Source organism: Camellia sinensis, chromosome 2, assembly GCF_055761805.1.
Source record: "Camellia sinensis isolate YWXY chromosome 2, ASM5576180v1, whole genome shotgun sequence".
In the NCBI taxonomy this organism is placed as follows: Eukaryota; Viridiplantae; Streptophyta; class Magnoliopsida; order Ericales; family Theaceae; genus Camellia; species Camellia sinensis.
This window is the reverse complement of record NC_138962.1, coordinates 223,160,208-223,232,296: the sequence shown is the minus strand read 5'-3', so window position 1 is coordinate 223,232,296 and position 72,089 is coordinate 223,160,208. Positions and strand designations below refer to the sequence as shown.

The following is a 72,089-nucleotide window of genomic DNA, read 5'->3' as shown; positions in this document are numbered from 1 at the left end:
CAATAATGCGCTATAGAATGCTAGGTCTGAACTTCGCAATCTTATGAGAAGTAAAATAAAGATAAGCTGCTTAACGGTTACAGATCGCCCATAGATGGCTCTCCGCTAACCCATTACTCAAATGGAGTGTAAAATCTGATATGGAGGGCACTTAGTTAGGGATATAGGCAACAAACTAGTGCAATTTCCAATTGGGAAACATTTTGCGCCATTATCCACCTATCATTAACAATATTTAATTCCTTATCTCTACTACACAATTGTGTTGTTGAGTACTAGGAATAATCAATTTTCTTAGCACCCATCTCTCTTCACAGAGTTTTCTAAAAAATAACTCAAATAGATACTCGCCACCTTGGTCAAAACTAAAAGCATGAAAGCTGTTATCTAATTGATCTCAACCTCATATGTGCAATGTCAAAAATCATCTCAAAACTTTTGACTTATGGGAGATCAAATAGTCTTGACTCAGATGCGTATCGTAATCTATAAATGTGTCGAGATTGAGGCTTAGCTATCATACCCTCACACATATCTAGTCACAAATATCATAGTGGACTAAATGCGCCAATACAAATGACCTTCTACGGCTTTCCTACTTACTTGTGCGTACCCATTGCGAACAAAGTTACACATTCACATGAGAGCAGGATGTCATAAGCGAGTGGGCTCGAGAAGGCCTACTCAAACCATCGTGTCATCATCTCATTAATGTGATTAAGTATAATAAGCCACTGGTTCATGACCAATGTCATAAACTAATTCCAATCATCTTAATGTGTGAGTTCTCAAAGACAAGTTTTAAAGGTTTAGGCCCAACTAGGTAATGACTCACGACAAAGTCATATTCACTAGATCATAAAAGGGATGTCATGGAGATATCAAGTGCGCCTAAGTCGCAAATTTAACTAGTAAGTGCTAATCCCCTGCACCTTCAAGTCAATTTTATTCTCCATACACTTTACTGCATCTAGTTGAAAGATGACGATACTCATCTTGCCATATCTATTTCTCGCTTCATAGTTACTTGCAATTAATTCTACTATCCACAAGAAGGAGAGAATAAGCTATCAACTATGACAGCTCCAAAGTAACTTAAGCGCGAATTAGGCTAAAGAGTCTAATTCAACACAATGCTCTCACAAGTGATGCGTCAAATTCTTAGAGTCATAACAACCTTGTTGGCCTTGACCTTTTCATCACTATGCCGCAACGTTTGCGCTTAGTGTTAAACGTTATTAAAAAAACGTTGGCCTAGCTAAGGAATTATACAAAGAAGCCCCTCCTCATGTCTCACACTCAAGTGTGGAAACAGTAAGTGTCCAGACTTAGACAAGTTAGCAATGCTAATAGATTTTGCAGCCACTAAGCGCTAATCTTTTCACTTAGTGTTAATAGATTTTGCAGCTACTAAGCGCTAATCTTTTCACTTCACGTGATATTTCAACGCACACTATTATAGTGCATGAAATTTTGCTCCATCCAACTCCCAATAATTGGGTAGAGAGCAAAACACTGCTCATACTGGCTACTCGTCTTACACTTAATGACTAATTTATTTAAGCTCGCATTTCTAGGATGACATGACTCTTGAATGTTACTTCATACAATGATGTAACATTATTTACAAATCAAATTACAAATTCAATCCGCGCAGCTCATTAGTCAAGATCATATACAGATCTATTGAGGGCTTACTAATTTCATAACTCCAAAACTCGCCAACCAAAACTATGTAGCGTGCCGCTAACTATAGCGCACACGTTAGTTTTTATTGTGCCAAACAAGGCAACAAAACCACGGCGACTTTGAGTCATGTTTCCTTACTTTGGCTCAATTAAGGTTTGACCTAAAGTCTCCAAGACTTTTGCTCATCTAAAGAATGGGATTAGTTTGTTCACTTTTGAACATCTCTACTAAGTCTAGGTCAACCAAATTAACTTCCATAAGCTAAATCAATTTAGAGAGAAATTCGCATTGGGATTAATTTGATTAGCATAATATAATTTTGCCGCAAAAATCTAAATTAAATAGTGACAATATTACACAAGTCGCAAGATCGAAAATCCGCTATGCTCGTAATCATCTCTTGCGCCACAAGTGACAATTATCCAAAATTTAGTTTAATTTATGCGCAAAATATTGGTTTTCGGGAGTTAATCTACAAAGATTTCTCTCAACCGAATAACCTCCCACTGACTATGGCATATACAAAGCATGATAAATTCCATACAATAGCATTTTAATGTAAATCTACAAATAACTCATGCTATATTTATTTAATAATGGAATTCTAATAAATAAATAAATAATTATGCTCTTCTAATTACAACATATTACAAACCCAAAAAAAATATGTTGTATTCAATATTCAGATTATGCCATAATTAAAGTGTACATCATTTTGGAATTTTCTGGAATTTTTCTGAAATATTCTGGAATTTTAAATAACTAATAAACACACATAAAATTAGAAATAAAAAATCCAGAAACTGATAAACTGAGACAATATTACCAGTAGATAGTAAAACATTTCAGAAGTCCACAATAAAAATTTCAACCCCAGAAAATTATTTATGCAATACCAGAATCATTTTAAAGCATAAAAAATGAATTATTAACACAGAAAAAATATTTTATATTAAAATTTTACAGAATGTAGAAAAATTAATTCTGAGTCTAACGGTACCAACCATGCTTAAAACAAAGCTATAACGAATAAATTATGGCCAATTAACGCAATTCAGAATTAAAAACAAACAAACAGAGCCTTAGAGCCAAGCCAGGCGGGAAAAACGGCTCGGCTTGGCTTGGCTCGGCTCGGCACGGCACCGCTCAGCGCAACTCGGCGCGAGTCGGCTTAAGGGGCGGCTCGGTGCAGCTCGGAGCGCGGCTCGGCGCTCGGCTCCAGCACGCGGCGCGCGTGCGAGGCGCGGACGGCGTGCTCGTGGACAGCGCCGCTGACGCGCGCATGATGGCGCGTGCAGGCGCGTCTGTAGGGGCGTCTGGCGCGTGAGGGCGCGTGGCAGCGCGTGGGAGCGCGTGGCTGCGGCGTGGTGGCGCGTGCATACCACGCGCCGCCTTCCAGGGTACTGACTGGTCCGATTTTTATACTGCCGGACTCCTTTTTTCAAAATAAAACCGTTTATGGTATGAAAAAAGACATTAATGAACATAAAAAAAAATATTTATGCTCTTAATCTAATCAAAGTAGATTTTTTTTTTCTCTTTTACAAACATTCATGTATATAATGTAAACATACACATGTAAAAATATACACATGATTAAAAAGAAACACGAAAATATCCATCAATGGCTCTGATACCAATGTTAAATCAAAGTATAAAACATGCAGCGGAATAAAATGTCTAGATCATACCTTTTTTTATGATAGAACCTCGTGGATAAATCACGTGCTTCCAGAGTCTGATAAACCAACCCAGCAGTGAAGTGATATCACAGATTGAATATCACCCACACGAACCACAGTGCAAATGGCTTTGATCGTTATTTTGGGAGAGAGTCAGTATTTTGGAAAAAAAACAAACATACGTTGTTTTTCCACTTAATCACCCATATCCCATATATCAGATATATAATCTATTTATCTCATTTATCCATTGGTTAAATGAGATAATATCTTATATCTATATCATCTATCCATATCATGATATGATAGATATATATCCTGAGTGGCTATCCAAATAGGTTTGAATTCAAATTCAAAACCCATTTGGATGAGGTTCAAAAGGTTCTAAGGGTCATGCCACATGGGCGCCCAATTTCTAACAAGTTGAAACAGACAATAAAGAAGGTTAAAAAGTTTGTAATTTCATATTGATATCTCATTTTTCAAATGTAAAAGTAAGTTTATTTATTTATTTATTTATTGTCAATCAATAAGAGATTATATACAATACGAAGAGAATTACATTTGAATAATCATAGTCCAATAACAACCAACCCAACAAAGAGATGCTACAATCAGAAGGGAAAAAAAAAGCCCAACAACAAACTTGAGAGATGAGAAATAATAGCAATGCTATGGACCTAGAAAATTTTACCTGTAAAAATATTTATAAAAATCATTGTGGTTGAAATTTATTTCAATGATAGATCTTACTATATAAAAATTGAATTTGGACCACCCATCATTTTTCAGTCTAAATTTCTAGACAATTTTTTTGAATTCCTAGAAATAAATAACACCGCAAAAAGTCTCAAAATTGGAGAAAAAATGATGAGTTAATTAAACTAAGACTCCTTTAACTATTAGTGAATATCATTTTACCTTCCTCATCTACGAACCTGTACATGTTGATCTCCTGAAATTAAAAAAAAAAAAAAAACTCTTTTGGAGGTGTTTTGGAGGGGTAAAAGTGATATATTTTTATAATTGACTCAAAATGTACAAGTTTATAGATGAAGGGATAAAGTAATAGTCATTAATAGTTGAGAGGGTCTTGTGTAAATAACCCACAAATATCAATTATTGAGCTTCCAAATAGAAGTGTACAGGGGTGGCCAATTGAAGCCAATTGAGCCACCCCACTTGGTTCAATTGAACCAATTATCTCCTTACATTTATAGTCAAATTGCAATGTCGATCTTTTGTAAGTAGTCGATTTTATGAATTGACGGAAAATGCCTGACACGAAAAAACCAAAATGTGTTACATGGCCATTTCCCATCAGTCCATGTAATGACAATTTACAAAAAAATGAAAATAAAAAAATGAAGCAATTATTCAATAATATAGGTGGAACTGACGTGGCATTGCCATAAGCAACATTGAATAATTTGTTTAAAATATTACATTACAACTTGATGGTAGTAGTGTAATAATTTTTAAGTTAAGAATAATCTAAAATTGAGAGGATTAATTAGGTAGTAAGAAGGTACTAACCCTGATACTTGACCATCAACAAACCATGGTTTCCAGTCACTTGATTTAGGTAAATGAAGAGATTTTATCCATGCTAATGTACCCATGTGTGGAATAAGCATGTCGTGATCACCGCTGTGTGAAGAAAAATTGTGTGCTTATAAAACAAAAAAGAAAAAGAAAAAAAGTTAGCATTGGTCAAAAGCTCATGCATATGTATTTACAATGTTTGTTTAGGACATGTCATTGAAATTGAATAAATAAAAATATGTAGTTCTCTGTCTGGCAAAAAAATTAGTGTCCAAATTAATAATTTACTTGGACATGACATCCTTGTAAAGGGGATTATTGAATCCTAAGAGGGGGTATGAGATACAAACTATGAATTAAGAAGAGATTTGAAGTAATTGATTCAATTACAAAATATATAAATTTAACTTTGTACCCTTACATCTGACATTCGATCCCACCTTGTCTTTGACTTTTTAATTTTCTCAATCCGCCTCCAAATTTTGAATCAAATTGCAATTTAGCCCGTTTTTAAGATGTAGTTTTGAAAACTAACAGAGAACAACCATGTAATAATATTAATTACAATTAGCACTCATGCACTTTTACACAAAAATCCACTTTAGTCCATTCACTTTAGTCATTAGCACCTACGCACTTTTATTGAAATTATACTTTACTATCTCCACTTTAGTGCCTCTCAATTTTTAAAACAACGTTATAAGATTGAATCCAATTGCAACTTGCCTCGAAATCTATGGGTTAATTGGGACAATTAAGAAGTCGAGAGGCAAGTGAGATTGAGCGTAAAGTACAGGGGTGTTAAGTGAAATTTGCCCTTATAAAATTGAGAAGGTTATCTCAATATCTTCTTATAATCTTGAATCAATCCAAATGTGAAATAGAATATACAATTCAAAGAGATTAAAAATCTAAAGAAATGTTATCTAATCTAGTCCGCTCAAATAAATCTGGCCTTTTGTGTTTGGATCTTGAATTTAAGACAGTTATAATTCAATCATACAACAAGATATGAAATGTAAAAAAAAAAAAAAAAAAAAAGGAGAGGTTATATTACCTGTATATGAGAGCTCGAGTATCTTGATTTGTAAGATTCTTATGATAATCGATGGTACTTTGGATATCATTTGTATAAGATAAGCTCATATTGCATCTTACCCACTGTTTGATTGTTCCCTAATTGTCAACATAAAATTATTTATTAATAAAATTTGTCTCAAAAAGCAATTATTCATTGAATTAGTGTACATAGTAATGCTAAGTGCACTCAACATTAATACTATTAATTAATGTACTTACCTCTCGAATATGAAGAGCTTTTTGGACAGTTTCATTGTTCGCCCAAAAGTAAGAGAGCAAATAATCTTGATTCTACGAAACAACAAAAGTGGTTAAACATGTTTGTCTGTATGTCATTGTGAGAGGGAAATTTAGAGAAAATAATAATAATAATAATAATAAGGAATGAATTTCTCTCCGGTTAGTAAAATTGATTGGACCACCAGTCGTCTCATTGTGAGTCCAGCCTCGGCCCACCTTAGTGATCTAAACTTTGTCAGTCCTGCCAAGCTGATCATCCACACAATAAATCAAGTTGATCAAAGAAATTGAATTGCATTTGTCTTAAAAAAAATAGAATGCTTTGGGAATAGACTATCTATATTTTTACGACAAATGTAATCCGATTGTGTGACTCTTGATGCCCAATCAATCTGATTTTTTGTTTGGATAATCATCTATTTGTTATTTGATTTATTAATTTACCATTATCGATCTCATTCGTTATTTGATTTTGTTCAAACTTTCTTCTATTTGTAAGTAACAACACAAAAAGAAACAATGGTGTTGATAATGGTAAGGTTTGGTAAGGTGAATTGAAATTTTAGAGTGAGAAAGAAAAAGATAAAATAATTGAAATTTGGGGAAGAAGATAAGAGACTTGAATCTAAATAATACATATAAGTAATTAGGGTGTGCCATGAAAAAAAAGATATTTTATTTTAGGATTTAATATGTGTTTTTCTTATTAATAAATGTAAATTAGCATATAATATGAATTAAAATTTCAAAAATTTAATTAGGTGTACTCAATTATTTTTTAAGTGCAAATAGAATCACCAAAAAAAATGGTTGTCGTTTTCATAATTAGGAAAAGTAATAATGCATTTAGAGAGTTGGGCCATAAAAAAAATGAAAAAAGTTTATAAAAAAAAGTGGCTGTTGTTGTGGGAGACAGACCACCAAGAAGGGGTTATTGGCCCAAGGAAAATGTAAATCAGATGTTGGGGCCCAAGTGTTAAAAAAAAAAAAAATAACACAAAAAAGTGGTTGTCATATTGAGAACGGCCCAGCAGATATGGACCTGAGGAGCACCGGCTGGCCCGTAATCCATCCACCGACAAGAGCGGGAGGTATTCGCTGCTGCTTTGTAAATTACTCAGTGAATTCCCAATAAATTCTCAGTCAATTACTCAGCAATTCTTCCACCTGTAACCTGCTTCCAGCAATTCTTCAAGGCCCAACCTGTTGTAAATTAACTAACCTGGTGTTTCCTAACCTGGTGTTTCCAGCAATACTTCAAGGCTGCAACCCGCTTCCAGCAATTCTTCAAGGCCCAACTCGTTACTCGGAATGGGCGGGCCAGCAAATAACCCCATCAGGGACAGCCTGCTGGACTAGACCAACTTCCAACCACTTTAATACCCTCACTTGAGTGATAGGCTTGCGTTACCAAGCCCGGCGATGTTAACCTGTTTGGTGGCTCTTTAAATGGAACAAAACTATGTTCTAATATTTCGATGTGGGAATAGAACAAGTTAAGATGCCAACTGCTCACCAATCTCTCTTTCAACTTACTCTTGTGCACGTGCAGTCCCTAAAGCAATCTTGACACGTGTGTTCCAGGTCAATGGCTTGCTAAATTCATCTGAGAGATGGAGGAAGTCATAAAGAGAACCATTTTTATGGAACTCATATACCAGCAGGTGCTGTCCATGCTCTGAACAATAACCAACAAGCTCTGTTATATTTGGATGCCGCAACCGGGATACGTCTGAAACTATATCCATAAAATCTTCAGACAAGTGATTTGGAAGAGCAGATGAATTTATTTTCTTCACAGCAAGAACCTGTAATATCATCAAAAGACATAAAAGGTGAAATCATTAAACGAATGATTTGACCACTGGGTGAAAAATGAGGAAAGGTCAAAGAAACCCAAAAAAATGGTTCATTCAAACTGTTTTTGTTCAGATGCCCATCAGGAACTGTGGACAATAAAGAAATAAGGGAAGGGGCATTGTATAGTATTATGGAAGCCACTCTGGTGAATTTATTTTTCTTTTTTTCTCCTCTTGGTCTTCAAAATTAACAATTCAAGTAGTACAAGCAAAGCATGTGCATGTTTGAGATAGATGTTTCTTAATGAATGATGATCCCTACAACTAAACACTCTTCCCTACTTCAAATTTGCCATGTTGCAGGAACATAATTATCTGTCATAAATAAATATACTATTCACCAACAGATTAAGAAACTGTAAGCATTAAGCTCAAGAGAGTACCTTTCCGTCATCAAACTGAGCCCCGGTAAACACATCCAATGGACCCCTCGCCGACAAGAGTTTCAACACTAAAGCTGTCTAAAGCCATCTGCAGGTCTGCTATTTAATATGATATAGCATTTACTGGAGGTGTATGGACTTGTAAAAATATATGTATTATTGATTGATTGTCTTGATGTAGTATTTATTACAATTACAAGGATTCCTATTATATAGGAGTGTGTTTGGGAGTAGGTGGAGAGTAGGTGAAGTGGAGGTGGTAGTGGTGTAGTGGGTTAGGTTTAGTGGAGTAGGTGAGGTGGTAGTGGTGGTAGGTTTATGGTAAATTCTAACAGCCCCCCGCAAACTCAAGGGGGATAGGAACTAACCAACTTGAGTTTGGAGATAGTAACAAAACAAGAAAATACATAAAAATAAAAAAGGATAGGAGACACTGTATGGTCGTGTCAGACCATTGGTGAAGACACTGGATGGTGGTGTCATAACGTTGTAGAGGACACTGTATGGGGGTGTCATAACGGTGTAGAGGACACTGGATGGTGGTGTCAGACCGATGTAGAAGACAGTTTATGGGGTCATGTTGGACCGTTGTAGAAGACAGTTTATGGGGTTATGTCGGACCGTTGTAGAAGACAGTTTATGGGGTCATGTCGGACCGTTGTAGAAGACAGTTTATGAGGTCATGTCGGACCGTTGTAGAAGACAGTTTATGGGGTCATGTCGGACCGTTGTAGAAGACAGTTTACGGAGTCTTGTCGGACCCTTGTAGAAACTAACCGGAATCTATGTCGGGACAGTTTACAGAGTCTTGTCGGACCCATAAAGGAGCTAACCGGAATCAATGTCGGGACAGTTTACAGAGTCTTGTCGGACCCTTGTAGAAACTAACCGGAATCTATGTCGGGACAGTTTACAGAGTCTTGTCGGACCCATAAAGGAGCTAACCGGAATCAATGTCGGGACAGTTTACAGAGTCTTGTCGGACCCTTAAAAAGTCGCACCCTCAAAAGGTGTGCCCAATCTTTCAAAAAAGGCGTGCCATTAAAAGGCGTGCCCAATTCATCAAAAGGTGTGCCGGACATGATGGCGAGGCACGTGGGCGCCTTGGCTTGCGTGCCCGTTTGTCGACTGGTGGTAAGAGGCGCGCGATGCGCGTGGCTGCCTCGGCTATAAGACAGAGGCTGAGACTGAGGCAAAAAACCTGCAAGAGATATTCTGAGAGAGATTTCTGAGAGAGATTTTGTAACACTCTGTTTTCTGAGAGAGAATTCTGAGAGAGATACTGTGTAACACTCTGGTGCCTAGAAAATGGCTTCATCGTCTTCCCGCGGGCTGCTCACCCTCTTTCCCGACCTCAACGAGTCAACGAGAGAGAGAACTGGTGCGGTGGCACTGGAAACTCAACCAAACGCCCCGGAGTTTGCTCCGTTGAACTTTCCGATGCGGTCGGTGGAGCAAAGAATGGCAGTGCAGTCAGATGTGGAGGCCAATCAGTATACTTTGAAGGCATGTGTGGAAAGCATGACGGCGGTCACAAACTTGTCGCACCGGCTGCAGAGTAGGGCAAATGAGGTGCAGCAGTTAAACTCCCAGCTGGCTCTGCTTCAACGCATGTATAAGGATGCGCGAGCAGAGATAAGCGTGCTAAGGGCAGAAAACAAGGAGCTGAAGCGGAAGGGCACCGTGATGTTCCGATTTGGAGGTCCTCCATATGCTGCAGTGGAGGAGTTTGGGGGAGTGAACGTGCTCGGTGGACAAGGAAACACGGAGACCGGACTGGCACGGGACACCCAAGATAAAAGTAAGAAGAAGAGACCTGCAGTAGAATAGAGAAGGGAAAAGAAAAATCCCACTGTGGGTGTGGTTGTTTTGTTTGTATTTTTTTTTTTTTTTTTTTTTTGTAAAATGGTGATCGGGGTGAGGCCCGATATGAATAAAATGAGTTTGCAGTTCGTCTTCTTCCTCCGTGTTTGTTTGTTTGTTTTTTTTTTTTTTTTATAATAAAATAAATAAATAAATAAAGAAAATAAAAGAAAAGAAAGAAAGTGGAGCGTTGGGCCCACGGTTTTGAAAACCTGCAAAGGTGTGTGATTTATTTTATTTATTTATTTTTTTTTTATTGTTTTTTTTTTAATTTTTTTTTTGTTTTGAATGAAAAAAATAAATAAATAAATAAAGAAAGAAAATAAATAAAGAAGATGAATGGTGCACATGGGGCTGTGAATGGTGCACATGGGGCACATGGGGTGAAACCGTGTGAATGGAAAGATGAAATAAAATAATAAAAAGAAAGGTGGGTGGTGGAAAGAAACGGCTTAGCTCATTATTATTGTGTCTACTTTACAGTGCGTTGCACATTTGTCCGAGAGGTCGGTCTCGGCAGCAAGCACACTTTGATGAGAGACAGAAAAAAAGGAGAGAGATCCATCTGGAGGTGATTGGAGTCGGCGGCAGCAGCAGAAGCCACAGTAGGCAAGGCCTCATAAGGGCCAAACCGCCGGATTCCAACAGTCTTGGCAACGACAGCAGAAGTAAGCATGACAACGAGGAACTTGTGGCATCCTTCAGGTATGAAGGCATCGACGTGGAGAGAGAGAGATTTGGGAGACTTCTGTCTAGACCTCGCCAAAGCCGACTGCAAGGACGTCGCAGTGGCTCGGCGCATCGACCGGCTCATGGATCTCAGGCGAGGATCTTGATCAGACCGCATCGGCGTGCGATCAAGCAGCGAGCTTCGATTCTGAACTCGAAAAATCGACCGGCAAAGGAGATCGGACTTCGATTCTGGTATGTGTTTGTGATGTGTTGAAAAACTCCCGCGGGCAGCGAAGGCAAGGTTGTCGGCCGGCTGCCCGCCGGAAAGAAAGGAGTATAGGCCTAAATCTTATAGTTCTGATACCATGTAAAAATATATGTATTATTGATTGATTGTCTTGATGTAGTATTTATTACAATTACAAGGATTCCTATTATATAGGAGTGTGTTTGGGAGTAGGTGGAGAGTAGGTGAAGTGGAGGTGGTAGTGGTGTAGTGGGTTAGGTTTAGTGGAGTAGGTGAGGTGGTAGTGGTGGTAGGTTTATGGTAAATTCTAACAGGACTTTCTTGGGAACAATGGGAACAATGGGTTTCCTTCAGAAATCATCTTCATCAAATGATTTGTGACGATCAATAGGTGGAGGTCTTAGGTTTATTGAGGCTGAAGTTTCAAATGTTTTTGTGAGGACTGTGGATGGAGTTTGAATCGCTGCAAAAATGATGCCATATAGTTAAAATTAAATACAGTGCTCAAGTAGTTTCAAACAAATGGAAATACAAGTGACATTGTGTTTTAATAAGACCTACAGAAATTTAGCCCCTTTTTAGAGTTTCAGCTTAGCTTATGTACATGGTATAAAGAAAATTATTAGGCTCAAGCCACTCACAGTGGACATTCATAAGAAAAAAACTAATATCTTAGTCAGAGTTTCATCCCTAAACATTTCTTTTAAGATAACTGGGTGTACCTGAGTTCAAAGAAAGGTTTTGATTAATCTAAATTGAAATACATCAAGGGAAGTAGACCATGGAGGCCCGCATCTACTGCGTACTACTGAATCATGGATTTGTGATCCTTGACTCTACAGATTACAGCCAGAATCTGGATACAATATTTGGAGAAAAAAAAAATCCCCTTTCTATTAAGTATCATGACTGAGGAAATGTATTTTCAAAAGCCACAACTTAGCAGAAAAACAAACAATGTAAATAATCCCTATTTGTGTTTCAGGGGTCAGCCACTGTTTAACAGTGATATCAAAGATGTTGCAAACACCAAGAACCCACAATAGGACAGTAATGATCTTTAACGTGGATATGAAGAGACATCACGAAAACCTTTCTTTTGTTCATCTATCACAGACAGATGGAAAGGACCCCAAAAATAGCAGTGCAAGGGGAAGCTCAAAACTATATACATATTCCAATTTCCAACAGCCAAGAAGTCTCAACTATTTTGGGTACCACCTAAATAAGTTGCTTATTGGCTTATTTACTACAAGTTATCAGATCCGTTCTCTACTTTTCTGCATGTATTTTAGTAAAAAGCCAATAAGCCACTAAATAAGTCATACCCAAACCACCCTTGGTTTGGAGTTCTAAACTCTTCAGCCAAAGTCACAAACGTCATAGTGCAGTTCATAACTATTGAGTTGAAGTCAGAAACGTCATAGTGCTGTTCTTCATGGATGCAGCTTGTACAAAAATCCTAATTTTTCTACTACTTATTTTCAAGTGGAAATATGTCTTCAAATAAAAATTCAATTTTTTTTCTTTGATAAATAATAATTGATTAAAGAAACAACATCAGAGGGGTTGCCACCCTTATACAAATAAGAACTCAAATGAACAAGTCAAAGCACACAATTATAGGTTCAACACGATCAATCATGTCTTTCTTCACCTAAATAACTCCTATCAAAACAGCTAATTACTTCCTATGTCTTTTTAGTTTAACCAAATTATTTGCGAGTACAGGAGGTTTGTGAGCAAAAATGCTACATTTAAGTTGAAGGCTTTACCATAGAACAGACCTCAATGGGGAAATAAGTAACTTAACATCCTGTAACTATAATGATGTTAGGACAATACTCATTCTATCAGCCAAATATAATTACATTATCACACCTGCCTGTCCAAGTTCATGTAAATTTCATGGTTCTTTGTGGCACATGACATTCAAATTTCTTCCAGAGAGGTTTGTCAAACAAATTAAAATCCCATGAAGCATGTCACAGCCGAAATAAACAAGAGATAGGAGAGAAGCTAAAGTAACATTTGATTACATGAAGAATTGGTACCTTGTGCCTCATGAGAAGCAAGAGGGGCAAAAGGCTGATTATCAAGTTTCTCTACATCAGTGGATGACCTTCTGGACCTTCTCTTCACAATAAAGAATGCTACCAATCCCCCAACTGCTAAAAGGGATATCACTATTCCAGCTATACCTCCACCCCCTATACCTGATTTTGAGCTGCCACCACCACTACCACCCCCATTAGATGGGTTGTTATTGCCACCAGAATTGTGGTTTCGGTTGGCACTAGGCACTGGAGGTGTGCCGGGTGGAGGTGGGGGTGCAGGCCCTGAGCTCCATGAGTTACCATCCTTCCTGTTAAGAGCATCATGAATCTCATACTTAAATGAAAGAATTTCCTTCCATAGAAACTTTTAAATAATTAATATAGTGCGAAATGCTTACTGGAGATTTATATTCTTCAACTGGGAAGGAGTCCAACCAAGCAATTGCATATGTGTTCTAATATTTGCAAGCTTATTTGCAAGCTTATTATCAGATTTATATGCTTACTGGAGATTTATATGCTTACTATGTTCTAATATTTTCAAGCTTATCTGCGCACATATTGCCTTCTCTAAGGATGTGGCTGATGGTGCAATTGCATCTATGCATAAAAAATTTTGTATCTTCAAGCAAGCCTCTGCATGGAAAGTGAGAGGAGGTGCCACCAGCAGACTTGTAATTTCACTGAGGGGGCTCATCTAGAACAACTAGATTGTCTTGGTGGTTCACTCCTAAGTTAGCTAACCCATCTGCATTCTTGTTTCCTTCTCTTAGAATATGGATGATGGAGCAGTTGCACCTATGCAGTAGAAATTTAATATCCTCTAGTAAAGCTCTTTGGTGGAAGTTGGCAGGGCATCTCCATTGGCCAGAAGCACCACTTGCTTTGAGTCTGTCTCAATGAGGGTGTATTTCATACCCTTCTCCAGGACCTTTTCCAACTATTATAGTGGAGCCTTGGTATATTCTACGAATCTCTGATTTCAAGTTAGTTGCACCCTCAATCTTGCCCAAATTGTCATTAATCCATATCCTCTTTTCATCCATGAAGAGTCCTCCATACCTAGCTTTGTTCTTGAGTTGCTAAGGAGTTAGTTGCCTTTAGTGCATCCATTGGTATTCAACTCGCACTTACTTTATTTGCATAGAAAAAATTCCATTAATTAATTTGGGTTCTATATGACCAGTGGATAAAGGAATTTAAAGGCTTCATAGATTTTTGAAGTATAATAGACTATTTAGTTATACTTATTTTCTTCGTTGATCTTATTATCAACAATGTCTAGGATTTTGTTCTCAAATTTGTCTTAAAATATTTACATTTATTGGATAATTAAATTTCAAGATATAGTAATTTGAGGACATAATTAATGGTGAAATTTGAGAATATAATATCTCATACCCTTAAATTGTCACATATTTATGTTCATGCGCAATGATGATGTATGGAAAATAATTAGACATAAATTTTGTATAAAAAACTCATTCAAAATATGATGGGATATTTTTTAAATTATAAATCACAAAACACCTCAATAGTTTATTTGTTCATCACCTATAGATATGGGCACCACCCAACACTTTCCAATGGGTCAAATACAATAATTCGATAACTATTATTATATTCTCAGAGAGAATACTGACTTGAGTATCAACGTGTCTATTCTAACAAAACACTAATAATGTCTTTTGTTGAATATTCACAAAACACCGTTCATCTCTTCCTTAATTTTATATTATCAGCTAGGCTTAAAATTATGTTTTCAAATTTATGTCTTAAAAAATTTATATTTATTGGATCATGGAAAATCAAAATAATAGTAATTTGAGAAACATGATATAATGGTGAAATTCGGGGGAAAAAAATATTTGTTAAAGATTTCTATTTATGCGATGATGTATGGAAATTTGGGAAGTTGGGCCATAGGAGGAGGAAAAAAATACAAAAAAAGTGACTGTTATATTGAGAACGGCCCATCAGACATTAGGGGGCCTGAGGAGCACCGGCATGTAATCCTTCCACCGACAAGAGCGGGAGGTATTCGCTGGGGGCCTGAGGAGCACCGGCATGTAATCCTTCCACCGACAAGAGCGGGAGGTATTCGCTGCTCTGTGAAACCAGCCTAGCGCTGTGCCCTCCACTCCAGGAAATGAGAGCCTCAAGCCTTCGCTTAAGGCCCACAGTTCAACTCCTTACTTGGAATGGGCAGACCAATAAGCAACCTCATCGGAACCAGTCTGTTGAGCCAGACTAACTTTCAGCCATAATAATGCCCTCACTTGAGTCACAGGCTCATGTTACCAAGCCCAGCGATAAGAACCTGTTTGGTGATCGTTTAAATCGAGCATTATTAAGTTCTTACTCTTCGATGTGGGACTGAATGCAATTCCAGTGCTGCTCACAATGACAACAAACAAACAACTTTCCAATCTTTGTTCGACCTCACGATAAAAAAAAAAAACCATAGAGGTTATTAATTAACGTTGATTTTTTATTTATTGGATCAGATCAATACATATAAATGAAGTAGAGAACTTGTATAATTTCCAGATCAACTGGTGATTGTTTTAACTATCTTCCTACCCATTTTCAATACTTTGATATTACAAAATTGTTGCTGCCTTCTTCAAGTCCTGAACTGAGTTTTAAACCTTTTATATCCAACAGTTTGTCACATCCTTCATGAGTTCTTACGTTATTGCATTAGTTTCTCACATCAATTGTTTCTCAAAAGGATTCAAAACATTTTTCAAAAAGTATTTATACCCATATCCTCTGAGTGCCTCATGGAAATCATGCTTGATAGTATATCCAGTTAGTTCTTCCAAAAATGAACTTGGTGTCTTCGGCCAATGCTCTGAATGGGCATTTTTGTTTGGCTTGGCTCAATAGCCTTACTTCAATATCCAATTTTTTGTCCAAGACCTTTTCCAAATATTATAGCGAAGCCTTGGTATATTTTACGAATCTCTAATTCCAAGCTAGTTGCATTCTCAATCTTGCTCAAATTGTATTCTCAATTTGGAAGTGGGTGGTAGCATGTAAAGGGCCAACTATCACAGTCACTAAAAGCATTTGGAATAATTTAGCCCCTCCCAAAGTACAGTTTCTGAGCTGGTTGGCTTGGAGAGGTAGGATTAAATTCTCTGGGTTTTTACAAAGGATTGGAGTATTGAATTCTAATGTTAGTGCACTGTGTGTGTTTTGTAAATCTGAGGTGGAGTCTTTAAACCATGTCCTTCTTCACTGTCCTAAGATCTGGAGAATATGGGCCAGTATTGTGAGTTGGTGGAACCAGAGTTGGGCTATTCCTGGTTCAGTGGAGGCAGTACTTCACTGCTGGTCAGGTTCAAAAATGAAGAAAAAAGTAAAGGAGATCTGCAAGATGATACCATTGGCAATAATGTGGTCAGTGTGGAAACTCAGGAATGAGTGCATATTTAATGAAGCACAACCAACTTTAAATGATTTGACTGACCTGGTAAAAATTAGAGTTGCTATGTGGGCTGTTTTCTCCCTGAAAGAGTTTAATTTCTTGGTGCACGATGTGTTATATAACCTGAAGCAGGTCTGCAACTGTGTGTAGAAATTGGGACGTAAGGATGCTGAATTGCTGTTAAGAATGCTGGTGCTGGTGGTTTTTCTGTTGTTCTGTTTTGATACAAGGAAATTGAATTGCTGATCTGGTCCTGGTGTTGGTCTGCTATGCTAGTGGTTTTTTGCTGAATCAGATGCTCTGGTGCTGGTGTTGATGCCTGCTATGCTGGTGATTTTTTGCTGTTCTGTTTAGGTGAAGTTTTTGTATCAGATATGGAAGTTTATGGTGTTGTGTGATGCTTTGCTGAAATATGATGATGCTGTTGGTGTTTTGTGGTAAAGGATTGTGTCTAAGGTTAGGTTTTTGTTTTATAAGGTTGATGGCTGGGTGAGACTTGGAATGAGATGATGTTTTGGGCAGAAAGAACTTAGGTGTACTGATGTATAAGGCTGCCTGCATGAAGTTTCATTTGGCTTTGGTTAGGCAGTAGAGAGTTTAAGCTGCTTGGAGTTGGCAGATGGGTATTATCCCACAAGCAGCCTATATAATCCAGATCAGTATGCAACAATCCTAATTCCTCATTACTATCATCAATTAAGGTCATTGCATAAAGATGGAGGATATAAGATTGTCACCATGGTGTGGAGCTAGTGTGGTGCTGGTCTGCTATGCTCTGCTGCCTGGGGGTTTTTGCAACGGGTCTTATTTTGTTGAACTTAGGTCTTATTTTGTTTTGCTGCTGTGATGGTCTCCTTTCTGGGGGTTTTGCTTCTTGATGCTGGACTGCTATGCTTAGGTGCCTACCTGTTGTTTGTCCTAGATAAATGTTTGAATGTCTGTGTTGGGTGGATGAATGGCTGTATGGCTTGATGTTGGTCCGCTCTGCTTAGATGTCTACCTGTTGCTGTTGCTGATTATTGTTGTTGTGTTGTTGTGATTGGGTAGCTGGGCTGTATGCTGGACTGCTGGTCTGCAATATGTTGTTGTTGTGTTGGTTGGTCTCTCACCAACTCTGGGGGTGCTAGCAAATGATAGGATGAGCTTTTTGGTGCCAACTTTGTTGGGATGATTTTGCTCATTGTAATGTTTTTGCATTTCCCTTTTCTTTATTGATGTAATTTGCTTTTTGCTTTGTACTAATTTATTCCATCAATAAAGTTTCTTTCTTTTGCCGATCAAAAAAAAAAATCTTGCTCAAATTGTCATTAACGGACATTCCCTTTTCATCCATGAAGAATCTTCCATGTCCGGACAAGGGGTCACTGCAGTCCATCATTCCTTGCTCCCCGTGCAGTTCTTATCTCTTTGTCGTGCCTGCCATGCTATGACACGGCACCATTTTTCTTTTTCTTTTTTGTTTTTTTTTTTTGATGAGGGTTACATTAATTCTTGTAGGGTGAAGGGGTGTCAACTAGGTATTAAGCGTTATGCTAAAGTGATATGGGATGATGTAGAGTTTGTAACCCATTTTGCCTTTTATTGTGAGGTTTATACTAGCAAAAAATTCGTGCTACGCACGGCGTGAAAATTTTGTATTTTTTAAGTACAAAATATGATAAAATAAAATAATTCATCGGACAAATCAATTTATCAAACTAAATTGTATTGTTTTAAAAAAATTAATTTTAAAATTAAAATCAAACAAACCATACATGTTTTGACTGTTTCAAAACTCGCTTAAATGCATCAAAAGTGAAATTGAAAGGGAAAAAAAAATTGTAATTGAACAAATCAATTTATCAAACCAAAAGTAAAAAACATGTAACTTCAAAAAAAAAAAAAAAAGTAGCTGTATAAAAATAAATAATAAATAAAAACCAACTTAAGGGCCATATATATTCAATTCACATCCAACATCTATATAAAAAAAAATAAAAATAAAAAATAAATTATGAGGCATCGAAACTTCAAAATCTCCTGCCAAATATCCCAAAACATATCTCAACCATTCTAAATCATCCAAACAAAATTCTAAAAACCTTTAATTTCAATTCTCAAAACAAAAACTAAAAAGTGGATCCCCATGCCAATTTTGTGAGGCGGTTCAGAATAAATAGAAAAATCAAAAGAACTCTCATTTCTAAAGAAGGGTTCGGTCTCCATTGAATTGTGCCCCGCTAGATTAAGTGGTATTCCCTAAAAAAAAGAAAAGAAAATGCATTAGAATAAATTTTATGGACTAAATTACATTACAAACTTACATATATTACTTACTTTAGAACTTTGTGGACTATGTGATGCTTGGAAAGGCAAAGGTTGTGATTGTGGATACCTGGCGAGTATGAATTAGTATCATGTATGAGAAGATTATACCCATAATTTATCAATTGTGGCCAATAGAGACTCCCAACATCCTACTCCATAAAACATTGTGAAAAGTAAATATACTAGCACAACATAGTGGAAAAAATAAACAAATAACATAAAACAAGAGCTAGCCTGTGGTTGGTTTAAAGATGAATTTTGAACATTTGTGGTATTGCTTGATTGACCAATAGTCTAAATAAGTTGTAAAATTTATCAATACATTACACAATTTATAAAAATACAGAAATAAATAAACAATATCAAACAATAGCTAATCAATGATTGTCTTGAAGATGAATTTTGAACATTTGTAGTGTTGCTTGATTGACTAATAGTCTAAAAAGGTTGTAGAATGTATCAATATATTACACAATTTATAAAAAAAATAATAATAAATAAATAACATAAAACAATAGCTAACGTGTGGTTGGCTTAAAGATGAATTTTGAACATTTGTAGTGTTGCTTGATTGACCAATAGTCTAAAGAAGTTCAAAAAGTTATCAATACTTTACATAATTTATAAAAATAAATGCATGTCATTTCAAATTTCAAAAGTACGTAAGTAATACCTTACTAAGGCAGGTTGTGAAATAACTTTTGCCTTCTTATTCATCATCTCATGCCAAGGTTTTAATCTACCCCTCCCCTTGTATCCAACATCTTTCTTCTTTATGCCTTTAACTTGTGTAAAGTTGGGGTCATCCACATTTAATTCTTTGGTACCAAAATTTCCAACTCCCTTCATCATATTATTCACTTTTACACGCAATTCCTTAATCCCTTTATCAACCAATTGATAGGCAGGTTTGTGCACAAATGATTGAGTTGCTAGTTTCACCATTCTTGGACAAAGATCTCTATAACATGCAAATATTAACAATTTCGGATCATCGTCATCCACTATAACATTTTCCTCTTCAACTTCGCAATCTTTTGCATCCAATCTCTATCGGCCTAATATATATCTTTCGGGAATTTCCATAAAGTTCATTCTATCATGTGCTTTAATTGCATGAGTATATAAAATTCCAAAGTTCTCAAATTTCTTACAAGTACAATGCATTTCTTGACAACTTTTTTCTCTCTTAGCCGAATAGCATCCACCCTACCCTCCACAATATACTCTTCATCATTACCATACAAGTCAATCACGCACTTAACTTCTCTTTCTAACTCATGAAATTGCTTCACTTGACAACAAAGGGATGTATCCAACTCATAATAAAATAAGTCAAAGATAGGGAGGGGGTGGTACAAATTCGCAACCTGGATTAAAATGGGAGACTTTTTCAATTTCATTCTAGGCAACTTTTGTCAAGAATCATATATGGCAGAAACTTCCTCATTCCGCTTATCTACAACAATCTGATTGAAGTGAATAAAGAATTGAACAATGTTATGATCACCTTTTCAAATATCCCCTTAATGCTCCATTCAGATTTTCACTAAGTTGTGTGCTTTGCATTCCTCCAATAAATATCCACTTCATATACATGTGCGCTTCATATACATGTGCGCCCATTGCTCTCTTTTTCTCCAAGTTCTTTTCATCCACTCATTCTCTTGCAAGTTGCATTTATCAATCAAAAAATTCCAAACTTCAATTAATTTATGCTCATTCTCGTAATCATAAATGCAAGCTTTTAAATCGCTACTAAATTTTGAACCACTCTTGAACAAATAACCTAAATGCTTAAAGCATTTTGCATTAGGTGAAAAGTGCACAACCCATGAAAAACGTCAGGCATGATTTGTGAAATTCCCTTAGTCATTGCTTGATCTTGGTTTGTGAAAAAACTAATAAGCTTTTTTCCTGGCATTGCATCCAAAAAAGTTTCAAATAACCATTCAAATGACTTTGCAGTTTCATCATACAATAATGCTGCACCAAAAATCATTGTCATTCTAAAGTGGTTAAAGCCAGAAAATAAAGCAAGTGGACAGTACTCCTTATTTGTTCGAAAAGTTGTGTCAAATGACACAGTATCACCGAAAAGCTCATAATCTGTTATCATCTGATGATCAGCCTAAGAAATATTAGTAATCATCTCATCTACATCCTACTGATTGGCATCGTAAAAATATGGATTTTCTGCCACTTGCTGCTAGAAATATCTTAACAGACTCCCTGCTTCACCGTACTGCAAATTTCGCTGTCTTTTTGCATGTAAGTACATTTTCTAATCCTCCCGCATGAACCCTACAGTTCCTACAACAAGTTTGGTCTTGAATAACAATTTTTTTTTATCGCCAAAGAGCTAACTTCGTCACTATATATATTTGTAAGGAAATATTTTCGTCACCAGTTTCGTCATTGAATGTTTGTCACTAAAAAGCACCGTGACGATTAATAATTTTGTCACCAATGATATTACTTTAGTGACGAAATTTTTTGTCACCAACAAAACATTGTCACCAAAAATTCTCATTTTCGTCACCAAATAGTTATTCAGTACCATATTTATAATTTTAGTTGGTGAATAAATTTGTCACACACGTTGATCATCGATGAGGAAATAATTTCGTCACAATAAAATGTAAAGATGACGACATTTTTCATCTCCAAAAGTCATACATAGGTGACGAAAAATATTTCGTGACAAATATATATGCGTGACAAAATTTTTAGTCACCAAACAACAAAATCAACCAAATATTTCATATATAAACTACAATAAATTGTCACAAAAAATACGTATTAGCGACAAATAATCAGTTTGTCATAATAACAAGTGACGAAAAAAATTCGTCACTAAACTTGTTCTATATTTTATATTTCAATTTAAATTACTATTTCACAAATATCCCTGCTCATATCTCAATAGCCTTTTAAATGTACTAGGAAATCCACTAGCTGTTATACACCACTCCACAGAAAAAATTCACTAAACAATTTATATTATAAATGAAAATATATCCATCAAACAAATTTAATAATAATCCATTAAGTATAATAAATAAAAAAACATCATAACCAATTTCAAAATGAACTAACAGGGAGTACAAAAAAAACAAAAAAAATAAAATAACACTCAATCTTGATTTACAACTAGAACTAAGTATCAGTCCAAGAAAAAAATTCAACAGTTGATCTTCATTTGCAAGTATGCTTCCAAACGTCATCAAAAACCAATCTGCAAAGACAATAAACAAGGAAAACATTAACATATTATCAATTACATCTAAACTCATAAATAAATAATTTTATTTTATAACAATCCAAAACTTCAAAGAGTTGAGGTGATCCTTGATGATAAGCAACACGGATAACAGAGGATGCCAAAAGATTGCAGAAATACCATGTATCACTAGCACTAATGACAACAAGAACCAAGGAGATTATGCATATACTTTTAAACCTGATAGGGGTATAGTGTTTTTGGATAAAACTACAAGGGGGTAAATTGTAATTAACCCAAACAATTTATATGCTCATTGCTCACCCTGCCTACTTAATGCACTGTAACCCAGCTATATGGAACACCAAAGGCAAATAATAGCTCTATGAACCACCTACATGCGTTGCTAAAATATATGTATAAAAAAACAGAGTCTCATCCAACACTCTATTGTTGACCTTGAACTGTGTTTTCTGAAGAATTCAAGGAAAATCAAGTTGATTGTTGGGAATCATTTAAAGATAATGAAACTATCAGTTTCAACTTACGATTGCTCATCAGGAAATTAAAGAATTTATTTAATCTTTGGCATTAGCTAAACGATCCATTTTTTCCCTTTCCAGTTGAAAGAATCACTCACTTGGTGCTGGCTTTAGCCCTTCAACCCAGTAAAAAACACTTGGGCTCAACAAGGCTATTTATATGGTTTCAAGGATACCAGAGAATCATAAAAGTTTACCTTGCATTCTGGCTTGTTGAGCATGTAAGTTCCACCATAGACGGCACTCAAACGAGCAAATGCCTGTAAATAATGTTAAAGAAAGTTGAGAATAAATTATATAGCCCCTAAAAGGTTCTTGCAATTCCAATGACAACACACCTGAGGTAGTTCTCCAAGCCCATACAGTGGATAATACAAGGAGATCCTCCCTGGAAGTGAGCTAAAGATTTTGCATATAGCTTTTCAAAAACAAAGGTGACGTAAATTAGCTGGTCATTACACTGACTGCTGTAAACAGAATATGCAAAAAGGAAAACCTCACTCACTGTTCACATCAATTTGAAGGAGGGAAAACAAGGAGAGAGGAGCTGCTCCCAACTCGTATTACCTTGTCAAATTAAATTAACTAGGATTGAGATTAAAAAGAAAGACCTGTTATCTTGTGCTTTAACTAAGATTATGGCCATTGATAGAATGGAATGTAACATAGGACCCATGTTCCTTTAAACCACCATATGAAATGACAGTTGTTTGTAGTTGAGACAACATTTACTACCATATGAAATGAAACACAGAAAACAGTAGAGCATTGAACGGATCAAACACAACATTGGTGTATAAAGGGTAAAAATCATTCCAAGATCTTCAAAATGGAGACACTAAGAAAAATAAAACAAATAACTTTAGTAGGAACCAAATGTTTCACCTTAACTCTCTTCACAAAATCCATGGCAGGCTGGTCCAAGTAACTATCATCTGTATGGAGTGCCAATGCATGGCCAATAAAGTCAACTGTATTGTCATCTAGCCCTTACTTTCTATATTGGGGGGGGGGGGGGAGGGGGGGGGGGGGAGGGGGGGAGTCAAACTATATTACCTCTCATCACCAAAAAAAAAAGAAAAAAAGAAAGCAGAACAGTAATAATAATAGTAATACCAGATAACTATAGTTATCATCATAACTAGTCTGAGGATTGAATCCACTACTTTACTTAGCAAATTGAGCAAAAGGAGTTACTTACGGTCAAAGCTGGCTTGAGGGCACGTCCTCTTCAGATTAAAGTGGAAAGAATTATAACAATTTTCACACTGACTTTTCTACGTAAAAGGAAGGAAGAAGGAAGAAAACTGAGATCTAAAATAAAACTACTTGCTCTTAGAGTTATTGTAGTAAGATTCTAAACTCTAAATTTGTGATCCGCTATCTTCTGTAAAACAGAATGGAGCACCACTCCACTTAAGCTGAATGTTGAGTTTAATTCATATCACAGCTAATAAGTTTAAGACTAATTTGCAAGTGTCCGCGTGCATGTGATTGCCCCATTGGCACTCCATGTTAGCATCCTATGATCCACTTCTCATGTGCTTTTTGGCTTCTCTAGAACTCAAATATGTGGAGTACAAGAAGCTAAGATAAATGCCAATAGCATGTCCTAAATGTGATGTTTGTGTGTGTGTGTGTGTGTGTGTTTGTTTGAGTTTAACCAGAGTCACAATAGATCTTAAGTCTATGTTACTAGTTTATCATAATTAAGAAATCTAATTTTATGACAATTCTTTACTTCCCTATCTTATCCTACTTTAATTTCTGATCAAGTAGATTTCTTTCATTAACTTCCTATTTAAGAGAGTTTGTAACACTTACTACGCTTTCTAGCTATCAATCAATCTTAGCCTACAATAGCTTATAAAATATGTGAAAACATTTAGCTAGCTCCTATTCTAATTCTCAATGGAGCCAGAATGAAAGTGAAACAAGGAATTGCAACCTTGCTGGTTTTTGGTCAACTTGTTCTTCAGAAAATTTGTTCATTTTATCTTTTTGAAGAACATAAATTGAATAAAAGGATCTTAAGTAAAACTTATCTCGATTTAGTTTGTCTTTCAGGTTTGTTGCACAACTCTTGGCCTTTGACAGCTTGGTTAGTCATCAACAGGGGGGAGCCACATGAGGACCAGGCAGCAAGTGCCCCCCTCCCCCTCAATGTTCAATATACCACTATTTTCTTGGCCAAAAGTCACAGCATTAAGTTGTCATCCAAAGGCACTATCCCAATAACTTAGATCAACTAATCAAGTTCCTAAGTTGAGGTGTTTCAATATATACCTTTACATGTTTAAGTACATATATAAATATGTATGAACTCAACAAATGAGAAAGGGCATGGTAGAGCATTGATTTTCTTATTATTTTTCTTGATTGTCTTATATTTTTCCGTTTCGTACTATATAATAATCTCTTCCTCATCATAAAAAAAAAGTGGGAGGCCAGTACCCAAAAACCATCAATGTACAGGGAACTTGCCACCAATGTCGGTAACGAGTGTAGATATCATGTGTTTCAATTCACGAATTAACTTCAAAGTTAATAAAAACAAAATTTAAAACAATATTCAACAGTTTCCACCACCAATTCACATCAATAGAATGCAAATGGTCTATCATAACATATGAGCTCATGATATTACATAGAACAAAGGAAAGTAACCTCAAACCAAAGAAAAGAAACTCAGAAATATCAGTTTCAGAACAAAGAAAGGGAAAAAAGTTTCCCATTTAAGACAAGTACATAAACATCCAATCTGTGCACAAGTTATAGCCATAAATTCATATTCTAAGTATTTGAAGTGGGTAGAGAAACAAATTTAGCATAAGGTAGAGAGAAACCTTGACATCACAAGCAAGCATACACAAATTTTATGACACACTTACCAAGCTTGGGCAGCATTGCACCAACGGTCTCAGGATTAACAGGTGTAGGTGACTCGTACATGTGTTGACTTCGGAAGGAATGAAAGAAGGAATTGATCTTTTTGGATCCAACGAAGATATACATATAGATAAAGAGTGGACAATGCCCGATTTTGAATTTGAGTCTTCCAGTGCATGATCAATATCCTAGCAACAAAATTGTAGAAAAATAAAAATATCAAGGCATTACGAGTTGACGAGGCATCACGAGGCATTACGAGTTACAAGGCATTAGGAAGTTTAGTCTCCTGTTTTCAACTCCATTACAGAACCAGAAAAGTTCTAACCAAAAACTCACACATAAATATGTAAAATAAATAATTCTTATTCCCAGTCAAAATAATTCTTCACTTGCATACATAATTCTTATTCCCACCTCACACATAAGTTCTAACCAAAATAAAAACACTTGCATATGTATTTTGTTCATCAAATAGATTTCATTAAACAATTGTTCCTACATTCTGTATTCTGTTCATTATTATTAGTTTGAAACATTTCATCAAACAACCAGTGGGTATGCGAAATCCTATTATATAATCACTTAAAAGATTCTAATTCTAGGATTTGAGGAGCTAGTTAATCTTTTCTAATTTAAACTATTTTGGGCCATTTGTTGACTTAATTTTCAAGTAAATCTTCACTGTTTTAATTCAGGCCCAAAATTTATGAAATTATTTATATTTGAAATTATGTTGAGTTTTGTGTTTCTAACATTCACATTGTAATCTGAAGTTAAATCACAAGTTGACAACAAATCTGAAGTTTAATTACAAGTTGTTGACAATGATATATTCACAGTTTCTTAGTAACAAATTTCTATGTTCTCATTGACATCAAGTCATTAACTTTTTAATTATCAGGTTGGAAACAAAACACACACATACAAAAAAAAAAAAAAAAAAAAAAAAAAAAAAAAAAAACAGAGTGTTAACTCCTATTAATCCCAAAAAAACAAGTATATTGCATTTGACAAAAAACTTTACTTGAACAACCAGCAATTCACACAAATAACCCAGAAAATTCAAAATCACAGTTCTTATACCAACAAATTAACAAATGAAAAACCCATAAATCATCACCACCATCATCAAACAATAAAATAGAAGAAAGCAGATTAGCTTAATTTGCAAAAACCCCAATCAATGACAGAAGAACTAGAACTAAAATCTGCAAAACCCGAATTTAAAAATAGGTTTATCAATTGCTTTCAATTGCTAGTTTTATCAATTAGCTTACAAATAGTTTTATCAATCGCGTACCCACACGCACGTTCAGAAGAGAAGAATAGGAGAAGAAGAGAAGGTTGAGAACACAGAACACAGGTTCAGAAGAGAAGAAGAAGAGGAAAAGAGAAGAAGAGAAGAGAAGAATACCTTCCAATCGAGGCTTCGATTGCTACTCACTGCCACTTTCGCCGATCTCCGATCGTTGCTCGCCGCTGTTTAAGTGAGAGAGACAGAGGTGAGAGAGAGAGAGTCGTCGAAGGATGAAGCTAGGGCAAGAAAAACGTGAAATGAAAAATAGGGGGTGAGACAGAGGGAAAAAGGGGGGAAATAGGTGGAGGAAAAAAGAAAAAGGGAGGGGGGTGGGTGGGTAAGAGATTGAAATTGGCGCGAAATTAAAAATTTTGGATCCATATTTGCTTGTGTCACGCGTCCACCCAAAACATGTCGGGTCAGACGGGTCTACCTGGTCGGCATATTCGCTAACCAATTCTACTTGTGGCAACATTGAAGGCGGTGGCGGCGCTAAAGGAGGAGAACAAGCTAACGGGGGCTGAACACAAAGAATGTTTGTTTTGCAAGAGAGGGATGAGAGAAAAACTAAAGCACCAAAAACAAAAAAGGATTTAGGGGGAATTAATAGGTTTTTTTTTTTATTACCGCCAAAATCTCAAAGTTCTCTCTTCAAAATTTGTGATAAAATAATTTGTCATTAAAAATTTTAAAATATTAAAATTATTGACGATAAAAATATATTTCTCATCAAATAGTTTCAAAATATTTAAAAATAATTTTTTTTTAAAAAAATATTTAAAATTATTGGTGACGAAATCCCTAATAATTTTATAATTGGAGACAGATTTTTTTTCTCACTAAAAGTCTCAAAATTTTGGCGCCACCCAAAAAAATTAGAAGGAAAACCTTTGGTGATGAAATTTAATTTTTCCTTACCTAAAAAAAATATTTATTGACGAAAATAAATTTCGTCACCTATTATTTTACTTTTTTATTACATGTGACAATTTTATAATTCGTCACGAATTATTCTTATTTAGTGACAAAATTTATTTTCTTCACTATTTTTCGTCACCATAGGTTCCTTAGAAAGCTAATTAACTTGTGTTTTGTTTAGAAAGAGAGAGGAGAGGAAAACTGATAAATAAAAATAAAAGAGAAAAAAAAGTTAGTAGTCTATTTTTTTCCATTACCGCCCAATATGTGAAAATTTTTCCTCCAAAATTAGTGGCAAAATAATTTTCTCACTAAAAAGTCTCAAAATATTAAGATTTATTAGGGACAAAAATATATTTCTCACCAAATAGTCTTAAAATATTTAAAATCAAGTTTCTCAACAAAAATATACACAAAATTATTGGTGACAAAAATATATTCCTTACTAATAATTTTATAATTGGTGACAAATTTTTTTATCACCAAAAGTCTCAAAAAAAATTAGCGGGAAAACTTTCGGTGACAAAATTTAATTTTTCCTCACCTAAAAAGAAGTATTTGTTAGAAAAAATAAATTTTGTCACCTATTATTTTTATTTTTTTATTATATGTGACAAAATTTTATAATTCATCACGGATTATTCTTATTTAGTGATTTCTTCAGTACTTTTTGTCACCATAGATTACTTTTGTTGTAGTTCCCTCCTACTATAACACTAAGAGGCTGTTTGGGATGTTCTAAATAAGTGTATTTTTTGACTTTTTATGAAATATGGGTTGGATTTGAAGTGATGTGGTAGAGAGGTGATGTGACTTAAATAGGATAGTGACTTTTTGACTTTTTTTAAAGATGTCAAACTTAGCCTAATAAGATCATGTAAAGCCTTAAGAGATATTCCAATATCATCAGCTATATCAATATTCATACCCTGAGCATCACATACCTTTCTCTAAGATGAAATCAAATGAGTACATTGAGGAAGATGCACAAGGTGATTGTGGTTGTTATCAAACTTTGACACAATCCACTTCGACAAGTCCTACTTAAAAGATATATATGCATTACAATTTGTTCTTGTCTCACTTTATAGCGATCCCGGGTTTACCCTTGTGGTATAGTGATCCGGACATGCGTCCGTGGATGTTGGTAGTTGTTTATTATCTTGTTTACATCCTTTCTTACTTTGTATTTGAGTTATAGGATGTGTTGAGCGGGTTTGTTACAGGTTGGTTGAGTTTAGAAACCAAAACTAGTTGCCCAGATTTTTGGCCTGTACGCTCGAGCGGAGGTGTTGGCGCTCGAGCGTAGATTACACCCATTCAGTATTTTTCCTGTGCAGCGTTGTACGCTCGAGCGTGGTATTGGCCGCTCGAGCGGGGTTGTCTGAGTGCCGCTCGAGCGTAGGGTTGGGAGCTCGAGCGGAGGCCTGGTTCTGCAAAAGTGCTGGGCGAGTGCATTCTGCGCTCGAGCGGGAGGTTGGCCGCTCGAGCGGAAGTCTGTGAGTGGACGCTCGAGCGGGGTATTTTACGCTCGAGCGGAGACCTGGGTTAAAGTTCCGAAATTGTGACTTTTCAAATCACTTTTTCACTTTCTCTTCTCTCTCTTACTTTTCCAAAATCACCATTGTTGAGCCTCTCACTCTAGACTCTACCTTCTCTCTAGGTTTTGATCTAGTATGAGTGATTTACTCACCTTTGGCCTTTACAAAAAGGTTGTTGATCGTCGAGGGCTTCATTTTAATCTGAAAATCTCGGGTTTTGGAGCACGTTGGGTTTTGTCGTCTTCTCCTTTGGGACTCCGAATTTGAGGTAGGGATAACCTACTCCTCTCTATGGGTTTTGTCTTTAAATTTTGGTATTTTGAGATGTTGGGCTTGGTTTGGTAATTTTGTGAAAGTTTGGGGCTTTTGAGTAATTTTACAAAAGTTGGGGTTTTATTCATAATAAACCTAGATGCATGTTTGGCATAGAAAAATGGAATGATTGTTGAATCATTGATGAAAATGGGACCTAAGGGTTGAAATGGTAATTATGGAAAATGGCCTAATTACATTGTTTAATTAATTGGGATAATTAATTGGTGAGAAATGAGGAAATGAAATGTTGATTGAATATCCATTTGTGCATTTATTATCTGTTTTAGAAATAACTGCTTTGGGCTATCGGTGAAGGATAGTCGAGATTGTTGTAGACAATGCATGATGATTAGGTAAACGGAAACTAATCAATGGAATGTGTCATGGAACTTGACGGTTGATAGAATACATTAATTGTGTGTATTGTGTGATTGTATATAGAACCAATGTGTTTATATACGTTATGTGTAGAGGAGGAGATAGGGGATGTACTCCGCGGTTTAGGGGAAGATAGGGGATGTACCTCTAAACCGGATAGGTATTGGGAGGAGATAGGGGATGAACTCCGTAGACAGAGCTCATATGCTTGTCTAGAGAAGTGAAGATAGAGCTCATATGCTTATCTTTGTGAAGTGTGGATACAGCTTGTATGCTTATCTGTGGATATTGTTGATATACATATCTGTTGTAGAATGTGGATACAGCTTGTATGCTTATCTGTGGATATTGTTGATATACATATCTGTTGTAGAATGTGGATACAGCTTGTATGCTTATCTGTGGATATTGTTGATATACATATCTGTTGAGAATGTGGATATAGCTTTTATGCTTATCTGAATGTGAGATATAGTTTTTATACATATCTGTGGAAATGATGATAGAGCTAGTATGCTTATCTGTTGAAAAAGAGAAAATGAAAAGTAATTGGGATTTGTAAGTCGTTGACATAAATATGTAATTTATGTGATTGTACCAGTGTTGACCAACTATCAATTGCTAATGTTTTAGTCATTGTCCATGGTTGGTTTAGTGTATTTCTACTGGGCTGTGGCTCACCCTATATGGGAATATCATTTTCAGGTACAGGAAGCATGCCACCTCCAAGGACATAGCTTGGGAGGCTAGAGGCGGACATAGCGTAGTTGTTTTACTTTTGATGTATTACATGTAACTTCAAGCCAAGGGCTTAATGTGTAAACGAGTTAGTACTCTTTTGTTGTAACCAAGTGTTAACTTGGAAAGCTGTAAGCCCGTAGGGCATTTTGTTTTGATGTTAACATGTAATACTTATGTAATGAAACTCAATGAAATAAAGAAATGTGGTTAGTTTATATGTAAATGCATGTCTTATCTGATGGGTTTAATGTTATTATTTTGAGGGCGTTACACACTTTGAGGATTTTTTATCATCGTGTACCGTTTTTCTTTTTCCCTCTCTCCCTTCTTAAAAAAAATAAACTTTCTACTAGTCATAACACCATCTTTCTTGCTTTTGTTACAATAATCTTTTCTAATACCAAACCCCACAATTTTTCTGTATTCATTATAAAACTCATATGCAGTTTCTTCTGATGGAAACTCCAAATCAAGATACGGTGATTTATCGTTGACCAATCCTCTCATTTCTTCAATACATCCCTCAAGTCCACCATCATCCATTATACCATCCTCTATTTCAACACTAACAAATATGAAGGGAAAAAAATTAAACAAAACAAGAATTTGAGCAAAAAAGTTATAAATTAATTTCAAATGTTAAGTAATTAAACAATTCAACAAAATCAAATAAATCAATTAATAATGTAAATTAATTAAAGGATAGTGAAGAGGAATAAAAAGATGTGTAATTTGTACAGTAACATCGGAAATCTAGTACAATAGCATTGGAAATTTATTGTGTCTATAATATACAATTGCCAAATAATATTAGCATTAGTATATTATATAATATAGGGAACCCTTTGGCAAATACTTAAAGATGTGAACCATATGCCCTCTTATTATATAATTTTTTGGTATATGTTTCGTATTTTTGTCACAAATCTTATATCATTTTTTTTTTTGTTGGTTATGATAATTTATGATTAAAAAATTAAATTCGTATTTTGTAGTAAGGTTATACATTTTTTTTATTGAAGCTTTTTTTAGACCATAAAATGCATAACATTGCTACAAAAATACATAACATTGTTATAAAAATGTGTAATATTACCACAAAAAACGTAACATTGCTACCAAAAAAAATATTTATGAATTATAAATTATCGTAACTCATAAAAAAATTATATAATATTTATACAAAAATACATAACATGTATACAAAAATTACATAATAAATAATTTTTCTTATAATATACAATTGTATTTCTCAATCCATTCACAAAAAACAAACCAAACCATTATACTTGTTGAACCCACTAATACACTATACAAAATAAAATATGAAACATATATACATACATACATATATATATAGAGAGAGGGAGAGATATACATACCAATTTGTTGAACAATAATGGTCTGTAAATCCGAGAGAATGACGGTGAAGCAAAGACAAAGAACACCATTCAATCCGTTTGAGAGAAGACAAAAATGTATAAATGAAAAATAATAAAAAAATAGCTAGCTTTTTTTACTCCATGTAAAGCAGGGACCTTTTGCTCGAGGGGTAGGGAAGATGGCGACTGGTAGATAGATTGTTTTGTTATAATAAAATAAGAATTAATGTAACTCTTATAAACAAAAAAACAAAAAAAAAAACAGAAAACAAAAAAGAAAAATGGTACCGTTTCATAGCATGGCAGGCACAACAACAGGGAGTGATGGACCGCAGTGACCCCTTGTTTGCTGCCGTGCCTGCCATTCTATGAAATGGTACCATTTTTCTTTTTTCTTTTTTGGTTCAAAATTTAGTAGCAATTTAAAAGCTTGCATTTATGACTACGAGAATGAGCATGAATTAATTGAAGCTTAGAATTCTTTGATTGATAAATACAACTTACAAGAGAATTAGTGGATGAAAAGAACTTGGAGAAAAAAATAGCAGTGGGCGCACATGTATATGAAGTGGGTATTTATTGGAAGAAAGCGAAACACACAACTTAGTGAAAGTCTGAATGGAACATTAAGGGGATATTTGAAAAGGTGATCATAACATTGTTCAATTCTTTACTCACTTTAATTGGATTGTTGTAGATAAATGGTATAAAGAAATTTCTGCAATATATGATTCTAGACAAAAGTTGCCTAGAATGTGGTATAAAGACCGAGTTTCTAACAAGAACAAAAAAATGTCTCTAGTTTCTAATGAGAGCATGTATCCCATCTCAAAAATCTTAGATATTTGGTACGTGACGCGATAACAATATCCTTACCTTCCTAATGTTGACCTTCATAATGAAGCATCTACTTTTGATGATTTATATGTGGATGGGGCCATTTCATGTTCCTATAGCGCGGAGAAATTTGATGGAGGTCAAGGTTTTCCAGCGATGATTTAAAGGCCAACAAATGGACATGGATGATTAACCCCTTCACCAAAAGTGATTAGTGACTATTTTTTGTATAGACGTGATGTAATTTGGATGGCTTCTTCATGGATGATGAAATGTGGATGTAAATTTGATTTTGGTAATCCATGTATGTGTAGATTATTGACGTGTAAGGTTGTAAATTTGATTATGGATGCCAATCTATTCAGCACAAAATGCATCCATATTGCAATAGCACAGAGCAATTGATTGTGTACCATTGCCAACCAAGTTTAAACAATACAAATTTGCTCCAATTGATTGTGAGATTGTAACATGCCTTGTGCCTAATAGATTCACTATGAATCGATTGTAAACAATATTCAAGCAAATTATACAAGGAAGTCAAACTTTGGCATTTATTTATTTATTTATTTTTCTGTTTGTCATGGCCATGGGCTCGAAAATGGATTGGCCAATTGATTGGTATTTCCACTTTCTTGCAAGAATTGATTGACTAATGAGTCCCCAATCAATTTTCAAATTGATTGGAAAATGCACTACCTTGATAGAAATCAATTGGCCAATCCATTGGCCATAATCCAAATAACAACTAAAAGCCCAAATCTTGAATGTTTAGTCAGTCCATGGGCTTACAAATTAGAAATGATTATATAACAAGGTCTGAAGTTAACAAACTGTATCATTCACAATCTCCTCATAAATTACTATTCAATATATTAAACATCAAGCACAATACATCATATTTCAAATATCAAGCAACTTATCTTCATTGACAATTTTCAAAAATTTAGAAAAAAAAGGCAATTTACTACAATATTTCAAACAATAAACAACCTGGTGTGGTCATATTTACCAAAACACCAACCATAAAATTTTTTGTATACACAAAACATATCATACTAAACTCCCGAAAGTAAGAAAAAAGTGTTCATAAACAAATTGGGACAACCACAAAACAAATTAACATATTCAACTACAAAAACAATGAAAAGGCCAAGGTCAAGGCTCCTTAAAAAATTCATCTCCGTCTACAACATCTTCTGTTCCCGACTCTTATTCATCTCCCTCATCATCATCATCTTCATCTCTTCCCAACTCTTCTTCGTGTTCCTCATCCTTACCTTGTCCTCCATCCTCATGAGTATCTACAATTTTTTTTTGTCAATTCATTCAATGTCACTTACACAGATTTTAGTTCCTCGTGCATCTAGACCTACCTTTTGTCCATACAAGCTTAGGTGTTTTCCTACCGCTTCACCACATCAAGGACCCTACCAATCCGAATGGCTATACCTGCTAAAGAGGACAAAATAAAAGTCTGGGCTAGTGCAAATTCAAAATTGAATGCATGTTGATTTTTTTTTTTTTTAAAAAAAAAAATTGTGACAGTGGGTTTTCTGCAATTGGTATATGTAATCTTCACTACTGTAGGTTCAGTGTAGATTCATAGTCATCCCGAGATGGTACAAATTTGAACAGTGGCAAACACAACCACCCCACACCCTACTACATCAAAGAATAAAACAAGCAGACCCTCAGAAATCTTAGATGGTGCCCAAACCTCCGCCACTCCCACAGTACCTGAAAGCTAGTTTTTTCTAGCTTCAAAGCCAAATAGGAAGTTTTGACTAATCAATCTATAATTTTTTTTAAATAAGGGAAAGAAAGAAATTTAAACATAAATAATTTATAAGACAACACTTCCTCCTTCAAAATAAAAGAAGACTTCACCAAATCCAAATCAATGCTACAAAGAAGCCTCAATTACCACAAAGAAGACTCATGGAATTGCACATCACAATCAAGAGTTTACAGCAAATAACAACCACCAGTTGCTCAAATATCAAACGACATATCCAACAAAAATATATGACAAAGATGTTATGCATTTTCTCCTTACAAATTGGATGTGCTACACATTTACATATTTTCTCATTTTTGACATCTACTCTCAACCTTTTTACTAACTGTTAGGCAAGGCTATATCCTCTATATACTGTAGAAGCAATGGGTGATGCTTACGTATATGAATATTGGAAGGTCTAGATCCTATTGTCACGTAAAATAAAATAAGAAGCAAAATGCAATTAAGAGGAATAAAGAACAATTTTAACATTCCATTGATCAATCCAATTAAAGGGAAAAAACACATAGACTAGTTTCAATAGTTAAACAACTAATTAAACCAAAGAATTATTACATTTCATTAAAGCCCTTCTGAACAGGCTAACTGAGAAGTTACTTAGGTCAGTCCAACAACCTATTGTTCTTAATCAAATCTTCTATAATGCAATGCTATATTCTTCATAACGAAAAATGATAAAGCAAGATGCTTCACAATGTTCTAGAACTTGGAACCCCTTTTACAACATTTTTTGAAGTAAGACCAAACCTTTCAGTTCAAGCATATAAAAATAAAAATAAAAATAAAAACAAACAAACAAACTAAGAGGATGGTAGCCTTGCAAAAAATGGAGTTCAAACCACTAACGTGTTAGTTCAAGCAATGACAATGCAACCACGAGGACCAAATCCAAACAGTTTTTTGGAGAGTAGAAATTTTCAATTTTACTATGATTGACACCTATATGAACATTATCATGTCCTCCCTGTATCACAATAATCAATGACAATGCAACCAATGCAGCTTTCTACAAATGGCAACTAACAACTAAGGACATTTACAAATTTTATATGAATGAAATACATATAAAATTGTTACCAGTTTAGTAAAAACCCTGCAAGTAAAATTATGGTTCCTAGATATTACATTAATCAATTAATGTTAACCCTATTGACAAAAATAGTATAAAATTTTTACCAATTTTGGCAAAAACCCTATAGTGCTTGACCAAAAACTAATTCGTAGTTTCACTAACCCTTGTTCAAAATTCTAATAATCCAGAGAACTAGAGTGCCTAACCAAAAACTTCTCTTTCTTTTTTTTTTTTGGCGTGTTAAGTGTGCAATTGCACAAATTGTTTTCCCTTTAATCCATAAAGCACCATCATAAACCAATCTAGGCACTATCTAACATAATACAAAGGGAATATCAAAACCTATAAGAAGACTCAAAAGGAGGGGAGAACTCCGAAAAAATTGCCATGTTTTCCTGCTAAGTCTACCATTTTTAAAACACGTACCACAAGTGCACAAGTCTACTTCCAAAAACACATCTCTTTATGCTTTCATAAAATTAGTGAGATAATCAAGTATTCTAAAACCTCCAACATTCTACCTTCTGCTAAATTTCAATTTTGATGCAAAAGGCGAGTCCCAACCTTAACTGAAAGTTGTGATCTAAATGAATCAATTCCCAAAACCTTGACTCTGAAATAGACACAAATCTATCATTCAACAACCACTACTTCCTTAGAAAATTTATTTGTAATAGACATCCCTCGTTCACACCTCTTCATTTTATTGGAAACCCATCAAACCCATTTCATATAAACCCATCTATATAGTTGGACAAAGAAATTCATAGAATCATTCAATAGAAAGAGACCCATTTCATTTCATAGAAATCCATTTCAAAACCATTTCGCATAAATCAAAACCATTTGACAAGAGTCATCATGCCTATTATTCGAAGAGTGCTCCAGGAGAAAGGCCATGCTAGTACCTTCAATAAAAAAAAGGCCACTATACACAAATGCACTACAAAACAAAAAGACAAAACACATCTTCACATACATGTGCCTATCTGCGAATTCTTCAAATTTGGTTTTCGCATGAGTCACATAATTGGTGTTCTGTTTTGGTTTCAAACTGGTAAGTGGCTGCTAATTTAAGGTTCTGTTCATAGTATATGTCACAATTCAAGAATGTTACTTAGAATCTCACTTTTGTTTTATAAGAACCATCTAAGTACGCAGTGCAGGTTTCTTTCATAATGTTGATCATCAAAATCTACTTACTATTTGTTGCTTATATTTTCTTGAGAATATGTTGCACTCAAATCAAACATTGCAGAAGCAGCAAAAAAAAAAAATTATTTAGAGTCACAATTTCCATATATTATCCAAAATAGATCCCTAAGCCAACTCCACTTTTTTCAACCCACCAATAGTTATTGGCCTCCTTCAAGCCTATCGAGCACTTCAAATGCTTTATTCGATTTTTTGTCATGAAGCCCATATTTCAAGTTCTTTCATTGGAAACCCATAGAAACAACAACAAGGGCCAACTTTCCTACGATAAAAATCAACTTTGTTGGCTAGTCAAGATTTCCACTCTTTTAACACCAATCAATTGGTATATAACCCACCCCAAGACTAATACAACTAAATATAACTAAATTATTATCTTTTAAGAAAGTCACATTAACACATTACAAAACAAATTTGAAATCAAGAAAAAAAATCACAACCCTCAATCGACATAATTATTATAGAAAAAAAGCTTATGGTGAAAGTTTTTATCTTTACCTTAGTTCATATCCTCATGGCTTCAATTTTTGTCCATTTGTTCGTGTGTGCATGCGTGTGCATTGAAGTTCACTATCTTCTCAAGAGAAGAAAAAAAATGTAGCTATTTCATTCTGCATAAAAAATTAGAAGAAAAAAGAAGAGGAAAAATTAAGCTGTAGTTTATATACTTCTTGTTCAAAAAGATTGAAGCAAAAATATGGTTCCAAAATACAACAAATGTATACATGCCAATATATGAACATATTCACAAATTATTTCATTACAAGAAAGCAATCAAAACTTCTTTATCGCTCTAAAAGTTGACTCGAAATTGATAGGCAGAGGAAACCAAATAATCTCATCAATGAAAATTACAAATAAAGAGCTATTAATAAGTGGTGTTGATTTTCCTAACTATAATTGTATATTTGGAGCATCCATGTGACAATTGTGGAAAAGGGAGGAAAAAAAAAGTCCAAGAAAGAAAGGAGCAAAGGATATCATTATTACAAAATATAATTTCTAGACAAATATAAATCTCATTGGTCTTAAATAGAAATTATGGAGAACTTCATGTTTTCCTTGAGTACTTAAGTAGACATTAACAGGTTTAATTAATAATAGTCCAATAGCAGAGTGAGTAGCCACATAAACATCTTCTCTAACATCATAAAATTGCTTAATTCCCAAGTAAACAGTTAATATATATATATATATATATATATATATGTTGTGTTAGATTGCAGAGAAAATATGAGAAAAGCACAAAAGTTCAAGTTTAGAATATGAAAAATTTAACAAAAAAACAATAAAATAAAATCTGCACAAGTAAGCATATTACAACTCAGTAAACAAAAGTATGGAAACTTGGATATGTTCTTTTCTTCGTATTAGGTTTTCCAAGCAGCCAAAATGAAGGGTTAGTGAAAATTATAATAAATAGGTGATATGGGCTTCACCCCCACAAACAATGAACTTTAAAGGAGCAAAAATCAACAACTAAAGTTCACATAATGCAATGAGAGAGAATATGAGCAAAAGAATATGCAGATTTATATATTAACACAAGCATAACCGGAACAAGGCTCACAAAATGGACCAAAATATATACTAGATTTTAGGAAATACAGAGAGAGAGAGAGAGCGGTGACCTAGGGCTTCGACAGGCAAAGTCCAAGGGATTTTGCACCAAGAACGAATGCAGCAAAATCCCCCAGCCACAGATGTAATCACCTTCGCATTCCATCGTGGATTAAACAAAACAATTGAAAATATAAGAATGTCTTGTTTATTTAAATGAAATCAAATCAGATCATCAAAATATATTCAGATAGAAAAAAAGATAAAAGAAATTAGAACGCACCAGGAACACTGGCAAATCGGAGACTCTCTTCGATCATACGAATCTGAGCGGACCGATGTTCTTGAAACTGAAAGCTTCGAGCCTACTATTAATGGCTGCGGTGGTCCCTGAGTAGCTCCTTCGCCACTGGAGTGAGAGCAATAGAGTGAGAAACAAAAGAGTGAGGCTAAGAGTAAAGGAGAGAGCTAAAGGTTAACCGGCTAACCCGGTTGCCTATTTTTCGCCATTATTAAGATTAAATTTAAGTAATCTAATGGTTTAGAATTAAGGTGCATATGATGTCCAACTCCCTTTGGGTTGCACACCCAAACACTACCCAAAAATCATTCACGACACTTGTGATTTGTGAAATGAATGCAAAAGTCATTAATTACATAAATTAAAGACAAATTTAGAATCAAAACTATTGCCCTAAAAAGGAGCCAAATTAAAAGAATTTGAAAGTCATCCAATAGCCATCAACTGTTGCCAATATCGATACCTGAAACAAAAATGAAAAATTAAAATTAAAATAAAGTCTTACTTCAAAGAGAAAAAATATTAATGTTCGGTATTTTGAAATCACGTTCAGTATTTTGATTAGTCAAGTATCACCACTCGCCACCATACACATAGTTTTTCACATGGTTTCCTCATAGTTTTACTACTTGTTCTAAAATACTTCACAAAAAATTAGCACAAATGTTTTCCCTTAATAACTGAACAATATTTAAAAAAATAAGCACACATATAAGAAAAATGGGACAACAAAAGCATCAGCAATTTCAATGAGGATTTTTATTTTTTAAAAAATAAGATAGCAACAGACCCAAAAAAAAAAACCTGCAATTTATAGTATTTGTAAATATAAAAAGACAATTAGAGATTAATTTTGGTTTTGACAATATGGGATTCCAACACTTTGCAAGAAGTTTTTCATTATGCACATTTTTCTTTTAGTTCAAATATTCCACATATTTATTTTTCATATAAGCAACTTCCAATCTACACAACGTACAACAATAACGACTTGAGTGACATTTTTTTTTTTTTTATAAATAAACAAACTTTACTAAGAAAGCATCAAGACGATGCAAATAATACAAAAAGGAAACCAACACCCCATGGGCGCAAAACTAACTATTCAAATCTTCCACAAAATCAACAAAAGTCAAAACATCATGATCCACCAAACCCTTTACCCAACTATACAAAACCAAAAGTAACCTACTTTCTAACCAAAGAGCCGAATGACTCAAATCTTGAAAAACCCGCCTATTGCACTCCAACCAGATCAACCAAAACAAACAATGAGAAGCAAGTACCCAAGCCTTCCGACGCCTCTTGCCCATCCTAGCCCCACCCCAACTTTGTAGAACACTCAACACAAACCCCGGCTGCACCCAAACCAAACCAAATAAAGCAACAATCAAATTCCAAAGCCGAAACACAACCAAGAAATGGATAAACAAATGATTGACGATTTCCGCATCCCTGCAACACATAAAACACCAATTAACCAACACATGCTGCCGCTGAATTAAGTTATCAATAGTCAGAATGCGACCCAAAACAGCTGTCTAAACAAAGAAAGCAACCTTGGACGGTGATCCCACCGCCCAAATGTTCTACCGAGGGAACACCCCAACTCCTCCCCTTTCAAGCATCCCATAAAACGACGACACCAAAAAAATCCCTTTAGCCCTCAGACCTTCCCATGATAAAGTATCCTCCCCATCCCCTCCAAACTGCAACTCATACAAAAAACCCAACAAACCCACCAATTGGTCCAACTCCCAATCTTGCACATTACGACGTAGATGAAGATTCCACGTGTATGATTGCCCTTGCAACACCCGAACCAAAGCAACCAACTCCTCCACATCAGCGGCAATAGCAAAAATCAGTGGAAACATAGCCGCCAAAGACAACTCGCCACACCACCTATCTTCCCAGAAGCGAACCCGATCCCCCATCGCCACTTTAAATCGAACCCTATCCCAAAAGGTCTTCCTACCCAACCAAATCCCCTTCCACAAACTACAACCATGTGATTGACTGACCCGATTTGAACACCACCCCCCTCTAACCATCCCATACTGGATAGGACACTATTGATCAAAGTGAGCCGCCCACCTTTGGACAAGTGCTGACGCTTCCACCCATTTTTAACCTATAAAAATAATAGATTGAACAAAGAGGGGAGAATCACCACTATAAATAACCAAGGATTTCAAGCCATACCTCTTCAATGAGAACTCTTTCAAACAAATAAGCTACTGGAGAAGATAGAGATCTTCAAGAAGCCTTCGAAAGCAAGAGACGAGAGTGAGAGATGATAAAGAGCAAGAGCACGGATTAAGAAATCAGAGAAAGAGAGGGAGAAACCATAAATTAGTAGCAAGGGGGAGAAAATTTTAGGGTTATTATAGTCATACCTCTTCAATCCTTTTTTTGGGTGAATACCTCTTCAAATCATTGCATAGCCTGCGACTTCGATCTCCATTCGTGGAACGACTGGAAAAGAGAGAGAAGGGAGTCCTGTTTAGCCAAACCAGAGAGAGAGAGAAACGTAACTGATGAAGTAGAGAGAATGGCTGGGAAAGTTTCAACCAGTTTAGCAGGTAAATGGTATAAACTATATAAAATATTGAAGGGTTTAGATTAATTCAATCAAATCCAATGGCTGAAAATTAACTTGCGTATGGTATGCAAGTTTCAAGCCTTGCACAATACAACAACTCCCCTCTTGCAAACTCTTTGTCAAAGCCAGTAGAGACAAACTCATTTTATGTGTAAATAACAATGAGAGACATCCTTGCTTTGTATATTTTACGAACTTAAAAAATCTCTACCTTAAAGACAATACAAGACAAAAATTTAGTAACATGGAAGGCTTTTACATTTTTTTTTTCATGTGACCCTGCAATTGAACTCTTCAACCATAACCATAGGAAAGATCCATTAATTATCGTGGATCAGAGTCATTCATTCACTAGTTCAAAAAAAAAAAAGTCATTCATTCACAATTTAATTTGGTAAATTACAATAAACCTCACAAATTTGGCATAATTACACTAGATTTCCTTCTAGTAAGACTAAAGCCTCTAGAAGTAATGCATACATATATTGATCTTCTACAAAAAGTTATATTATACAATCTTGAAATGGAATTGGAATTGGAATTGTCAAAGGACAGATCAAAAAAATTCAATTTGAGTAATAGTTTATAAAATATGTTTTTTTACTTTCAATTTCAATTAGGCTGCTTGTTTCCAAGGTAATTCTTTTAGTGAATAAACATAATTGCCTGAGTCAACTTTCCTCGTTGAATCTTAGGAGCTCTTTTTTTTTTTTCTTTTTTTTCTTCTTCCCATTAATAGTCACTTGACTTCGCAAAAGGCAAGATTACTTTGGCAATAAGAGAGAAGTCTCGAATCAGAAACCCACCTAACCTTGTACTTACCCGCCTTGCCAGTATGTGTGCACACGTGCAAGGTAGAATAACCATAGAACACTTGAACAAAAACAAAACCATAATAGACTATCCGTTTGCAAAATCATAAAAATAAGCATCAACCAAAAACATTGGAAACATAACGATGAAGTTGAGGTTTGAATTTCTAGAAAATAAACTTGAAACACAAAATTTAGGAACGGTTCCAAAAAAAGACAAAGATGGTGAAATTAGAAAAATCAATGCTAGTTTAAGAAAAAAAACATATCATTCTTGAAGTACATCAAAATATTCTATCAATCGCCGAAAATTTACAAATGCTACAAGTTGATAAAAACACAAAACCATAACACTTGCCATAAAATTCCACCAATAATTAGCACTTAAATAAAAATCAAAACCAAAATCTCCCTATCTCATATGATCATCTATTTTATATAGAGTCAATATTCTATATGTAATTATGTGGCCACTCCGTTCCTTGGGATAACACTTTGGAAAATTTAAAATCTACTCAAAATAGTAAAGGGTGCTGACTGTTGTTATTTCCAATTTGGGTAGTGGTGTTTATGATGGGTTCAACAAGAGAAAGCAACAAAAATAATGGGGATGGTGTGTGTTTGTTTATGTCAAGGGTACTGCGACATTCTTATCTCTAGCATCAACATGGAGACATGGGACAATGGAAAACTTAAAGCACCCACACAAATATTAAGGCAAATATAAGCTTAGAAAGCCACCCACTAAAAAATAAATAAATTAAAATTAGCTCCCATGGAACACTTTCATATGGCAAGCCATAATCAACAAGCTTCAATTGATATTGGAAGGTCTAGATCCCATTGTCACGTAAAATAAAATAAAGGAGGAAGAAAGAACAATTTTAACATTCCATTGATCAATCCAATTTAAGGAATTTAAGGAAAAAAACATAGACCAGTTTCAACAGTTAAACAATTAATTAAACCAAAGAATTATTACATTTCATTAAAGCCCTTCTGAACAAGCTAATGAAGAAGTTACTTGAGTCAGTCCAACAACCTATCGTTCTTAATCAAATCTTCTATAATGCTATGCTATATTCTTTATAACAAAAAATGATAAAGCAAGATGCCTTGGAATGTTGTAGAACCTGGAATCCCTCTTACAATATTTTTCTTCAATGGAGCAAGACCAAACGTTTCAGTTCAAGCATATAAACAAAAAAACAAACAAACAAAGAGGATGGTAGCCTTACAAAATATGGAGTTCAAACCACACTGGTGTTAGTTCAAGCCATGACAATGCAGCCACAAGGACCAAATCCAAATAGATATTTTCAATTTTACTATGATTGACACCTATATGAACATTATCATGTCCTCCCTGTATCACGGTAATCAATGACAATGCAACCAATGCAGCTTCTTACAAATGGCAACTAACAGTTAAGAATATTACAAATTGCATATGAATGAAACTACTTATATTTCACAACCCAAATTAAAAATGTAATGCCTAATAACCAGACACACTTGAAAATAGAGTGTAATTGCCACCCATGTGTTTCACATTTCAAAACAGTGTATAATTAGTGGCAACGCTAGAATTTTCTTATTTTATTTTATTTTTTTTCCAATGGGTATAAACTAGATCAAAGAACACACTTCATTCAAATAACTAAAAAACACACATGCAAGACTACACTTTAAACCGCATTATGACCACACCTTCAATCACGTCATCAAGAAGTGTAAAATTTTCATTAAGTCTACATAGACAAAATTTAATAACATAAAATTATATAAAAATATGCACATCAAGACAATAGAGTATACCTGCGATATCCTCATTCACTTGATATCCTTATTATTTTCACAAAAGTAATTTTTTTTGTAATTTAATTCTAAATATATATTTTTTGATATGATAATTCTTGTTGTGAGATTTAATTTTATAGAATTTTACACCATGTTTGGGACTCACAACATGGTATAAAAGTCCCAAGCATGGCATAAAACCCAATAAATTCACACCTCAACAGAGTATGACTGACAATAATAGTACACTTTAGAGCATTTCCAATCCTTAACTATCATAATTTGCAAACAGAAAAAAGTATCACACCCGGTAATGCCCTATTATCAACTAAAAGAAAACAAATAAATTATAACATCTGCCAGTATCCTACTATCAATTAAAAGCAAATAAATAAATTAGCACACCCGCCAGTGCCATGCTATCAATTAAAAGCAAACAAATATCATTTTGCACATATGCTTTCACATTAACAAACCACATAAACAATTCAAGAGATGAAACTTTTAATACATTTGTTTGAACTATCAATAGCCATTACGTAAAGACTTAGACTAACGTACCAAAACCAACCCTTCGAGCAATTAAAATAGATAAATAAAAAGAGCCAATAGTTAGGGAGAATATTATATGCAACCCTTAAGGGGTAGCATATTGAAACGGATTCTTTTTTCTCATGGATTTTTCAAAATGTGAATGGATACAACTCTTGAGTCTAGCCATTAGTCTGTAAACTTACGTCGAAGTGGGGCACATAAGCTCTAAGTCTCAAGCAATTTTTGTATGGATTATTATGTACAAGTCAAAACATTTAGATACCAAATAATCAATCTTGACAAAGCTCACATTCTTTATCATTTTACTTGTTGGTTCAACCATTTAATAATTTATAGAAATACATGACAAATATTCTCTCTTTTATTCTTTGTTTTTAAAAGTTTGATACATATTCCTTCATGATTCTTCCACTCCATAGATATCATGTAATTATCAGGCCAAAACATTGGGAGTAGATCATCACCACCTTGCATAGTTTGGACTTGTATCTTTCAACAATAGTTAAGAGAGAGATGGTGCAGAGTAGAGATGGGGTGGGACTGGAGGAGTTTGGTGGGGTTCCGATGGCTTGGGTTTGGGTTGATTAGGGTGTTAGGTTGGGTGGGGTTGGAAGGGGCTTGTGTAGAAGAGGTAGACGAGAGTAGCGTGAGGAAGTGATGGAAATGGGTGGGGAAGGGTTTCAAGTGGTCGAGGAGGGACGGGACAGGTGGGTGAGGGGTTGGTGGTGGCAGGCAAGGTGTTGGGGTTGGTCAAGGAGGGAGGAAATTGGTTGTATGGGACTCAATGACAAGATTTCCAAAGCAAATGGAAGGAAAAAGGAAGAAGAAAAGGATATTTTGGTAAATCAAATAGGCGATTGCCACCTCTTTATATTTACTTTTCACCTTCTCATTTTAGTTGTAATTATAAAAAAAATTCTTATTGATTTATTAATTGCAGCCCTAATGTCCTTGGGATGTAGGTCCCCAAATTGAAATTACTAAATTACACTATCCTGATGATATTTGTCCCTCCTCTTAGGCATATGTATATAAACAATCCAACTAAAACCAATCATCTAAGATACTTGTCCCAAAAAATATAGCATTTATAAGATAAATTTTATAAGTATATAATATACATATATAAAGGAAATGCTACTATGCATATCTCTTATCATAAGAATGTTACTCGAAAAACAAAGTATAGTTCGTTAGGTCAAAATTAACCAAGTGTAAAAAGATGCATGTTTAGATAGAAAATCAAAAGTGACAAAATAGTGAAAAAAAACATTCTTTGTTTTTTGCAAGAAACATTTATGTATATTTTGCGAGAAATTGAAAAGCAACTTACCATGTTGGTATGGATGGTACACAAAATTTAACAATCTTACATTTTCCAACATTATCATGACAAATTTATCATGCAAACAAACAAGGGAAGAAAAATTCAAAATTTTCCCTTTCTCACACTACCTACCCACTACTCAATTCTAAAGTTTCGCACTAATCTTTCATGGTTGCTAGGAAAGCCTCCATGCTTAGAGGGAAGATAATAATTCATGGATTCTCTTAGCACCAATATACTTTGGAAAAAGGATGCGGAAATTCATTTTATTAAGCATAAGCTTCACGTTGACTACTTTTTAGCTAAAATTTAAAATCATATACTTCAATTCTTTTTAGCTTTTCAAAGTTGTTTTGTTGGTTAGAGTCATTTTCTCGTTATCTTGTCAACTGCTCATGCTTAAAGAAAGATACAAGTGAAGTTCAAGCACTGTTTGATTAGCATTTTTGGAAGTATTTCTATTGTATGTGAACTACATTGGCTTTTCAATACATATATATATATATATATATTTAAAAACCAATCAAACAAAAGATTTAATTCAGATGGCTATTTAATTCAACTAGAACAATAAGAACTACACATTACTAAAAACACTTGGAATAACTATTTGCCCTAACTTACAAATTGGGAGGTCCCAACCACAAGTTATAGCTGCTTCATGTGAATATCACTAAATATATTTTGGGATAAATCTTCGAAGAACATGTTAAATCAATCACAAGTTTTCAACAACATCTAAATGCAATGAAAATATAGTTCCAAAATACTTTTGTTTAAATTGCTAACAAACTAGGCATTTTTACAAACATCTTAAATGCAATCAAAATTCAAATAACATAATTTAGCCCTATAATTTTAATGCCAAAATAAGATGCAATATTTTGCAACAAAACAAGAACAAGTCATGGAAGCAACAAAATGGTTACAAAATACTATATTAATTAATGTAAAAATGGATTATTTCATTACAAATGTCAACCGAGATATATAAATAGCAAAATAGAATAACATCCTTACAAAGCCTTGCTTCATTCGTACAAATTTCAAATCAGTGTGAGCCAGGACAGACTGGAATACAAATTCAGAGAGAGAAAACAGAGCAAAAAATGGGGAAGAAGAGGGAGGGTTTCTGAAATAATCAGAGGGAGGCGTACCTTGTTGATTGCTCTTCAAAAAAACAAATCCTTTGTTTTCTTAGAAACCAAACAGAGGCTCACTGGGTTAGATTAGGGTTTTAAACAGAACAACCACTTCGGCCATTCAGGCGAGACAGAGAGAGAGAGGAATGAGTGCAGTAAAGAGAGGGTAGCAGAGAGAGAGAGGGGGGGCGACACAGAGAGAGACACGAAAGTGAAAGTATAGAGAGAATACACTGTGGAAGAAGAGAGAATAGAGATGGGTCAACCGGTTGCTCCGGTGTCCAATTTTTCAAAATTAAAGAATTCAATGGTCATGATCTATTTATGTAATCCAATGGCCAATAATGAAGTTGCATATCCTATGCAACCCTCGAGGGGTTGCACACTGTAACAGGTCCCTTTATATTAATTTCAATGTTTTACAAGTAGCTTATATTTTGTTTTTGTTTTTTTCAAATTTGTTAAATAATTATTACGAACCCAATATTAAGAGAAGTTTGTTAAATAAATATCATGAACCCAATATTTCACATGATTCAATTTCTGCTTTAGAAAAAAAATCATATCATATAAAATAATAAAAATTTAAAGGCTCAATATTTACAGAACAAAAAATGAAAAGAAATTATAAGAGAAGTTAAAATGTAAATATCACTTCTTAAATTAAAACATAAATGTTTTCTGTCAGAATATAATATTATTTTATGAAAGATTAAACAGATCATATTAGTCACCATGTAATTCTTATGAAAAAAAAAGTTAAAAGAATCTATAAAAGTAATTTAAAAAGTGACAAAAGAAAATTAGAATATACGATATAAATTAAATTTTAGTTTTCTCTGTTACACCTAGAATATTTATTTCGTGATCAATTTGTTATGTTTGGTCCCTAACATTATTAAATGGTTGTTTTTTTATTTTTTATTTATTACATTGATTCATATAATAAATATTATATGTATATATAAGATTATTATTATTGTTATTTTGTATCTATAACCATATATAAAAAGCGTGAAAACCTTATGGTGAATCTAGCGCTTCGTATGACTTTAGTATCCTTAAAACTCTCTCAAATTACCTAGTTCACCCGCGAGCGGATCCTCTAGAGTAATCCTCTAGAGTGATCTCCTAAAGTGGATAATCGGACGGCTCTGCTTAATACTCAACAAAACGACGTCGTTTTGGTGAGTAAAAAAAAAAAAAACAAAACCAGATTTTCCGATTTCAAAATTCCCCCCAGGCTGAAGAATTATACAGACGAGCGGGAAGAAGCAAAACAACGAAAGAAGGAGAGAGGGAAGAAGAGTTAGAGAGGCTGCTCCGTCGTGCATCCCGTTGCCCCACCGTCGCAGTCCCCCCGCTGTCGCCGCCGTCGTGCCGTCGCCACTGTCCTGCCGTGGCCGTGGCCGTCGCCCCTACTCCAACCGATTGAAGAAAATAGGTATTTAGAACATACAATGTTTAAATATATGTTTTGAGTTCGAACATACTCCATTGACAGGTGGATGTCCAACTTAGGTATTTCGATTTGTTTATGCAGGTGTTGATTTATTTGAAATTTTCATTTTTTGGTTATGATAACATTCAACATATTTCATCTCAATATGTTGAAAAAAGTTGAAATGTTGAAATGATAACATTCAACATTCAACATTTCAGTGATACAGATTTCAAAAAAAGTTGAAATGTTGAAAGTTATGATACGGATTCAATGATAACAATGTGTTGAATGTTGAAAGTTGAAATGTTGAAATGATAATTTGAATGTTGAAATGTTGAATGTTATCATACAACAGGTTTTTTGAAAATGTTGAAAAAAGTTATGATACAGATTTTTCGAATTGGGTAATGTAACAAACAAGTTGGAAAAAAAAAGTAGTAGAAATGATAATTTCTGCTTGCGATTTTCAGTGTCTGTCAGCTTCATTTGACTCTCTTGCTTGCACATGCTCGCATATACATACAACCTTAGATGCATATCTTCTTATTTTCTTTCATTGTTTCGGTTCTGGGAGTAGTACATGGCTTTCACTAATTTGCTATTTGATGACATTCCATTCCATTTCAGTTTTGTATGCTCATGTTGTCTGGATAGTGAACATATATTAAGCAACATATATAGTGCAAATTCAGTTTTTTTTTTTCCTGAATTTAACAATGAATACCTGCTGTAGTGAACATCTTAATGAAAACCACACTGTGATACATAACAAAGACCATAATTTAGTTTGTATTATTCAGTTTGTTCTTTGTTAATTATCTTATTCAGTTTGTATTATTTTACAAACATAAGTTACAGTTTTTATGCTAATATTGAGCACTTTTTTATTTTTTAAGTGACTTGGCACATTGATATGGAACCTAACAATCATGAGAATGATGGGAGTGAGTGTGATTGGAAGCCTAGAGTTCGCATGACATTTGATACAGAACAAGAAGCATATGATTTCTATAATACTTATGGAGGAAGGTTAGGTTTGTTATTGTTGCAGCCAAGTTTTCTTCATCACAATATGCATTTTTCAATGCCATCGATGTATTCCGTCCATGGAACCTATCAAGCATTGCTTAACAATGCAAGTAGTTATCACTCGCAAGCCTCAAATAGTCCCGCATGTAGTGAAGTAATTTATTTTTCACATTTCTTCTTTTATTTTGTCATTCATTCATTTAAAGTTCCATTTTATTTTATGGTTCCTTTGATGTAATATTATTTATTTTTTTTCGAGGTATTATATGGTTATGGTCGTGGCCGTGGCCGTGGGCATGGGCATGTGGATCACGCGCCAATATCTTAGCGTTATTTTGTTTTGGGAATTTTTGTGAATTTTTTGTTGGATATGTAATATTGAAAACCTTTCATAAAACTGTTGCTAAAAATTTGCTGATACTATCCTTGGAATGTTGTTGAAATTTGGGTTCAATTGTTGCTTAATTTGGCTGAAATTTCTGTTCAAATGTTGATGAACTTTTGATTAATTTTTGCTTAATGTTTGTTGAAATTTCTGTGCAAATGTTGCTGAAACTTTGGTTCAAATCTTGCTCAAATTTGGGTTCAAATGTTGCTTCAATAATGCTGAAATGTTGCTGAAATAGAGTTGATGAAATGTTGCTGAAATTGTTGCTGAAATTTTGCTCAAATGGAGTTAAAATTTTGCTGAATTTGTTGCTAAAAATTTGCTGAAGTAGAGTTGAAATGTTGCTGAAATACAGTTAAACTGTTGCAGATTTTTTTGCTGAAATAGAGTTAGAGTTGCAGTAGGATTTAGTATGGTAGGTGGGTTGCCATGTTTCATCATGATATATGTTTGCCAATCCTTGATGCACAATTTGTGCTTTACATTTGATATATGTTTGCCAATCCTTGGATGCCTTGATGAAATGATATATAGGATTGACTTATTTTAGAGTGATACAAAACTGTTACATTGATATGTATTGACTATTACACAAAAAAGAGAGAGCTTGAACAAGTTCCGAAACACCTACAGGTTGACCCCTTTTGGAAAAGTGTTGATATTATACAACATTCAACATTTCAACAAAGGTGTTGACCCCTTTTGTGAGAAAGGTACTTCAATGAACAACCTGAATTTCAAAAACCTGTTATACAACATTGAACATTTCATATAATACAGCAACCTGTTATACAACATTCAACATTTCAACATTTTCAATAGATTTTAGAAACCTGTTATACAACATTTTCAACATTTTCAATAGATTTCAGAAACTTGTTATACAACATTTTTAACATTTCAACATTATTCAACATTTTAGAAACCTGTTATACAACATTCAACATTTTCGACATTTCAACATTATTCAACATTTCAACATTCAACATTATACAACATTTCAGAAACCTGCTATACAACATTCAACTTGAAGTAATAGATTTCACAAACTGTTCATTCAACATTTCATCTCAATCAAACATGTTACACACTTGTTTTTGCAAACCATCAGATTTTTAAGCACAAAAAAAAAAAAATTTCCAAAACCTAAGAACTGAGTCATTTACATGATAAAGTACAAAAATACACAAAATACAATGACATAAGTGATTGTCTTGAAAATCTTCTCAATCCTTTGAAGTCTTCTATCATGCTCACCAACCCTTCTCCTTATATCATTAATTTCTTCTGTTCTTGAATCTGTCGGAGGTTCAGCATTGGCACGGATTGATGAGGTAATGTCGTCGTCGTCGTCGTCGTCTGCGAACCACCTGAAGTAATTGCAGTGCTCGTTCGTAGTCTACAATGGACAAGAATCAGTTAATCAATAAAGCACTATAGCTGTATTGCATAAAAACTATTCTTTCAGACATCCGAACTTGAGAATTCCAATGCAAGAAAATAGAAAGAGTGTAGGACTATAGCCGTATTACATAAAAATTATTCTTTCTTTTGCCTGTGCTACAGATTTCTGGATCTAGCAAGTAGAGAATGGACATAAAAGGATGCAAAAAAGGAAGAAAACACATGACAACTAATGAAGGAACAAGATCATACCACAACAGCAGACAGTTTACTTAGTTTTGGTATACTTTAACTGCCTATACACTTAATATATGACATACTCTGAAGGAACTCTCCAAAGACCATACTCTGTTGCAGATGTGTTTGCAAAACATTCCTCAAAATCCTCACAGACCCTTATTTTGCTGAAATCTACCTTATTTTGCTGAAATCCCAAACCTTAACACGAAATAGCAAACAAAAATAGCAAACAAAATCCAACCCTAACTTTGCGATTTCAAGTTTACCTCAGATTCCTGTTCGTCCTCCGTCCTCAGTCGTGGTTCGTCGTCTCCGTCCTCCGTTGTGCTTCGTCTGCCTCTGCCGCCGTTCGTCCTTTGAACCCCAAACACTCCTTTGAACTCCTTCGCACTCTCGAAAGGAATTTTGAACTCCTTCGCACTCCGTCTGTATACATATCAAAAGGAATTTTGAAATCCCTTTTGAAATCCCTGATTCTATTTTTTTTTTCTTTCAAAATAGTCACTAAAACGACGTCGTTTTGGTGAGTATTAAGCAGATCCGTCCGATTATCACTTTAGGAGATCACTCTAGAGGATTACTCTAGAGGATCCGCTCGCGGTTCGCGACGCCCACGGCCATTGATGCAAATTTAAAGCCGTATGGGCTTGCAATCTATCAGCCACGTGGTCTCACGAAAGACAACTGGCAGCATCGATGGTGTGCTACGTAGACGACTCATTCTCATCAGTCGAAGAATAAATGTAGAGAACTGCACGTCCACCGCCATCCACTATACTCAAGGCCATCCACCATGTAGCAAACAAAATAATTGGTATGCTCATCTTCTCTCTCTCGGTGTATTTTCCTGTCTTATGTCTTCTTGCAATACATGTTTTCGATGTTTATGCTCATTGTTTGTCTTCAACTGAGATGTTCATATCTGATTTGTATGTTTTTCATGTTTGTTAATGTGTGGATAACTTATGCGTACCAATGGTTTGATAATATGCCTCACTAAAATAACTCATAAATTCTCTTCATGGCAAAGCCTCTTCCTATGCATACTACCTGTTTGATAATATGCCTGTGAAAATAGAAATAGAAAATATGCAATTTTTGTTCCCTTCCTGCAAACTATATATATATATTTCTTGTAGTTTTTGTTTTGTTTTTCATTATCATTTATTGTTTTTGTAGGTTTATTTGTTTGCTGTTGTTGTTTTTTTTGGAGGCCTACAGCTTATCAGTAAGGGGAGGTAAGAATATGATTGATTTTTTCAATATTATTTGCTCTTTTTGTTTTGTTTTGTTTTTTTTTTCTTCTGCAATTTTTGTTGTATTTTGTTCCCTACAAAAAAGTTCACATTGAGTTTTCCTTTTGGTATTCTTTTTCTTCCAAGTTTTGTTTGTATTAATCCTTATGAATTTTACTCTTTCATTATAGCACACAATTATCTCCATTTACCAATACCGATAGGAATTTATGTCATACAAGCTACATATAATTATTAATTAGGGAGCATCGTCCGTTTTGACTTCCACACTACATACAAATTAGGAATATGAACATTGAAATGAGAATTTTGGTTGGCAGTTGAAAGGGTGCAATAACATATATTTATTAAAAACATTACTTGAAAGCTCAGGAGACCATTTCCTCTTTTGAAATTATGTTTCTTTATTAGTATGAATAATGGATTTTAATTCCACAAAAAAACTACCCCAATAAAATAACACTATGAACTACACTTAGAAATTAATAAATATTTTGTGATCCCAACCCTGTTTACCTTGGCCACCAAAGAAAGTTACTTTGGTTAAAACCTCTAAAGAGACATCTCATGGTTGTACCACCTGTTTCCACACCAATATAAAAAGGCATTATGACCTTTATTTGAATTGAACTTCTGCTTGTGTTCTAAGTCCTTAGGAATGTGTTTGCAGCAGAGCTTGAAGCAACAGTCAATGGACAATGCATGTCCATAACTAATATATTATTCTCTCGACTCTTTTAGAGTCGTGGCAACTTTTGCTCAAGTCAAATGCCATAACTTTTTCTGGATTTTTTCCCTCTAGCTGTAGAGGTTCAAATTAAAGTAGTAACATATTTAGTCTAATGAAGAGCTCAAGAATCTCTCTATAGAGCTTGTTAATTGATGAAATAGTTTGTTAATCTCTCTCTATAGAGCTCAAGAATGGAGTAAATAGTTTGTTAATTGATGCTTCTGAGGGTGATGATGCATTGAAGGCTTCAAAACACACAAAAAGGTCTGAGAACCAGAATGGAAATCAGCCGATTAGATCAAGACAACCAACAATTAATGGCCATAGGGTCAGGGATTCGGATGCCACAATTCCTGCCAGAAGAGATTCCTCCTGTTAGGCTACCACTAAGATTGTAAAGGAGGCAAAGGATCTTAAACACTCGGCTGATCGCCTTAAGGTCGCTAGATTTTTTCCCCTCTTCAACTGTGGAATTGGTTTATTCATCTTCCTAACTCTTGGCACTACTTGGGTATCTTTTGCAGAATTCTGGATTAAGTGTTGAAAGTACAGGTCTTTACTTCCAGGCAGCCCTTAAGTTTCTTCATGGAGCCTCTTTATTGGAATCTAGCAATGGCGAGAGTGCCAAGCAAGGTGAGATGATTCGGTCAATGCAAATGTGTAGTAGCACAACAAAACTCTGTGAGTAAGTAATACTCAAAGCTCTATCAGCAACCTTTTTCTCGTTGGGATGTATGCTTTTTTTGTGATTTGTTTAAAGTGGTTTGTAGAATTGTCTCTGTGACTATCTGTCCAAGAAGCATATGTGCGTACTTGTGTGTTTGGAAATCTAGATACTTGAACTTGTGTTGAGGTTTTGTTTCTCCCTTTCCTATATCTTAAAGTGCGATTCTATATATTTCAACTAAGGTCAAAATGCATATTTCAACTAAGGTCAAAATGCTCAAAATGCCACTCCACCTGAACAGGCATTCCCTAAACCTCATTCTGGGTTTCACAACTGTTTTCTATATTTTCTTCTCTAAGTATTTTATAGTTCCATTATACCCTCTCTTATAACCATGTGCATATATTGTTCAACCAGTTCGGGGAAAGGAATTTTTCCTATATATTCGCCGTGGTAATGGATCATTTCCCACTATCTGTAATGCATCACTCTTTACAGAACTGTATTTGAAACGAAGGGTAGAAAGTAACTTTTACTTGTATTTTTGATGGATGATTTCTTCTTCGTGCAATGTGAAAAGCTTATGCAATTTTCCTCTCCTTTGTCTTCTTGCTATTCATTCTTAAATTGATAGGTTTTGTGCTCATGAATATGAGAAATCCAAGGACATTGCTGCTGCTGCTCTGGCCTACAAATGCATGGAGGTGGCATATATGAGAGTAATTTATTACTCGCATACCAATGCAAGCAGAGATCGGCATGAGTTGCAGACAGCTTTGCAAATAGTTCCTCCTGGTAATTAGAATAAATTTTGATCGGAAAATCTGTTTAATATGTCAGTATTTGGGCAGAGAAATATGGCATTGGATGAACATTTTTTTTTTAATTCTTTATTCATCTCACATGAAAGTTTCACTACTTTTTGTTTGTCCAAATTCATCTCCTAAGAATTGGAACCCATGCCCTGTAGTTCATTTTTTTCCCCCCACCTATCATAATTGAACAAGAAACTACTCTAAAATGTGGTAAGTGTAATTCATCATTTAGAATCTGACTTCTATCCCTGCAATCATTTCTTAAATTTAAAAAGCATATTAATATTTTTCACTTCAACTTTAAATTTGAAATCTAGAAATGGAATTCTCTACATGAATCTGGTGATGATATGACATTGCACTCTTTACAGGAGGAAAGGCCGATGAATAAGTACTATAATTTCATTTGAAATCATGACTTCCATAAGAGAAACTGAAGCAACTGGAAATATCAGAGCAGGAAATTTATTGCGCTGGACAAAAATCTTTTGTGGTATCTTCTTTCTAGTACAAACGTGTAGGTTATCGATCAACTGTAGATTCTCCTATTCACATTTTTCTTTCCTTCTGTTCTCTGCTTAGAATACTGAAGGTAACAATATCCAAATATCAAATATTTCCTCGCGTACATTGTAATTTTATCCCAATTGTGGCCTCATTTTACTTTTTATTTATTTGCTTATTTTTTGTGTGAAAGTTAGCGATTTTCATTTTTGTCATTCTATCATATATTAAAGATGGTGATTTGCTGTGGTAGATGAGATGCTAGGCTCCCACCAGTTCTTTTAGTTGATGACCTGCTTCCCATCGTTGCTTTTATTAGGTGAATCTCCCTCTTCCTCTGCCTCCGACGTTGATAACTTAAACAACCCAACAACATTAGACAAGGTTCCCTTAACCAAGGGTGTTAGCTCTCCTCAAGTTGCTGCAAACCATGTTATTGCTGCACGAAACCGCCCCAGTTTGGTGCGGTTGCTCAACTTTGTAAGTATACGTAGAAATTCAGTTTAATATATATATATGCTTTTAGCTTCTTAAAAGGTGAATATCTGTTTAATATATCTATAATATAATATAAGAGACTCCTTCATTTACGTAAACGTGCCATGGCTTGCTTTTTGTTGTTTTTGCCCATTTTGACCATTTGTTTTCATCAAATGCCAGCCTTACTTAGGATTTCAATGGAATTTTAATAATATGTTTCATGTGCCTTTTTTAATTAGGCTTGATTTTTTCCAATTGTTTTTTTCTTTATTAGTTTACTTAAATTATCTTATGTTTGTTTTATGGAATACTAACAGTTCCTACATGCGACATATGTGCAAATCAAATAAGTAAAAATAAAATAAAATAAAATACTTATTATATATTGTGTATCAGTCAAGTGATAAGTGTATTTTTTAGCAAATTTAAGATTTAAGGGACTCCTCTCATTTATCTATTTTTTTTTTTTATTTAAAAAGGGGATTTTTTTTTTTTTAGGATCCCTAGTATTAAGATTTTATGGCATAAAGGACATTCAATATTTTCATAATATCTAAAATCCTTCAATATCGATCTAGAGAAATTTCAATCCCAGAGAAATTCTCTGGACTTCCCCGAGAAATTCTAGATCTCCCAAAGAATTTATCTGGATTCAAACTAGAGAAAATTGAAATTCCTTTGAGTTCAAACTAGAGAAAATTTCTTTGTCATGTTGATCTTCTTTGGCCATCATACACTTGCATGTCCACAAAAAATTATAACCTGCAAATAAAAATCCAGAGAAAATTACAAACTTTATAAGCATGTTAAACACAGAAAAAAATCACAAAAAATTGCTAACTATTCCTCAAAAACATAGAGAAAATCATATTTGAAAACAATTCCAATTAATTTCCCAATCCATACATCTAATCCAGAGAAAATTAAAAATCACATGTAAAAATTTAAACCACAAAGAAATTTGAATCACAGATAAAGTTATAGCTTTCACACACAAAGAGAACAAGAGAGAGAATATATTATTAAAGAGAGATGAGAGAAATTTCAAATTTCAACTTCACAAAAAATTTCAACTACAGAGAAATTTGAACCACAGATAAATTTATAACTTTCACACACAAAGAGAACAAGAGAGAGAATAGATTGTTAAAGACAAAGGAGAGAAATGTGGTTTAAAGACTCTTCAATCTGTTTTTCACTTTTGAGTTAGCAAATTGTTTTACTTTGATTTTGGATTTCGGCTTGATCTACTAAAATTGAATCGGTGCCTCTTTGGATTTCGTCGTGATCTCGCCGGAAAAGTGTATGGTTCATCAGATTCTCAGATTTCGATCGTCTTGAGCATTCACAGAGTTTGAAATTTGAAGCAAAGAGTTGGTGCCTCCGTGGATTTCGTCGTGATCTCGCTGAAAAAGTGCATTATTGATTAGATTCTTAGATTTCGATCGTCTCCGACATTCATAGGGTTTGAAATTTGAAGCAAAGATGGTGAATTCTATGGTCGAACGAGCCACTAGCGATATGCTCATCGATCCAGATTGGGCCATGAACATCGAGGAGAGAGAGAGAGAGAGAGAGTTGGAAATGGGAAAGAGAGTTGGCTGGGTTAGTGGTGAGGGGCCTTAGCTAATAAGAAAATATATATTGCTTCTCTTCTACTACTCAAAGTTTGGTAGGGATCTTTCACTAATTTTCCCTTTAAAAAATGAGGGACACTTGGTATGAGGAGAATCAACCACAAGCTTGGACACCAAATTTAACCTTCACTTAATAATAGTATAGAAGATAGATAGAAAATTGACACTTGGTGTTTAATAACTTAATTCAATACTTAAAACTAAATGCATTAAGTGAAAATGAATTAAATCTATTTGATAATCACAATGGGTATCACGTAAGAAATAGCTGTTAAAATATAGACTAAAAGTTGACAAAAATGTAAGTGATATGATATTTACTTAATTCTAATTGAATTTATAAATGCATTAATTGAAAATGAATTAAATCCGTCTGATAATCACAATGGGAAGCACTTAAAAGTTTAAATAGCTCTTAAAATATAGACTAAAGTTAACAAAAATTTAAGTGGTATGATATCTACTTAATTCTGACTGAATTTATAAATAATTGTGTACAAACATACATGGTTAAAACATCACTGCCGCCGCCGTCGTTGCCACCACTTCTACCACCGCCACTGTCACTACCATCACCACTCTTACTGTCGCTGCCACCACAACAACCTCCACCATTGTTATTATTGTATAAGTACTATCATCATTTCACTACTACCACCACACCACCATCACAGTCACCATTGCATTACCATCATCTCTCAACCACTATTACAATTACCCTTCACCTCCACAACTATTGTCACCATTATCATAACCACCACCATCACTACACCATTGTCGCCATCTTTTTTACATCCACTACATTATCCATCCACCATCACTAGAACCACTATGTCTTTACCTTCATCACCATTGATATTGTCGTCACTGTTGTTGCAATACAACTTAAAAATAATAAATTTTAAATTTAATCTTGTATATATTAAACAATATGTTTTAGTTCGACACTTAATTTTTTAATTAAACAACTTTTGAAATTAAAAAATTTAGCATTTAATTTTTATTACTTAATTTTCAGTCTTCAGCTTTTAGTTTTCAATTTTTAATTTTATCAAACACCACCTTTCAATTTAAGAATTACAATTTACCTCACAATGACAAGTTATGTGTCAATTTTTATTTTGTTAAAAATTCAACCATGTTAGAGTTTAAAAAAAAATTATTTGACAACTACAAGAAGAAATTTAAAAAAGAAAATGTTACATTCACATTAATTACCATATTATCATTAACACAATAGTAATTCACCAATAATAAAAAAAATAATCACATTTTTATTCAATCATAATCAAACATAATAAAAAAGTGTACACTTATTTCATCTAATTCTTTATTTTATCTATTTAGCACATGATATAACTTGTATTATATAATACCATTTCATTTGTTTCGACGAAAAATGTTTTCTGAAAAAAAAATCCAAAAAACATTTTCTATAGAATTTTTTTTTCATAAAATGTTTTTCATAGAAAATATATATTTTTTTTATGTTTGGTTACGTTTTGTGAAATTAATGCACTAATGGTTGCATTAGTGGTGTAGGGTGGAGGTGTTGGGGGTGGTGATAGAGGTGGTGGTGGTAATGGTAGTAATGAGGTAGAGATGGTAGTGGTAGTGGCTGTGGTGGTGGGGGCAACAGTGGTGCTGTGGTTGTGGCTGTAGTGGTGGTGGAGGTGATGGTAGTGGTTGTAATGTAGTGGTACTAAAACTTTAGTTCAGAAAACGTTTTCTGCCTTTTAAAAGAAGAAAACATTTTCTGTCCAAATAGACTTGTTTTCCCTTGACCATAGAAAATATTTCCCATTGACTTATGTTTTCTGTTATACCAAACGACAGAAAATGCAGAAAACATTTTTTGAAAAATGTTTTTCCGCCCAAATAAATGGATCGTTATAATTTAAAATTCCTATCATATATTTAATCTTTTATTTCATTTAATTTTGTGAGAGAATTTTTTTTTTTTTGAGAATAATCTAAAGTAATATTTGGTTCACTGAAAAAAGATTGAATGGAATGGAATGGTCATTCTTATTTTTCTATGAAATAATAATTATTTTACAATGGTAAATGATAATTTTATTTACAATGGATCTTCATAATGTTTTAGTTTACCAATTATGAGAATGAATATTTTGAAGAAATTATCATTTTATTCTAATGAACCAATGAAAACATTAGTAAAAGACCCGAAATACATTGTATGGTTTTCAAACAATAAAATTATTTTTTAGCTTTTGTTTTTCATGATTTTTGTATTTATTGTTTTTTTTTAATACACTTAGTCTAGATGCAGCTAAATTTTTATTTATTTTTTAAATGTGAAGAAATTTTGAAGGGAAAAAAAAGGCTTACTGAAAATAAAAATAAAAGAAAAGAAAAAATAAGCACATTTTCATATTTTTTGTTTTTTAGTGAAAATTTTCATATTTCTCATAAATATTAAAATTTTAATATTTTTATTAGAGTAAATTATAATATAACCCCCTGTGGTTTACCCTAAAAACACGGAACCTCCTTGTAGTTTCATTTGTAACACTTAAACCCCTAGACTTATACCATGTTATAATTTTTGACGGGACGTAACAGAAGTGCACACCACCTGATAAAAAAAAAAAATTAGGGGAAAGAGAGAGAGATTGCAACCAGAGAGATTTCATTTTCTCTAAAATCACTCTCAGGAATAGAGTAGGTCATATTACATCTTAACATATTCTGAGCTCTGTCCTCTCCCCCCCATGTGCTTGAGCTCTGTCCTCTCTTTCATGGCCAAATCAATCTTTATCTTTCTCTTTCTCTTGCTCTTTCTCTTCCTCTCAACAAACCCAGTTCTTTTTCAGCTCAACAATGGCTTCGTCTACAATGGCTTCAAGGGTTTTACCGAAAACAACAACATAAGCCTAAACGGTGTTGTAGAGATCCACAACAATGGTCTCCTCCAACTCACCAATGACACGCTTCGATTGATCGGCCATGTCTTTTACCCAACTCCGATCCGATTCAAGGACTCCACAGCTGCCAAAGCTCTCTCTTTCTCTATAGCCTTTGCTTTCGCAATCGTTCTAGAGTACAAAAAGCTCGGCGGCCATGGCTTTCGCAAATGAATCAATTTGTTGCCATTAGAGTCTTTGGGGATAGAGCAATCACCTCTGCATTTGGATCTAAAAAAGAAATAAAAAGGACACAATTTCAATTCAACGTGATTATATGAACCACCATTCGATTAGAGATTTTGAAGGGTTAGCTTGGTGATTTTACCTGGCATTCCGAGCAGATTTCTCTTCTTTTCTTTTTCTGGTGGTGGGTTTGGAAGAACTATTTGATTCCCTGATGGAGAGACACTAGCTTCGCCAGAAGCTATGGAATCATGGGCTGGTTTTTCTTGGTGGATTTTGTTGGGTTTTTGGTTTTGGCCATTGTAGGGAAAGGTAGAGTGTTTGTCCCTCTCTCTCTCTCTGTGGTTGCAATCTCTCTCTCTCTTTCCTTTTTTTTTTTTTAAATTTTTTTTTAATCTAGCGGTGCACAAAACGACGTCGTTTTGTGCACTTCTGTTACGTCTGTCAAAAATTACAACATGATATAAAGTCTAGGGATTTAAGTGTTACAAATGAGACTACATGGGGGTTCTGTGTTTTTGGGGTAAACCAAAGGGGGTTAAATTATAATTTACCCTTTATATTAGGTATGTCAAAATAAATAATTTTTTAATTAAAATATAAAAAATTAAAAATAAATGAAGACACGGAAATTGTTGTGAAGTTTTCTCAAACTTATTATTATTTGAAGACATTTGTTATTCTCCAACTTTTAGAATTATGAACTTTTTATCTTCTTCTTTTCTTTTTTTTTTCTTTGCCATTTCTATCAACAAATTTAAAATATAAATGTAGAAATTAAAATTAAATCTTCAAAAATATGCCCCTTCCTTCCTCAGTCATTGGGCATATTAATTCCATGTTTTTCATTCAAAAGGAATAGTCTCATAAAATTATGAAGTCATTAATAGGTGTCCATCAATGGTCGTAAGGGGTTCGAGGATAACAATGTGATGTTGAATCACCAAAAAGTCCAAGCAACTCATAGTTGTTCTTTGTTTTTAATCTTTCCTCAACCCACTTACAAAATATATTTTTTGGATCAGTATCTTGCCATAATGACTGACTAATTTGAGAGATCAATCCCACTATCAGAGAGTCCACTCTCTAGCTTATGTGTTATCTCTTTATTGACGGGCTATAAAGTTAGTGTTTATATGGGTCAATCGTAAATAATTTTGTCTCTTGCTTACAATGCTATCTTTATAGTTTGCATTTATTGAGAGAAAATTATACTACTAAGTCTTGAATTTGGAGATTTAAAAGGTTGAATTTGGATATTTTAAAAGTTTGGAATCAGTAGGAATTCCAATGATGTGTTAAAAATACCAAGGAAAATGGAATGGACTACTTGAAATTGACAAGTTGAGAGTTAGCAAAACTCCTACAACAATTCAAAGAGAATATCCAAAGCCTTCACGAAGAATGTGCATTAAGGATGTGGTTGTATTAGGTGGGGATAATGTCACAACTTGTGAATTTTATCAAATATTTGAGTTACGAATTTGATTCTACATTGATGTAAAATTTTGTAGAAATCCCTATAATTAGGGAGATAATTGTAGAAATTTTCCACCATAAGGTGGTGGAAGGATCTAGATAGCTTTCATACTACTATATTATTGATATTTATACATATCTGGACTATCAATTAAAGCCTTGAACGTCTGTAAATATGAGAGGCAATCATTTGGTTATGATGGAAGAATCTAGAAAGTTTCCACACCATTGGGTTGTTGACATTTGTATAGAATATTTGAAGGTCTATTAATATGTGAGGCATCATTTAACCAAACTAATAAAGCAATTGTAAACTTGAGAATTCTATTAAATTGTTTTTCTTTTGTGTATTACTTACTTCCAACTCCAACTCTACGTTCTTGTGAACTTACTACTTTCAATTCAAACTATTTCTCTACTTTCAACTCAAATTCTATACTATCTTGAAAGTCATCAGGGGCGAGTACCACATACACACAAACCATGGCCTTCCTACCTAATATATATATATATATATATATGTATATATATTATTTTTGCTTTTAGCTTCTTAAAAGGTGAATATCTGTAGCTATGGGATGTAAATTTTGCAATGGAAGCCTCGAGGAAATCTCAAATTGCTTTTGCAGCTGCGAATACAATAATGGAAGAGGCTCAGCATAGAGAAGGTATAACTTCTATTAAAAGGGCTCAGCACAGAGAAGATATAATTTCTGTTAAAAGGGCTCTTGATTTCAGCTTCCAAGATGTGGACAGATTATTACGTTTGGTATGGTTGGCAATGGAAGCAATTAGTCGTTAACTCGTAGTTGAGATTATGTCAAACCAAGGAATAGTTTTGTTTCTTTGGTTTTTTTCCTTCTAGTTTTCAATTTTTTTCCTCCAGTTTACAATCATTAAGGAAGAAAAGAAAAAAGGATGACCTGGATCTTTCTGCTGCATCACGTAATATCTGTTAAGAAGCAGGTGTTAACAGTTCAGTGCCTTTGTACATCTGTATCATACCAATCAAATTTGTAGAATTCACACCGCCTTAGTGAGTTTTCTTATTTATCTTTTTCAAATGGTTAATGAAATTCATAATTACCTATGTTGAACTCTTGGCCGGCTGTACTAAGTTATGTACTCATTTTGTTTCTCTCTTTGATTTGGTGGCTATCGATAGAAATACACAAATTGTTCCAGTGCTTCATATCATCACATTGTTGCTGATCTAACAAGTGAAGTTGTTCTTTAGCTAATTCTTTACTAGTAGCTACTAGTATGAAGTTTTTGCCTATTTGTTTACTGATTTTTTTCTCATTTTTAATGAAAGTGTCGCATCTTATCAAAATAAAGTATATTTCCCTAATTGAATTGTATTAAAATTTCCATAATATGGACTTTTTAGGATGAAAACCTGTTCTTTTTTATTTTTGTTTTGTGGTCCTTTCATTTGCAAACAAGAAGTTGGAAGCTCCAAAGGCAAAATTTCTTGTTCTCGTTGTTTTGATTTCCCATCCAACTTTAGACCCCATTAGGAATTTCACTCGTTGTTTTGATTTCCCATCCAACCATAGGCCTCATTAGGAATTTCATCCCCATAACATAAAGGACTCTATTTTTCAATACCCCTTCTTTTCTCTCCTCTCTCCTCTTTCTCTTCTATGTCTAAAGTTGTAAATGCTCTAACTCCAAACAGGATGCTTATCGCCAAATTCAAACTCAATGCATTATACCCAAAATAAACAAACCAAATCCATCCCACCTATAACATCCATAGGCTCCAAATGCCTAATTTGACAGAACTTGCAACAATTTTGGAATTAGTTTGGGAAAAGTGGTATATCGGGAATATTTTTATATATAATGTTATTTTGGCCTATAGCTCATTCTCTAATACTGCTTTGCTTTACGGTGTTTAAATAGGATCTTTGGTTACAGGTAAACAAGTAGAACTACTGTTGTGGTATCAGCATCAACTTATGAAGTGCTCCATTTTCACACCCCCAATCTCTTCTGTTGTATTCTTTCTTTTCTTTTAGTAGATTTTATACAATAGATAAACAGAGACTTGATCACTGTCTCATTATATGTACAAACATGCCATTTGTTTCATTCTACATGACAAAAGTTTCGTCTCAAACTTACTGCACATGGGTATTAGAACACTAGTTTATAATTGATGTGAAGTTGTTACTTAAATGTGGTTTTGGATTGACTTTTTTTGTTTTTGTTTTTTGATCTTTTTTCCCCCTTCGTTTTTAGTGATTTTAAAAAAAAAATTAAAAAAATTCACATTTCTACTCAATGAACTAGGATTTTTTTTTTTATTCTTTTTTGAGTAAATTATAAATACATCCCTCGAGATTTGATTAAAATATGAATTGTTCTTGTACTTTTGAAAATTATATTTCACCTCCTGAGATTTTTAATTTCATAACAAATCGCCTTTTTTATTAATAAATTATCAAATTAATTAACAGTTTTTAATAATAATAAAAATATGTTTCAATTAATAATTTAGGTAATTTTATTATTGTTTAGGAGAGTAATTATGAATTTTGTAATTTTTCAAACCACAGGAAATAATTTATATTTTAAGCAAACCTCAAGATATGTATTTGTAATTTATCCTTTTTTTTTGTATTTAGTGAGTTTTTTTATTATTTTTATATAAGAATGTACTTTTTAGATCCTTCATACTTGGCGGATTGAGAAAGTTCTTAAAAAAAAAAAAAAAAAAAAAATTACTAACAAATTTTGGGGACAAAAAAATAACTAAAGACATTCAAATCCCAAACCATGACATGAACCTTCAGCTTTGGTGGAGCTAACATGAGAGACTGGTGCCCATCCTTGAATCAAAGAATCAAGATCCGAACAATAGATTTTGGGTTCTCTTCAACAATTTAACAATCCAAGTGTGGGAAGGAAAGAAGTGTGATCAACCTTGTCAAATTCTTGAGTTCAAAAAATAGAAAAAAAAATTCTTTCCAGTTTTCTTCTATTTTTGAAGCACAGACATCCCATTGCTTCTTGTTTTATTCTATCAGCGCATCTCAGTCTTTCCTCTTTATTTACGGATGAGAACCAAAAAGTATCCAAATATTAAAACGGATACTTGATACATACTTATCCCAAAAAAAATATTTACTTGATGCCCAAAACTTTTCTCTATCCCGCCCATAAAAGTTAAGGAACATCAATGTTTTCATTTTGTGTGGAAAAATGTTTTTAAAATTTCAAAAAATCAATTTAAAAGGTTATCATAAAAAGGGGTGTTTTCATAAAAAAAATTTGGAAACAATGTCAAATATGTTTTACATATAAGTAGCCATTTTATTCTGTTTTAAGAACATAAAGCAGAAAATGAAAATGATACCAAATGCTAACTTTTTGGTTGTATTTCACATATTTGAGGAATGGCATACCTTGAACATACGGCTTAACTGCTCAACACATTCCATCACTAATTGTTGATGACCCAAAACTTTGTGACTCTTCATTATGCGCACAATTGAGGCGTCAATAGCAATCTAACTAAATCATCATCAGCCAAATTTAATTGGGTCTTGATTTCTAAATAACTCTATCTATTTCCTCCGAGGTTCGGGACTCCTTCATGGCACGACGCTTATCGGCTGAACCAGACCAGATGGAGTTGACTTAATGACTTTATGTCCGACCTTGACTCGTAGGGCATTGTCTTCCACCTTACAGTACTCTTCAACTTTCTTTATCAGTGCCCAGACTGTTTTGGGAGGCCGTCTGGTCAATGAATTGTGGAGTGGACTATCAGGGTGTAATTCCATCTTAAAGGCAGTAATGGCCATCGAATCATTGCAGGCATCATCCACCAAGTTGAAACACTTCCAATAGCGCGCCAAATACTCATGGAGAGTCTCTTTTGGCTTAATTTGCATTGTCTAGAGAGAGTCGGCTTGCTTTGGCTGAACTTCGTTAGTGATGAATCTTGTCCTGAAGGATTTTTGGAGCTGATGAAAGCTTCTTATTGATGCCAGCTTCAGTTTATAGTACCATCTGACGGCCAACGATCCCAGGCTACTTGGAAACATTCGACACATGAGGGCTTCAACATCAGCATGCAACGTTATCGTTTGTTTATAATGACGAATGTGGTCAGTGGGATCTGATTTTTCGTCATATAGGGTGAATGTCGGTGCTTTGAACTTTTTAGGCAGCACAGCCCTTGCAATGCGTCGTACGAAAGGGCCGAGCTTGTCTTCTTCATCCGAATCATCACTTCCTTTTCCTCGCCTGTGCCGCACATATGGACTTCCTTCAGATGAACTGGATACATCAACTCGCCCCTTCTTTCTGGCTTCCTGGGATGATGGGTCAGAATCACTGCTATTATCATGTTTCTGAAGTCGACGTCGTCAATCATCTTTCTTCTTTTCTGAGGATCGACCCCGGTCATGGCGTGCGGCCTATTGGGATTCGGCTAACTCCAGGGCCAATTCCTTATGTAAGTGCTCGTTCTCAGCCATCATATCTTCTAGACGCTGTTCGTTTCGTTTTGCTTGATCCATGATCATTTGGACAGTCTCCTGCACAGAAGTTGAGGGTGAGGTCTGAGCTATTGGGTCGAAGTTCAAGGCCGCGGTGATATTCTCCGGTCCAAGCATGTTTCTTAGAGTAATGTCATCTCTTGGTGTAACATCATTAACAACTATCGAAGGATCATTTGTCACACCTGCCATGGACACGCTTGAGTATTCCCACAGACGGCGCCAATGTGGTGAAGTGGTTTGGAAATGCTCTCTGATCTAGGCAAACGCTATTTGATCCTTTGGTTGCTACCTAAAAGAAATGAACACTCTGGTCGGGGGTACCAGAATTAGCACTCCGACAAGCAAGTCAGTATTCTCTCAAGTTTACTTCTATTTCAAGTTATCTAGTTCTCTTTCACATACCTTCCTTCTGGCTGATGTTCCTCCTTTTATAATACTCTTGTAGGGCCCACCTTCTGATTTATGGAAACCCTACCCTTGCAGTTGAACCCTCATTTCCATCGTATGATCTACAACATACTCAGCTATAAAAGTAAGCTTACTTGGCCAATGCGGGCCACTGTTAGTCGGCCCGTAAAAGCCGACTTGCAAATGGCTCCAAATTGTAGCTTTTTATATTCGGCCACCACATATACCGAGTTCGATTTTGATGTATCATAATAAGTTTTTACTGATATTATAGAGTTATTTTTTCCTCTGCGCTAAATCTTGAAAATCAATAATATAAATTGAATAGCTCTGCTTTGTGTGGTGGTTTCATAGATGAACCAAGAGGAAAAGGATTGTTTGAAGTGCAAAGGACTGCTGTGAATGATTTTTTGATGTGGAGTTCAGTGTACCATGAATCATTGACAAATCTATGGATGGGGGGTAGTTTTTTAGAGAAGAAGAAAGAGAGCATTGTTCAAGAGCAATTGAGTTAAAGCATGAAGAAGTTAAGCTCACACGCTGCATCAAACAACCATAGAAATTGGAGTATGGAGATGGAGAAAATTGAAAATTTCAGAAAATTGAAATTTTTTATTTTTCGTATTTTTTTATTTTCACTGAATTTTTTTAATATTTTAAGTAATTTTTTTTTAATTTTTAGATAAACTTAACATAAATACACTTAAAAAGTATAATATTTGGGAATTTTTTTTTTTAGAAAATTCACTAAATATCAAAAATACAAAAAAAAAATGAGAATTCAGTATATTTTTTGTATTCTTGTGTATTTATTAATTTTTTAAAATATTTTTATTTTAAGGTACATCTAAGTGAGGTGTATCTAAAAATATATAAAAAAATGTTTAAAATTTTACATATATTCACTAAGAACAAAAAAATTATAAAAAATAAAAAACTCAATTTCTAAAAAATTGAATTCAAAAAATTTCAAACCAAACACAGGTATTATTTTTTTGTTTTTAATAAGAATTGATCCCTTGATCTTAATTACTAAATTTTAAAATATAAATACACCGGATGTTCAACTGCATAGGCTAGCTAATGGTCAATCACTCTCTCTCTCTCTCTCTCTCAAAAGATGAGAGACTTTGAAGATAATATTTTATTTTGTTGAAAAAATAAACTAATTTGAATGCAATTGTTGGTTGCAACCAATTTCCAAGCAACTCCTCAATCATTCAATAGAACGGACTTATACCGTTTACAAAATTTACTAAATTTTTGAACCATAAAAGACTTTAGTTTACTCGGTTAAAATAGAGGCTCCGTTTTTAATTTTGAAAGATAGTATTGGCCAATATATCTGCAAAATATACAAGCAAATAAGATTGGAGATTTTACAAACTCATTTTAAAAAACTATCTTTATTATTTGTTTCAACTAATGTAGATACACAATGGAGTATTCGAACTACGAATATTGGTTGACATTCGCCACTGTGAACGCAAGAAATACCCTCATTACTTGTTCCGAGGGTAATTTATATGAAAATTGGGCCGAGCTGGGTAATGGGCCGTCATGGGCCACAATACGAAGGGCTGAGTAAAAAGGTTTTGAAGTTAGTCCGGTCCTAGAGCCCCGAAGCTAGTCCGGTCCGGAGGAAACTTGAAGTTAGTTCGGTCTAAAGACGCTTTGAAGTTAGTCTGGTCTCAGAGTTAGCCCGGTCATGGCGTATTGTGGTTAGAACGGTCAGAACCTTACTATTCGATAGCTCGGTCTAATCACACCATGGTTTGTACATGAGAGAACCGAGATAAGGTGTAGTGAAAGGAAGAACCGAACTAAGAATAGTTCGGCCTACTCTGCGGCTCAGCATAGGCATGATTACCTCGGTCCTATTATAAACCTACCATGGTAGAACCATCTCACTTGTTTTAAGCAGTGAGGGGGGTGTTGAAGGATAAGCATTATCTTTCAGAAGTATGAATCCTAGGAGGACTCTACATGGAGGAGTAAAAGTCCTACTAGGATTGTGCCACACGAAACTTATAAAAGCTCACAATATCACCTTTAGAGAGGTAACACAACTTTGTTTTCTAAATACACAGAGCTTTTGTCTATTTGTCAAGCCTACTGACTTAGGCATCGGAGAGGTTTCCGCCACACACCCGCCGGCTAGCTCACGTTTGTGTTTTCAGGTGATAAAGCGACAACGTAAGGAGGAGCGCAGACTTGATCAACAGGATTATACGAGAAGGTTTATTTCTTTCCCGTACAATTGGCGCCATCTGTGGGAAAAACAGACAGGACAAAACCTCTTGATCAAGCTTTACCTCTTTAGGAACAATGGCACACAATGAAGATTTACCACAGTCCGCCATCGACAGGCAAACACCAGATGGGGGTGCAAGACGCGAAGGACTACCTTCTATCCCTCCCATGGCAGACTTGGAGCCCCAACGATATAACTCCAGGAGGGATACTAGGGGGAGGCGGACTAACAGCCCCCGTCACTCTCATTCACAAAGTCCTGACAGGCAAAGGCGGAGGATTGATCCTCAAGTTCTAGAGGACCGCGTGAAGGAGCAAGACGAATTAATAAGGAAGATGGCAGCAGACATGAAGGCCTTGAAGTGCCAGATGAAGGGAAAATGAGTGGCGACAGGAGAGGGGCGCAAAAACAAGACGCCCCCTCGCCGCTCAAAAGACCATGGAAGGCATTCCACACCATCACAAGCAGAGAGTAGAAGCCTCAGGACAGGCGATACTCTGTCTAGAACCTCCAAAACTCGTTACTCCAGGTCTGAGAGAACGAGATCATTGAGGTCTTATACAGAGGGAAGTACCTACCGACCCTCACACTCGCACCAAACATCATCCAAACAGACGGAGTTGCCCAGATCATCTGATTTGCGGATCATGCTGGAAAAAAAGGCACGATGGAAGGAGGACACCAGAGCGCGCGACCCACGCAGAGTTTCTGCCCTTCAACGATTGGCTCCTCGATCGTATGAAAGCGTCGAGGTTGGAATGCCATTACCACGCCCTGCCTACGAACTGACGGACAAAGCATTAGCGAGGCTGCAGACCTCGCCGTTCATTCCAACAATCGAAAACGCGCCCCTGCCTTCAGGCTTCCTTCAGCCCAAATTCACCACATACGAGGGGAAGACGAACCCTTACATTCACCTAAGCCACTTCCGCCAGGTTATGGCGGTATATCGGCGAAACGAGGCTCTAATGTGCATCCTCTTCCCGTCAAGCCTTGGCGATCTAGGCTTGACTTGGTTTGAAAAACTTCCAGAAGGCAGCATAGCCTCCTGGGCGCAATTGGCGGAGGCGTTTGTCACAAGGTTCAGAACAAACACCAAAACCCCGGTGCAGATTGACCAGTTACTCTCCATCGACATGGGTGAAAAAGAGACACTAAGGTCCTACAATAGCCGCTACTGGGAGACATTCAACCAGATTGGGGACTGCCCCACCAATCTCGCCATTGCACAGTACAAAAGAGGCCTTCCAGTCAGAAATAGACTAAGGGACTCGATCACCATGACACCACCCCTCACCATGGAAGCCTTGATGGAAAGAGTGCATCAGCACATCAGGGTAGAAGAGGATGGCGCACGTGCCAAAACAAAATCGGCACAACCACAGTACCAGAAAAGAAGACCTCGACAAAAGTCAACGCGGTAGATCGTCCAAACAGAAACGGACGAGGCAGGCGAGACAACGGAGAGGACCAGGATAAAAGATGGTTGAGAGTCCGCACTGCCATAACCATGGTCTTCAAGAAACCGATCTACCGAATTCTAAGTGAAATAAGAGATGAGCCTTTCGTCAAATGGCCAGCCAAACTAGGGGAAACGCAGAAGGACTACGACGAAAGATCACGGTGCACCTTCCATAAAGAAAAGGGGCACCACACTGAGAATTGCACGCCATTGAGACAGCACCTGGAGGAGTTGGTGGCAGCAGGACACTTGGATAAATACATTGAAGGAGGGACGCAACCAGCCCCCCAGGACCATAATAACCCCAATGGGATGCCAGTCGACGCCCCACCTCAAGGCATTATCAATGTGATACATGGAGTCTTTGAACCTGAGCGTGTATGCGAGCTTAGGGGATCAATCAAAAAGGCTAAACACTTAAGAGAGGTGCTAAGTGCCCAATCTGCCATCAAGAAGGGGAAGATAGAGGCCACAAACGTCATGTCTTTTTCGGATAAAGACTTGGAACGGATATATTGCCCTCACAATGATGCCCTGGTCGTCACTCTCCGAGTCAAGGATTTTGACGTCAAGCGGATTCTGATTGACCAGGGTAGTTCATGTGAAATCATGTACTACGAAACATTTAAACAATTGAAGCTACAAGACAAAGACTTGGCGCCTGCCGTATCTCCCCTAATTGGATTCAACTCCATGCCAGAATGGCCCGTCGGCAAAATAATTCTTCCAGTCAGAGCAGGAAGCATGACAAAACAAGTGGAGTTCTGGGTATTGAAGGTCCCCTCCACTTACAACATCATCTTGGGCAAAACATGGCTGCATGCCATGCGATCGGTGGCGTCATCCTACCACCAAGTAATGCGGTTCCCCAACGATACTAGGGTAATTGAAGAAGTCTATGGAGATCAGATCATGTCAAAGCAATGCTTCGTCACGGTGAACG

The 72,089-nt window shown here is 35.0% G+C and overlaps 1 protein-coding gene, 1 long non-coding RNA gene and 1 other non-coding gene across 20 annotated transcripts; 1 reads left to right on the top strand and 2 right to left on the bottom strand.

Annotated features, from left to right (window-relative positions):
- Positions 1-22,045: 22,045 nt before the first annotated feature.
- Positions 22,046-47,664, bottom strand: LOC114287724 (uncharacterized). Of its 14 annotated transcripts, XR_014362674.1 has the most exons (7): positions 47,335-47,591; positions 39,061-41,580; positions 38,849-38,930; positions 25,717-27,196; positions 23,164-23,760; positions 23,023-23,085; positions 22,046-22,298 (listed from the first exon to the last, which is right to left on the bottom strand). It is a non-coding gene; the product is annotated as an uncharacterized LOC114287724 (transcript). The 14 variants fall into 14 exon arrangements; XR_014362673.1 differs by having other exon boundaries at positions 23,023-23,760; XR_014362665.1 differs by lacking the exons at positions 22,046-22,298; positions 23,023-23,085; positions 23,164-23,760; positions 25,717-27,196 and adding an exon at positions 34,090-34,578 and having other exon boundaries at positions 39,061-40,533; positions 41,284-41,346; positions 41,478-41,580; positions 47,335-47,600.
- Positions 47,665-51,178: 3,514 nt separating this feature from the next.
- On the bottom strand, positions 51,179-52,228 carry LOC145820668 (uncharacterized). Its single transcript, XR_014362660.1, has 2 exons — positions 52,091-52,228; positions 51,179-51,579 (listed from the first exon to the last, which is right to left on the bottom strand). It is a non-coding gene; the product is annotated as an uncharacterized LOC145820668 (long non-coding RNA).
- LOC145820667 (cysteine-tryptophan domain-containing zinc finger protein 3-like) lies at positions 51,745-64,104 on the top strand. 5 transcript variants are annotated; one of them, XM_082917116.1, is made up of 8 exons: positions 51,752-52,638; positions 53,004-53,062; positions 53,993-54,249; positions 54,335-54,495; positions 55,112-55,272; positions 55,664-55,809; positions 56,116-56,276; positions 63,077-64,100. In XM_082917116.1, the coding sequence occupies exons 6-8, from the start codon at positions 55,707-55,709 to the stop codon at positions 63,305-63,307; spliced, it is 495 nt and encodes a 164-aa protein (XP_082773242.1). In that variant the 5' UTR covers positions 51,752-52,638; positions 53,004-53,062; positions 53,993-54,249; positions 54,335-54,495; positions 55,112-55,272; positions 55,664-55,706; the 3' UTR covers positions 63,308-64,100. The 5 variants fall into 5 exon arrangements, with proteins under 5 accessions (XP_082773238.1, XP_082773242.1, XP_082773240.1 ...); XM_082917112.1 differs by lacking the exon at positions 55,664-55,809 and having other exon boundaries at positions 51,745-52,638; positions 63,077-64,104; XM_082917114.1 differs by lacking the exon at positions 55,664-55,809 and having other exon boundaries at positions 52,439-52,638; positions 54,055-54,249; positions 63,077-64,104.
- The last annotated feature ends 7,985 nt before the right edge of the window (positions 64,105-72,089 follow it).

Bases quoted from the DNA above. Each gene is read 5' to 3' on its own strand.
- LOC145820667 (XM_082917112.1), top strand. From the start codon at position 54,449: ATGATTCGGTCAATGCAAATGTGTAGTAGCACAACAAAACTCTGTGA. The intron at 55,273-56,115 runs GTAATTAGAATA...TGCTTTTATTAG, and splicing joins TTTGCAAATAGTTCCTCCTG to GTGAATCTCCCTCTTCCTCT. The intron at 56,277-63,076 runs GTAAGTATACGT...GAATATCTGTAG, and splicing joins TGGTGCGGTTGCTCAACTTT to CTATGGGATGTAAATTTTGC.